At 46.3% G+C, this 72,089-nt stretch overlaps 2 protein-coding genes across 2 annotated transcripts in view; both read right to left on the bottom strand.

Annotated features, from left to right (window-relative positions):
* Window positions 1–13,564: 13,564 nt before the first annotated feature.
* LOC144487277 (carboxypeptidase B-like) lies at window positions 13,565–43,651 on the bottom strand. The gene is made up of 11 exons (XM_078205366.1): window positions 43,521–43,651; window positions 42,368–42,443; window positions 41,497–41,621; window positions 39,629–39,731; window positions 37,144–37,245; window positions 36,468–36,572; window positions 36,260–36,370; window positions 32,273–32,363; window positions 24,296–24,495; window positions 19,458–19,542; window positions 13,565–15,159 (listed from the first exon to the last, which is right to left on the bottom strand). The coding sequence occupies exons 1-11, from the start codon at window positions 43,589–43,591 to the stop codon at window positions 14,972–14,974; spliced, it is 1,257 nt and encodes a 418-aa protein (XP_078061492.1). The 5' UTR covers window positions 43,592–43,651; the 3' UTR covers window positions 13,565–14,971.
* Window positions 43,652–51,737: 8,086 nt separating this feature from the next.
* LOC144483061 (carboxypeptidase B-like) overlaps window positions 51,738–72,089 on the bottom strand; it is a 21,193-nt gene continuing 841 nt past the window's right edge. Inside the window, exons 1-10 of the mRNA XM_078201912.1 lie at window positions 71,926–72,089; window positions 71,704–71,828; window positions 68,567–68,669; window positions 66,611–66,712; window positions 65,499–65,603; window positions 62,205–62,315; window positions 58,513–58,603; window positions 55,775–55,977; window positions 53,600–53,684; window positions 51,738–51,973 (exon numbers count right to left, since the gene is read on the bottom strand). The exon at window positions 71,926–72,089 is cut by the window's right edge and continues 841 nt beyond it. Of these exons, the coding sequence (XP_078058038.1) occupies window positions 51,786–51,973; window positions 53,600–53,684; window positions 55,775–55,977; window positions 58,513–58,603; window positions 62,205–62,315; window positions 65,499–65,603; window positions 66,611–66,712; window positions 68,567–68,669; window positions 71,704–71,723 (1,008 nt within the window). The 5' untranslated portion in view covers window positions 71,724–71,828; window positions 71,926–72,089 and the 3' untranslated portion in view covers window positions 51,738–51,785. The remainder of the gene's footprint in view (window positions 51,974–53,599; window positions 53,685–55,774; window positions 55,978–58,512; window positions 58,604–62,204; window positions 62,316–65,498; window positions 65,604–66,610; window positions 66,713–68,566; window positions 68,670–71,703; window positions 71,829–71,925) is intronic.

A 72,089-nucleotide genomic window follows, 5' to 3' on the forward strand; every position in this document is an offset into this window, starting at 1 on the left:
GACATTGGTTTATTACACAGTACACAGTGACAAAATGGTATGGCTACATGGCCACAGTGCTTCCAAAGAAATTCATGGCTGATCATTAGAGTAGGTCTTGCCTTCATGACACTGACTGAGACAAAGCCGGGATTTTCCCCCAAAATATTCTAAGTCCCCAACGTGCGGGAAAAGCGGAGTAAATCCTGCTGGTTTTTTCAGTGCGATTTCCAGAATGAATCTCCGACACTCACTGTTCATCACAGAGAGCCCGAGCAGGATTCATTTTGCTAAATAAGGGGCAGGGCCTATTCCTGCCCGAGAGGCCTGCACCATAGCGCTGAGTGGACCACTGCGCAAGCTCTGATCTATCAGTGTGGAGATCGGCTCATGTGCACTGGTCCTGCATTGTCAGCCTCCAATTGCTGGCCAGCTCCACAACCCCCAATCGCTGGCCTCCTGGACTTCTCCAGACCAGCCCCCATGTCCCCTCCCCTCCAACCCCTGGCCAGGCCCGATCTCCCCGACCCCCCCCACCCGGATGGACAGACCCAATCACCTCTTCCCCTCCCCCCCAATAATCCCAATGCAGAGTGGCAGCGGGACCCCCCCCACCCCACCGATCACCCCCGCCAATAGGCCCTGCCCCCTCTGACTCTGCCGACTTGGCACTGCCCGATGCCCAGTGCTATTTTGGATCTGGTATTGTGTATTGTGTAACGAGGTAGGTAGAATTAAGGAACTTATTGTGAAGGACCCTCTTGGGTCTAGTGACCACAATATGGTCGAATTTCTGATTCAGATGGAAGAGGAGAAAGTTTGGTCCCAAACCAGTGTCCTCTGTTTGAACAGAGGGAAATATGATAGGATGAGGGATGAATTGGCTAAGGTAGACTGGGAGAGCAGGCTGGCAGGTAGGATAGCTGAGGAACAGTGGAGGATTTTTAAGGAGATCCTTTTCAGTTCTCAGCAAAAATATATTCCAGCAAAAAACAAGGATTGTAAGAAAAGGGAGAACCAGCCGTGGATAACGAAGGAAATAAAGGAGAGTATTAAAATAAAAACAGCTGCGTACAGAGTGGCCAAAAATAGTGGAGAAACAAGTGATTGGGAAAAATTTAAGAAACAACAAAGAGAGACTAAGAAAGCGATAAAGAAAGGAAGGATAGACTATGAAGCTAGGCTAGCAACTAATATAAAAAATGATAGTAAAAGTTTTTATAAATATATAAAAAGGAATAGAGTGGCTAGAGTGAATGTTGGACCCTTGGAGGACGAGAGGGGGGAGTTAATAGTGGGAAATGAGGATATGGCTGAGTCTTTAAATAAGTTTTTTGTGTTGGTCTTCACGGTGGAGGACACAAATAGTTTGCCAAATATTAACGATAGAGGGTTGGCAGCAGGAGAAATACTTAATACGATTAATGTTACCAGAGAGGCAGTGCTGGGTAGACTAATGGGACTGAAGGTGGACAAGTCCCCGGGTCCGGATGGAATGCATCCCAGGGTATTGAAAGAAATGTCAGAGGTAATAGTGGATGCGTTAGTGATTATTTATCAAAACTCGTTGCATTCTGGGGTAGTGCCGGTTGATTGGAAAACGGCTAATGTTACGCCGCTGTTTAAAAAAGGAAGGAGACAAAAGGCGGGTAACTATAGGCTGTTCAGCTTAACGTCTGTAGTAGGGAAAATGCTGGAATCCATTATTAAAGAGGAGGTAGCAGGGCATCTGGATAGAAATGGTTCGATCAATCAGACGCAGCATGGATTCATGAGGGGAAAGTCGTGCTTGACGAACATGTTGGATTTTTATGAAGATGTGACTAGGGCGGTTGATGGAGGAGAACCGGTGGATGCGGTGTTTTTGGATTTCCAAAAGGCGTTTGATAAGGTGCCCCATAAAAGGCTGCTGAAGAAGATTAGGGCACACGGAGTTGGGGGTAGTGTGTTAAAGTGGATTGGGGACTGGCTATCCGACAGGAAGCAAAGAGTCGGAATAAATGGGTGTTTTTCCGGTTGGAGGAAGGTAACTAGTGGCGTGCCGCAGGGATCGGTACTCGGGCCGCAACTATTTACCATTTATATAGATGATCTGGAGGAGGGGACGGAGTGTAGGGTAACGAAGTTTGCAGATGACACAAAGATAAGTGGAAAAGTGAATCGTGTGGAGGACGGAGAAGATCTGCAGAGAGATTTGGACAGGCTGAGTGAGTGGGCGAGGATATGGCAAATGGAGTATAACATTGATAAATGCGAGGTTATACACTTTGGAGGAAATAATAACAAATGGGATTACTATCTCAATGGAAACAAATTAAAACATGCTACCGTGCAAAGGGACCTGGGGGTCCTTGTGCATGAGACGCAAAAGCCCAGTCTGCAGGTACAACAGGTGATCAAGAAGGCAAATGGGATGTTGGCCTATATTGCGAGGGGGATAGAATATAAAAGCAGGGATGTCTTGATGCACCTGTACAGGGCATTGGTGAGGCCGCAGCTGGAATACTGTGTGCAGTATTGGTCCCCTTATATGAGGAAGGATATATTGGCGTTGGAGGGAGTGCAGAGAAGGTTCACCAGGTTGATACCGGAGATGAGGGGTTTGGATTATGAGGAGAGGCTGAGGAGATTGGGTTTGTACTCATTGGAGTTTAGAAGGATGAGGGGGGGTCTTATGGAGACTTATAAGATAATGCGGGGGCTGGATAGGGTGGAGGCGGAGAGATTCTTTCCACTTAGTAAGGAAGTTAAAACTAGAGGACACAGCCTCAAAATAAAGGGGGGTCGGTTTAAGACAGAGTTGAGGAGGAACTTCTTCTCCCAGAGGGTGGTGAATCTCTGGAATTCTCTGCCCACTGAGGTGGTGGAGGCTACCTCGCTGAATATGTTTAAAGCGCGGATGGATGGATTCCTGATCGGTAAGGGAATTAAGGGTTATGGGGATCAGGCGGGTAAGTGGTACTGATCCACGTCAGATCAGCCATGATCTTATTGAATGGCGGGGCAGGCTCGAGGGGCTAGATGGCCTACTCCTGCTCCTATTTCTTATGTTCTTATGTTCTTATGACGGTGCCAAGGCACCCTTTGGGCAGGTACCTCCCAGGGGTATCTCAATGGCTTCTCTTCCTTCCAGTGGGGTCGGGCTATCTGTTCCCCATTAGTGGGGAGCAGCAGTAAACCCCGCTGGACTGAACCATTCGTGGCAGGGTAGGCTCAGTAATGAAATGTAACTTTCCATATTGTAATCAGCTCCGTGCCAATTTCCAGTGCGGAGCTGATGACTCTGGAAATCTTAGTTGCGGAGACTCGCGAAGACTGTGGCACCCAGCAGGAAGCCCGCGAAATGGCCGCCACTGATGTCTCCCGATCCATTGCATTAGCTGGGAGATTCATCCCCAATATCCTAGAATACAGTGCATGTTACGACACCAAAATGTCACAACACTTTTTGAAATACTCATGACTGTGTGTCCCTGGTTGACAAAGAGTAAGTCGGTGGCACATTCTGGGCTGGATCTCACCATCCCCTTGGGACAGGCTAGGAGAAGGGAGGGATAGAAATGAGACTATAGGAAGGTGAGGGAAGGCAGGGGGGTGGGTGGATTGCCGGTCATTTTCCTGCTGCCAGCATGTTTTACCAGCCGGGGAGTGGGGGAGGCCTCCACCCTGTGAGCGTGCCTGGTGAACCCTGGCAGCCTCCCTGCAGGCTTGGAGGGGGAGTGGGTACTTCCTAATCATACACTCCCAGGCCGAGGGGGGACCCCCCTTTGCAGAAATGGCCATCCCTGCAGCAACTCCCCCCCCCCCCCCCCACCACACAAACAACACCCCCAACCCTACCCCTGCCCACCCCTCCAGATTCCCTTAGCACGTGCGACGTTCAGTCTTGTATTTTCTCAAATGGGTGCAGTTCCAGCAGTGGCCATAATTTCCAGTGGCGCTGTTGGTACTAAACAGGTGCCAATCCTCTGATTGGCCGGCAGACGTTAAGAGGCAGGCTCTCATTCTTCAATAAGACCTGTCAGCAACTCATTAATTACTTAATGGAGCTAAAATGCGACGAGAGGTCCCAAAAACAGCCAAGGCGGGATTACACACACACACACTCCCTTCGGGCCTCACTTGCACAAGTGCCCAAGAACGTTTTTATCTCCTATCGAGTCCTCCACTGCCCTGTCTAAATTCAGCCCGCTGTGTCTTCTCTTTCCCTCCATGTATGTTAAACTATGTGTAATAGTTGATGTTGTCACAGTATCACAGCACATTTAAGGAATCTGACTTGGCCTGCCAAATTGCTAATTATCAAACGGGATTTATAACAAGAGCCTGTCTGCTAGGCCCCCACTTGCTCAAGTACTCGATAAAATATTCTGGAATCATTGAATCCCTACAGTGCAGAGGGAGGCCATTCGGCCCATTGAGTCTGCACCGACCACAATCCCACCCAGACCCGTAACCCCACATATTTACCCTAGATCATCCCCCTGACACTAGGGTCAATTTAGCATAGCCAATCAACCTAACCCGCACACCTTTGGACTGTGGGAGGAAACGGGAGCACCCGGAGGAAAGCCACGCAGACAATGTGCAAACTCCACACAGGCTGACCCGAGGCTGGAATTGAACCCGGGTCTCTGGCGTTGTGAGGCAGCAGTGCTAACCACTGTACCTCCACCATTTCTAAAGTTAGCATTATATGAATAAGATAAAAGGGAGCTTATTGTTTAATGCAACTCAGGTATGTCAGCATTGTTAGACAACAGGGGAAAATCAGGTGGAGTGCATTAAATCCCAGCAAGAAGTGCTTCGACCCACTAAGTGTGGTTGTATGATCGTTGGCAAAGTTGCTGCATGTTATTGAGGGTACAGAAACTGTGTCTGAAGGAAAGACCTGAAGAAAAGATAGAGGCCAAAGTTTTCACTATGATCTTTATAATATAACCGCTGGTCATATTTATATACATCACTCTTTGAGTGCACATTATGGCGGAATCTTATTGTCATTGAAATGTTTCTCGTGTTAGAAAAAACATGGTTTCTGATCCTGATGGTGTTGGCTGGCTGCACAGTGTCACAATGTCCATCCAATGAAGGATGGCTGGGTGTGGTGGGAGACGGGTAGTATATCCCAATAAAAGGTGGCTTAATTAAAGGGTGCAAAGCCTTAGATAGCGGCCAGCATAACTGAGGTGGTGAGCACTGCTGAGGCAGGCAGGATATGAAGGCATCTCAAAATGGAGACACTCTCTGCGGCATTCTGAATGTTTAAAAATCATTCAGGGCCACGGTGTGAAGTGGTGACTCCCCCACTGGATGGCTTTTGTGTTGGTTGAGATCATCTGGCTGGAGTGGTTAAGAAGAGTCATAAGCCTGTCTCCAGATAATGGGCCTAATTGGCTGCCATTGCCAGGTGGGTAGTCACTGTTATGCTGATGCCCCTGCCAAGACTGTTCATGGGCAGGACCACAGTCACCAAAATTTTGCCATCATTTACGCTGGTGGTCTTGCGGTCACACCGATGGCGTACTCCAATGCGGTGGGTTTCCAGGTGGTGATGGATGCGGTCAATGGGAAACCTTGTGGTCTAGCCATTGTCAACAGGGTTTCCCATTGAATGCACCCCTCACTGCCTGGAACTCCATGCCAGGAGTGTGCCATATGACCCCACCGCCAGCGAGTGACATGCCACCCCCACCCCCCCCCCCCCGCCCCACCACTGCGAAACATGCCATGGAGGGGGAGGAAAATCCCATCCAATGAGTAGTCAACCCAGTATGTTATTTTCCAAATTTCCCCCCTTCTAATCAATATCTACAGGGCTGGGAAACTTCGCCCAAGGTTCTAGGAAAAGACGCCACCCATTTTGTCGTTAAAGTGCCAGTCCCGTGCCAGGGGAGCCGATGGCCTAGTGGTATTTAGCAAGACTATTAATCCAGAAACTCAGCCAATGTTCTGGGGACCTGGGTTTGAATCCCGTCATGGCAGTTGGTGGAATTTGAATTCAATAAAAATATCTGGAATTAGGAATCTACTGATGACCATGAAACCATTGTCGATTGCTGGAAAAAACACGTCTGGTTCACTCATGTCCTTTAGGGAAGGAAATCTGCCATCCTTACCTGTGACTCCAGAGCCACAGCAATGTGGTTAACTCTCAACTGTCCTCAGGCAACTTGGAATGGGCAATAAATGCTGGCCAACCAGCAACACCCCTGTCCCATGAATGAATTTAAAAAATTTGTTCGGAGATATAGGTATGTTGATCACTGAAAAAAACTGTTATTTTAAAACATATGCGTACAGCTTTTCACTTTTTCCTGTTGCTATATCTTCGAGAATGTGGTCCTGGGCTAACAATCCAGAGGTGATGGTTCAGATTTGCCTCGGAATTACCATCAAGTTTGGGGCAGTTTTGAGGTGGTAAGAAGGGTAAAATGTATTCTTACCTATTACCTCCTCAACACCATTGCACCTGAACGGTCCTTGGAAAATAAAACACCCTTTGAGATTAGATGCCTGTTTTCTGGTTTCTCTTATGTGCTGGTGTGTTATAGATCAGGAGGGTGAGAGTTGCTGTGCTAACATACACTTCCACATGCACATTATGCACTCTGGGGCTCTGGAGCTCAAGGTAGAGGCTGCAACTTTCCTTCTATTCCGTGGTTGACCAAGAATGTTGCCCACTCTTACCACTTGCTATCAGTGTATGTTGAAAGGATTTGCCGATTGATTTGCAACCTCTTTGGCCACATCTTCCTTGTCCTTCAAGTCCTGGAGTGGGACTTCAACCCAGATCTTCAGACTCGGAGGCGGGGACACTACCCACTGCAACACAAGACCTCCCCTTTCTTACATAAACAAGCTTAAGGCCTAAACCCCCAAAAACATTTGTAGCCAATGAGTTCACGGTGAATCTATCAGACACAATTTCCTCAACCTCCATCCCAAAACTTTTCCAAATAATTGGTCTTTAGATAAGAGGTTGAGCAATTTAGGACTGAGGGAAGGAGAAACCTCTTTGCTTGGAGGGTTGGGAATCTTTGGAATTCTCTACCCCAGATTGTTATGGATGCTCAATCATCGAGTGTTTTCAGAAATGAAATGAGTAAGAGTTTTTGACACCAAGGGGAATAAAGGCTATGGGGATAAGGCAGGAAGATGGAGTTAAGATAGGGGATCAGCCATGATTGAACTGAATGGTGTAGCAGGCTTAAATTGATGCATAGCCTACTCTTGCGCTCTTTCTGAGTTTTCACCTTTTGTACAGGCAAATGAGACCTTTGTCTTTGGTTCCCGTTGGCCATGCGCATGGGCCTATAAACTGCGTATGTGTGGCTCCTTCCCAGCCGGCACATGCCAGGAGGCCCAAGATTCATCGGGTCTTTGAGATGCCAACCACAGAGCTGGAGACAAAGATTAGTTTTAGTTTAATTACCAGAATTTTGAATAATTTGGAATCGTTTTTCACGGCATACCCGGGGTCTTCACAGCGCCCCGGTGCCATGGGTGCCATGGCACACCGGTTTAGAACCATTGGTAAGGATTGAAAATTATGAGGGCAGTCCATCTTTCTTGAATCATATCATTATCTGGGAGGACCAGGCAACATTCTCCACTTTGATTTGGGCGACACGGTGGCACAATAGTTAGCACTGCTGCTTCACAGCACCAGGGACCTGGGTTCAATTCCGGCTTCGGTCACTGTCTGTGTGGAGTCTGTACGTTCTCCCCGTGTCTGCGTGGGTTTCCTCCGGGTCCTCCGATTTCCTCCCACAGTCCAAAGACTAGCTAGGATAAATGCATGGGGTTAGGGGGATAGGGCCTGGGTGGGATTGTGGTTGGTGCAGACTCGATGGGCCGAATGGCCTCCTTCTACACTGTAGGGACTCTATGAAATGCCAACTTTATCCTGCGCATAGTTCATTGCAATCACATTTTTTGTCTTTAGTGAAAATCCGAACACACATTAAGCTACTTATACATTGGATGGTCCAAACCTACTTAGTGTGCACAATGAAGCCAGCTTGGGCGCGTCTGGCCTCCACATGCAAGCCTGAGGGCTTGACTGGTGGCTTTACGCAGTCAGAGATCTGATAACTTGTGATCCCCATGTGTAGCTTGTTGAATTCTGACCTTGCATTAAATACTAGCCGGTCACATTTAGTTACCTGCACATCCAGAACAATTGCCTTTTCACCGCTTGTAGAATCTGACACTGCACACCACAGTGTTGCTGTTCCGAATCTAACAGCTTTCCCCCAAGGATCCCACTACCCAAGGTTTTGTAGCGTATTCGAGCAAGCCACATTCAGTTCTGTCCCCTGAGTACATGAAGCCTTTGCCCATTAGAATCACAAGCAGACACATCTTGGTTTATTTGGCCTAGGGGGAATAATCCATTTGCAACATGCACGTCCAGGTCTGCACAATTTTCCATTGGCACCTGCACACCGAGAAGCCTCCATATTGTTGTGAAGGATGTTTAATAAGATTTAAAGCATCCTTTCATTGATAGGGGTTCGTTCAAAATAACATCAAATTCAGGCTGGCCGAAAGTTGCTTTTGCATCTTTGTATTGTGGAGATTTCGTCATCAAATTAAAATTATTATTGGGCCGCATGGTGGCACAGTGGTTAGCACTGCTGCCTCACAGCGTCAGGGACCTGGGTTCAATTCCCAGCTTGGGTCACTGTCTGTGCGGAGTTTGCACGTTCTCCCTGTGTCTGCATGGGCTTTCTCCGGATGCTCCAGTTTCCTCCCGCAATCCAAAGATATGCGGGTTAGGTGGATTGGTCATGATAAATTGCCCCTTAGTGTCAGGGGGACTAGTTAGAGTGAATGTATGAGATTATGGGGATAGGGCCTGGATGGGATTACGGTTGGTGCAGACTCGATGGGCCGAATGGCCTCCTTCTGCACTGTAAGATTCGATGATTCTATCTATGATTATTGCATTTTCTTCATTGACATTTGCAAAATGCTTCAGAAAATATAATTCGAACCAAAACCAAAAAAAGTCTTAACCATAGAATAGCAATTAGCTATTCTATGCAATTAGAATAGTGGCTGCAGGACATTCTGAAGGCGGAGGGCAAACAGCCAGTGGTCGTAGTACATGTTGGTACAAATGACATAGGTAATAAAAGGGATGAGGTCCTAAAAGCAGAATCCAGGGAGCTAGGAAGAAAGGTAAGAAATCGGACCTCAAAGGTAGTGATTTCAGGATCACTACCGGTGCTAGTCAGAGTAGAAATTACAGGATATATCGAATAAACACTTGGCTGAAGAGATGGTGTCAGGGGAGGGTTTCAGATTCCTGGGGCATTGGGACCGGTTCTGGGGGAGGTGGGGCCTTTACAAATTGGATGGGTTACATCTGGGCAGGACTGGGACTGATGTCTTAGGGGGAGTGTTTGCTAGAGCGTTTGGGGAGGATTTAAACTAATATGCCAGGGGGGGCGGGGGCGGGCGGGGAACCTATGTAAGGAGTCAGAGAAGGAGGGAACAAGGACAAAAACGAAAGGTAGAAAAGGGAAGAAGAAAAATGATAGGCAGAGAAACCAAAGACAAAGTCCAAACAGGGCTATGGAGAAAAACATTGAGATCGAGACAAACAATGTTAAAAAGACAAGCTTAAAGGTTCTGTACCTTAATGTGTGGAACATTTGCAAAAAAGTGAATGAACTAATCACACAGTTGGATATAAACGGGTACGATATAATTGGGATTATGGAGACATGGCTGCAGGGTGACCAGGGTGGGAATTGAATGTCCCAGGGTATTCAATATTTAGGAAGGACAGGGATAAAGGAAAAGGTGGTGGAGCGGCGCTGCTGGTTAAAGAGAAAATTAACACAATACTGAGAAAGGATTTGACAAAGTGGAGTCTGTATGGGTTGAGTTGAGAAATACTAAGGGGCAAAAAACATTAGTGGGTGTCATATACAGACCCCCAAACTGCAGTGGCGATGTTGGGAATGGCATTAAACGTGAAATTAGTGATGCATGTGATAAGGGAATATCGGTGATCATGGGTGATTTTAATCTGCACACAGATTGGGCAAATCAAATTAGCCAAAATGCCGTAGAGGACGAATTTTTGGAGTGTATACGGGATGGTTTTTTTGACAAATACATGGAGGAAACAGCTAGAGAGATCTTAGACTGGGTACTGTGTAATGAGAAGGGAATCATTGCCAATCCAGCTGTACGAGATCTCTTGGGGATGAGTAACCATAACATGATAGAATTTTTTATCAAGATGGAGAGTGAAGTTGTTGATTCGGAGACTGTGGTGCTGAATCTTAATAAAGGAAACTATGAGGGTATGAGACATGAATTGGCCTTGATAGATTGGGGAGAGTTACTTAAAGAGATGACCATGGACAGACAATGGCAAACATTCAAGGAACGCATGGAGGAACTGCAGCAACTGTTTATTCCTGTCTGGCACAAAAGCAAAATGGGTAAGAGGGCCAATCCATGGCTAACAAAGGAAATGAGAGAGAGTATCCGATCTCAGAGAGAAGCATACAGATTGGCCAAGAAAAATAATAGGTCTGAGGATTGGGAGCTGTTTAGAATTCAGCAAAGAAAGGCCAAGGGATTGATTAAGAAGGGGAAAATACAGTATGTTCCCTGCAAGCTTACTTTCGTAAAGACTGACACTAAGAGTTTCTATAAATACGTGAAGAGAAAGAGGTTGGTGAAGACAAATGTAGGTGACAGACAAAAACTGGGGAATAATCCCTTACAGACAGAAACTGGGGAATGTATAATAGGGGACAAAGAAATGGTCGAGCAACTGAAGACATACTTTGGTTCTGTCTTCACAGAAGAGGACATAAATCAGATGCCAGAAATGTTGGAGAATTCAAGATTTAGTGAGAGGGAAGAATTGAGGGAGATCAATATTAGTAGAGAAATGGTACTTGGAAAGTTGATGGGATTGAAGGCGGATAAATCCCTAGGGCCTGATAATCTACATCCCAGAGTACTTGAGGAAGTGGCTCTGGAAATAGTGGATGCACTGGTGGTCATCTTCCAGGATCCTATAGACCCTGGAACAGTCCCTGCAGATTGGAGGATAGCTAATGTCATTCCACTATTCAAAAAGGGAGGCAGAGAGAAAACAGGGAATTATAGACCAGTAATCTTAACATCAGTAGTGGGGAAAATTCTCGAATCCATTATCAAGGACATTATAGCAGAGCATTTAGAAAGCAGTGGCAGGAGCAGACAGAGTCAGCATGGATTTATGAAGGGGAAATCATGCTTGACAAATCTGTTGGAATTCTTTGAAGATGTAACTAGTAGAGTTGACAAGGGGGAACCAGTAGATGTGGTATCTATAGACTTTCAGAAATCTTGCATGATAATCTCTTGCACAAGAAATTATTGTGCAAGATTAAAGTGCATGGGATTGGGGGAAGTGTATTGAGATGGATAGAAAACTGATTGGCAGAGAGGAAACAAAGAGTAGGAATTAATGAGTGTTTTACAAATTGGCAGGCAGTAACTAGTGGAGTGCCACAGGGATCGGTGCTGGGACCCCAGCTATTCACAATATATATTAACAATTTGGATGAGGGAACAAAACGTAACATCTCAAAATTTGCAGATGATACCAAGTTGGGTGGGAGGGTGAATGGTGATGAGGATGCAGAGATCCTTCAGAATGATCTGGACAGGTTGGGTGAGTGGGCTAATCAATAGCAGATGCAGTATAATTTGGATAAATGTGAGGTTATTCGCTTTGGAAGCAAAAACAAGACTATCTGAATGGTTGTAAGTTGGGAGAGGGGAGTGTGCAGTGGGACCTGGGTGTCCTTGTGCACCAGTCACTGAAGGTAAGCATGCAGGTGCAGCAGGTGGTAAAGAAGGCACATGGCATGTTGGCCTTCATTGTGAAAGGTTTTGAGTGCAGGAGCAGGGATGTGTTGTTGCAACTATGCAGGGCCTTGGTGAGGCCTCACCCAGAGTATTGTGTGCAGTTTTCGTCTCCTTTTCAGAGGAAGGATGTTCTTGCTTTCGAGGGAGTGCAGCGAAGGATTATCAGGCTGATTCCGGGGATGGAGGGACTGATGTATGAGGAGAGTTTGACTAGGTTAGGATTGTTTTCGCTGGAGTTGAGACGAATGAGAGGGGATCACATAGAGACTTATAAAATTCTATTTTATTCAATTAAAAATAAGGTCTAGACAGGGTAGATGCAGGGAGGATGTTCCCGATGGTGGGGGAGTCCAGAACCAGGGGTCACAACCTGAGGATTCAGGGTACACGATTTAGGACGAAGGTGAGGAGACATTTCTTGGGGGTGTTGACTATGAGGGTGTTGGCTACGAGGAGAAGTTGAATAAACTAGGATTGTTTTCACTGGAAAGACGGAGGTTGAGGGGAGACCAGATAGAGGTCTACAAAATTATGTGAGGCATAGACAGAGGATGGTCAGAGGTTTTTCCCCCAGGGTGGAAGTGTCAATTATCAGGTGGCACAGGTTCAAGGTGGGAGGGGAAAGTTTAAGGGAGATGTGCGGGGGAAGTTTTTCACGCAGAGAATAGTTTTTCATGCAGAGAGTGGTGGGTGCCTGGAACGCGCTGCCAGAGGAGGTGGTGGAAACAGGTACATTAACAACATTGAAGAGGCATCTGAATGGGTGCATGGATAGGGAGGAAATAGAGGGATATGGACCGAGTAAGGGCAGAAGGTTTTATTTAGTTAGGGCACCCGAAAGATAAGCTGGTTAGATGCATTGGCCATGCTAAATTCTCCCTCAGTATAGCCAAATAGGCTCTGGAATGTGGTGACTGGTGGATTTTCACAGTAACTTCATAGTAGTATTAATGTAAGCCTACTTGTGACACTAATAAATAAACCTTAAACTTAAACTCATGATTGTCACGGGTTTGGAGGGCCAAAGAGCCTGTTCCAGGGTTGTACTTTTCTATGCTGCTGGTTCTCATTGTTACAATAATGGACCCGCTCAGGGGACTGCTTTATAAAGGGCTCGGGATACGAGTTCCACCTGGCAAGGTAATTACCAATAACTCGGGAACTTGTATTCTGTGAGTCCTACTGGGAACTCAATCAGGGATTCCCCATGTAAGTCCTGGGGGGGTATCACGGACTAATTCCGTGTTGGGCTGAAAATCAAAAAAAAATTGTATCAAATTTGGGGTACAGGGAAAAGGCAAGGGAATGGCATAAGTCGTAGCGCTCGTTTGGAGAGCGGACCAGTGCGGACACGATGGGCCAAATGGCCTCTTCCTGCTCTGTAACAATTCTGCGATTCTGTGAAATTGAGCATGGGGAAAGGTAAGTCCCAGATTTGGAAGGCAAGAAGGAACCTCCACTTCTGTCAGGACACCTTCTGTCATCTGGAATACCAGCACACCCTCCTCAGATCCCGAACTGGAGCTGAGGAACACTTGGCTTGGGAGAACCTTCCTGACAGCTGCTGACTCAAGCAAAGCACTCAGGAAGCAGCAGGTGAAAGCCAGGATCCAGCCCAGTGTGTGTTTGTGTTTGCGAACGTTCTTGGGTGTGTGTGTGGAAAAAATGAGAATACGCTGCTACCAAACTTCTCGCCTGCTTTTGTTCTGTGGATTATAATCTATAGACAATGCATTATGTACACATATTTCCATACATTCATATGATTTCAATTTTTCAAAAGAAATTGGCTTTTTAAGCTAACTGATTTGGTTTTCTCTGTCACAGGATGCGTGTTTGGAATGGCTATTTGTTGCCCATCGCTAATTGCCCTTCTGAAGGGCAAATTTTCTTGTTGCGGAAAAGTAGATATCAGAGTGGCACGATGGCACAGTGGTTAGCACTGCTGCCTCACAGTGCCAGGGACCTGGGTTCAATTCCCAGCTTGGGCCGCTGTCTGTGTGGAGTCTGCGCATTCTCCCCATGTCTGCGTGGGTTTCCTCCGGTTGCTCTGGTTTCCTCCCACAGTCGAAGGATGTGCGAGTTAGGTGGATTGGCCATACTAAATTACCCCTTAGAGTCAGGGGGACTAGCTAGGGTAAAATGCATGGGGTTATGGGGATAGGGTCTGGGTGGGATTGTGGTCGGTGCAGACTCAATGGGCCGAATGGCCTCCTTCTGCTTTGTAGGATTCTATGATTCTCAGGGTTGCTAAGGCACACAGAGGGGATACTAATAAATTAGGCACCTTTATACATCCATTCTACAGTTTAAGTTATTTATTAGTGTCACAAGTGGACTTACATTAACATGCAATGAAGTTACTGTGAAAATCCCCCAGTTGCCACACTCCGGCACCTGTTCGGGTACACTGAGGGAAATTTAGCACGGCCAATACACCTAACCAGCACGTCTTTCAGACTGTGGGAGGAAACCAGGGCACCCGGAGGAAACCCACGCAGACATGGGGAGAACGTGTAGACTCCGCACAGCCAGTGACCCAAGCTGGAAATCGAACCCGGGTCCCTGGTGTTGTGAGGCAGCTCATCTAACCACTGTGCCACCGTTCAGGGAATGATGAGAGAATGGAAAAGGAATTCTGGTGGATGATAATCCCCACATAACCTGTAGCCATTAGGAGCTCTTTTCCCCATCTCATCACCCCCATGCATATATGACTTATTAAAGGAAAGAATGAAAGAAAGAGGCATTGACAGAAGCAGAGGAGAACAGAGGGAAGAAGCAGAAAGAGGAAGTTCAAATTTGATTCAAATTCAAATTGAAAAAAGTAATCAAACCAGAATGCAGAAAGAATTTTGATCTATCTTTCTCTGTCTATGGATAGAGGAGGGAAAGGAAGACAAAAGGATGCGGGGAGGCAGAAAGAGGCAGATGAGCGAGAGACCATATTGTCTGATGTACAGCACCTTGGGAGATTGACTAGTTAAATTTGTAATACCTTAACTCTCCACCCTCCATGCATGCTGCAAATTCTAAACATTAAATTCCGTCCACATCCATTTCCTGGTAACCAACAAACACTTTCTTTTCAGCCTGTGGGTTAATACGGATGGTTAAGAACGTAGGTGGCAATGTAGTTGATCGCCAACATGGTTTCTTCGCATGTTGGCCTGATTTGGGACTCAGGCAACAAGAAGCCGTATCTGCCGGTGTCCCGCAGTTCAAAGGTGAAGGAATACTTAATGCCCAGATCATAGGCCCAGTCATCTGAACCTCCAGCAGACGGATCTAGATATAAAAACAAAGAATAGCTCCTGAAAATTGGGAAACACAACATTCGGTACTGATATAGGAAAAGGTCTTACAGGCCCGGGTTTTCCAGTATGTTTTTAAGAAACTCTGATCTGTTGTTCATCAAATGATTGTGAAGCAAAGCACAATTCTGTCTTTAATTGTCACTTCTACTTAGAACAATCTGGGGTTGAAGTTATAAGCAGATCAGCCATGATGTTATTGAGTGGCAGAGCAGGCTCGAGGGGCCGAGTGGCTCCCAGTTCATATGTTTGTATGGCATTGTTTCAGAAAAAAAGCCATGGTTAACTTTCTCCTCCCGAAATCAGGGCTATTGAGGCGGCACGGTGGCACAGTGGTTAGCACTGCTGCCTCACAGCGCCAGGGACCCGGGTTTGATTCCGGCCTCGGGTCACTGACTGTGCGGAGTCTGCACGTTCTCCCCGTGTCTGTGTGGGTTTCCTCTGGGTGCTCCGGTTTCCTCCCACACTCCAAAGATATGCGGGTTAGGTGGATTGGCCATGCTAAATTGCCCCTTAGTGTCAGGGGATTAGCAGGGTAGATATGTGGGGTAATGGGAATAGGGCCTGGGATTGTGGTCGGTGCAGACTCGATGTCACCAACCTCAACATGATCTGCTTTTAATTTATTTATTAGTGTCACAAGTAGTCTTACATTAACACTGCAATGAAGTTACTGTGAAAATTCCCCAGTGGCCACACTCTGGCGCCTGTTCGGATACACTGAGGGAGAATTTAGCATGGCCAATGCACCTAATCAGCACGTCTTCCGGACTGTAGGAGGAAACCGGAGCACCCGGAGGAAACCCACGCAGACATGGAGGGAACGTGCAAACTCCACACAGACAGTGACCCAAGCCAGGAATTGAACCTGGACCCTTGGCACTGATTTGATTTGATTCATTATTGTCACATGTATTAATATACTGTGTAAAGTATTGTTTCTTGCACGCTATGCAGACAAAGCATACTGTTCATAGAGAAGGAAAGGAGAAAGATCAGCTTAATATGAGGTTGGGCCCATTCAAAAGTCTAATGTCGCAGGGAAGAAGTTGTTCTTGAGTTGGTTGGTCCTCAGACGTTTGTATCTTTTTCCCGATGGAAGAAGGTGAGGGCGGCACGGTAGCACAGTGGTTAGCACTGCTGCTTCACAGCTCCAGGGACCTGGGTTCAATTCCCGGCTTGGGTCACTGTCTGTGTGGAGTTTGCACATTCTCCTCGTGTCTGCATGGGTTTCCTCCGGGTGCTCCGGTTTCCTCCCACAGTCCAAAGATGTGCGGGTTAGATTGATTGGCCATGCTAAATTGCCCCTTAGTGTCCTGGGATGCGTAGATTAGAGGGATTAGCGGATAAAATATGTAGGGATATGGGGGTAGGGCCTGGGTGGGATTGTGGTCGGTGCAGACTCGATGGGCCGAATGGCCTCTTTCTGTACTATAGGGTTTCTATGATTCCTATGAAGGTGGAAGACAGTATGTCCGGGATGCGTGGGATCCTTAATCATGCTGCAGCTTTATAGGACCCTGGTTAGACCCCACTTGGAGTACTGCGCGCAGTTCTGGTCACCTCATTACAGGAAAGATGTTGAAGCCATTGAAAGGGTGCAGAGGAGATTTACAAGGATGTTGCCTGGATTGGGGGGCATGCCTTATGAGGATAGGTTGAGAGAGCTTGGTCTCTTCTCCCTGGAGAGACGAAGGATGAGAGGTGACCTGATAGAGGTTTACAAGATGTTGAGAGGTCTGGATAGGGTAGACTCTCAGAGGCTATTTCCAAGGGCTGAAATGGTTGCTACAAGAGGACACAGGTTTAAGGTGCTGGGGGGGGTAGGTACAGAGGAGATGTCAGGGGTAAGTTTTTCACTCAGAGGGGGTGGGTGAGTGGAATCGGCTGACGTCGGTGGTGGTGGAGGCAAACTCGTTGGGGTCTTTTAAGAGACTTCTGGATGAGTACATGGGATTTAATGGGATTGAGGGCTATAGATAGGCCTAGAGGTGGGGATGTGATCGGCGCAACTTGTGGGCCGAAGGGCCTGTTTGTGCTGTGGCTTTCTATGTTCTATGCTGGCTGCTTCTCCAAGGCAGTGGGAAGTGCAGACAGTGTCAATGGATAGAAGGCTGGTTTGAGTGATGGACGGGGCTTAGTTCATGATTCTTTGTAGTTTCTTGAGGTCTTGGACAGAGCAGGAGCCATACCAAGCTGTGATACAATCAGAAAGAATGCTTTCTATGGTGCATCTGTAAAAGTTGATGAGAGTCATAGCGGACATGACAAATTTTCTTATTCTTCTGAGAAAGTAGGAGTGTTGGTGGGCTTTCTTAACCGTAGTGTAGCAGTGCTAACCACTGTGCCACAGTGCCTCCTCCTTCTTCCTGCAGGTCAGTGTAGCTACGTTATTCGCTGCCTTTATCACATTAACCATTGGGCAAATTCAATGCTTGACTTTAACTGGCATTAAATGTAATGGGACCACTCTTAACTGAGAAAATGAGTTGACCTGCTCCTGGTTCTCTCATGGAGTCAATGCCACAAGGAGGTAAAAGAGGCCAGAATGGGGCGATTTAACATTTCGTGACAGCGGGGTGACTTGTTAAGTACAAACGCATATTGCGCTCCACTATGACACTGCATCACAGGTTCAGATCAGTCCATCGCCTCACCATTTCACACTGACCAAATTTGTTTCTAAACTTGTTTCTAAATTTGCACACACAAATTGATGATACAAAGATAGGTGGAGGGGCAGGTAGTATTGAGGAGGTGGGGAGGCTGCAGAAAGATTTAGACAGTTTAGGAGAGTGGTCCAAGAAGTGGCTGATGAAATTCAACGTGGGCAAGTGCGAGGTCGTACACTTTGGAAAAAAGAATAGAGGCATGGACTATTTTCTAAACGGTGACAAAATTCATAATGCTAAAGTGCAAAGGGACTTGGGAGTCCTAGTCCAGGATTCTCTAAAGGTAAACTTGCAGGTTGAGTCCGTAATTAAGAAAGCAAATGTAATGTTGTCATTTATCTCAAGAGGCTTGGAATACAAAAGCAGGGATGTACTTCTGAGGCTTTATAAAGCACTGGTTAGGCCCCATTTGGAGTACTGTGAGCAATTTTGGGCCCCACACCTCAGGAAGGACATACTGGCACTGGAGCGGGTCCAGCGGAGATTCACACGGATGATCCCAGGAATGGTAGGCCTGACATACGATGAACGTCTGAGGATCGTGGGATTATATTCATTGGAGTTTAGGAGGTTGAGGGGAGATCTGATAGAAACTTACAAGATAATGAACGGCTTAGATAGGATGGACGTAGGGAAGTTGTTTCCATTAACAGGGGAGACTAGGACGCGGGGGCACAGCCTTAGAATAAAAGGGAGTCACTTTAGAACAGAGATGAGGAGAAATTTCTTCAGCCAGAGAGTGGTGGGTCTGTGGAATTCATTGCCACAGAGGGCTGTGGAGGCCGAGACGTTGAGCGTCTTCAAGACAGAAATTGATAAATTCTTGATTTCTCGAGGAATTAAGGGCTATGGGGAGAGAGCGGGTAAATGGAGTTGAAATCAACCATGATTGAATGGTGGAGTGGACTCGATGGGCCGAATGGCCTTACTTCCGCTCCTATGTCTTATGGTCTTATGGTCTTGTATGATCACATTTTGTCTAAAGGAGAGGCGATGGCTTAGTGGTATTATCGCTAGACTATTAATCCAGTAACACTGACCTGCAGAAAGAAGGAGGGGGCACTGTGGCACAGTAGTTAGCACTGCTACGTGGGTTTCCTCCGGGTGCTCCAATTTCCTCCTCAGTCCAAAGATGTGCGGGTTAGGTTGAATGGCAGGGCTAAATTGATCCTAAATTGATTCTATGAATTTCCCAGAATTTGGAAGGTTGAGGGGTAATCTGAACACACTTTTAAAGCTATTAATGGGAACTGATAAACACAGATGGAGAGAAACCTTTTCTGATGTTTGGGGAACCTAAGACAAGCCGACAAGGCCTAAATGTTAACGCCTGACTCCCCAGGAAATGGGGAAACATTTCTACAAACAAAGAGTGGTAGAAATTTAAAATTCTCTTACACAGACAGCAGTTGATACTGATCTAGTCATTATTTTTAAATCTGAGATCGATAGATTTCAATTGACCAAAGGTATAAGGGGATATGGGACAAAGTTGGGTGAATGGAGTTACATCACGGATCAGCCATGGTTGCATTGAATGATAGAATGGGCTTCAGAGGCTCACTGGCCTCTTTCTGTTCCTGTGTTCAACAATGCTTACATATTATGATTGATGCAGGACCATATTCATATCGAGTTCCATGAAGACTACTCAAGGCTTTAACCGCATTGTGAGCCAGAGTATCCTGAAATAGAATCACAGGACAAAGATAGAATTATTAGTAAAGCACGATACGGAAAGTCTTGTTGCATTTTGATTCTCCATCGCCAATGCGAGGGAAAGTTGTGACATAGAATGTGCATCACACGAATAGGCCGTTCAATCCACGCTAATGTTTATGCTTCACATGAACCTCCTCCAATCCCTTTTCATTTGACTCAATCAACCCAAATCATTCTGCATCTTTCTTTCTCATGTCTTTATCTAGCTTTTCCCTCAAATACATCTTTGCTGTTTACTTAATTACCCCGTGGCAGCGGGTACCACGTTCTAACCGCTCTCAGGAGGAAGGAACTTTCTACTCAATTCCCTATTGGATTCATTAATGTTGATTTAATATTTATAGTTCTGAGTTTTGCTTTTTGTTATTGGATCCCAAGGATCATATATGTTCATGTTGAGATGTCATGGGGAGAAGGGTGTTGGTTGGGTGGGGTGGGGGCGGGGGGGGGGGGGGTGCGGGGGCTGGTGGTTACATGGGGAGGGAGGTCATGCAAAAGCCTAACCTCTCCTGATGACAGTGCTGGGGGAGATGTTCAAAATAGCACACAATCCCCAAGGAAAGATGTGTGTGCTCTTAAATATTCCCTTGTAGTTAGACACCTGATTGCTCTGACACCATCATTATGAAGTGCTTCGATAGGTTAGTCACGGCACAATTCAATTCTGGCCTCCCAGATTGCCTGTATCCACGACAGTTCACCTACCATCGCAACAGGTCCACAGCAGATGCCATCTCCCTGGCCCTGCACTCAATCCTGGAACACCTAGATAACAAAATGACCTATGTCAGACTACAGCTCAGCCTTCAACACCATTATTCCCACAAAACTCATCTCTAAGCTTCATGGCCCGGGCCTTGGCTCCTCCCTCTGTGACTGGATCCTGAACTTCCTAACCCACAGACAATCATTAAGGATAGGCAACAACACCTCCTCCACGATCATCCTCAACACTGGTGCCCCACAAGGCTGTGTCCTCAGCCTCCTACTATACTCCTTATACACCTATGACTGTGCGGCCAAATTCCCCTCCAACGCGATTTCCAAGTTTGCTGATGACACCACCGTAGTGGGTCGGATCTCAAACAATGACGAGACGGAGTACAGGAAAGAGAATCTGGTGAGCTGGTATGACGACAATAATCTCTCCCTCAATGTCAACAAAACAAAGGAGATTGTCATTGACTTCAGGAAGCGGAGTGGGGGACATGACATACATCAATGGGGACAAAGTAGAAATAGTCGAGAACTTCAAGTTTTTAGGTGTCCAGATCACCAACAACCTGTCCTGGTCCCCCCCACGCCAACATTATAGTTAAGAAAGCCCACCAACGCCTCTACTTTCTCAGAAGACTAAGGAAATTTGGCATGTCAGCGACGACTCTCTCCAACGTTTACAGATGCACCATAGAAAGCATTCTTTCTGGTTGAATCATAGGTGGGATTTCCACAGCTGAGTGGGAGAATGCTCCCCCCTCGAGAGCTGCCAGCCAGTGAGATTGGTCATGGGCACCGCTGGGCCTACGAGGAACAGAAGATGCACACCAGAGCCTGGTAACTCAGGTTCGTGTAGGCATGGCGGGATTGGGCTGCCCTGAAGGGGGAACAAGGGTACTGGGGGGTGTGGTGGAATTCGAAGGCCAGGTAGGAAGAACCAAAGTCGGGGAGCGGGGTGGTGAGGAGTGGGAGGGGGGAGTAAAATCTTGCGGGGAGGGTTGTCCCTGATGTGTATAGGCCAACCCCGTGAACGATGTGTCATGCATCTACCAACTTTTTCCCAACTTGAGCTCAAAGAATGGAGTGCCCGCTCCTGCCCGCCTGCCCACACCGACTGTAGTATGGTCTTTGGTAACAAACTCAACGGATTATTGATTGTTCATTTAATAATGGGGGACAGTTGGCCGATTTTGGCACCCGACCACCTATCATCATCACAGGGGAACAGCTCGAGGGTGGATGGGAAAATGGTGGGCAGGCATCCCTTGTGTTGTATGTGCCCCTCCTGATTAAAAATACTCCTGGCGGGGGTGGGGCTGCTATAAAATCAAGCCCTTCGGGGCAAAACCTGGAGAGGGATAAATCATTAAAAAAAATTTGTTCTTCCACAGGATGTCGGCATTTCGGGCTGGACCAGCATTTGTCCCCCAACCCACATGGAAACATCGAAACTAGAAGCAGGAGGAGGCCATTCAGCCCTTCGAACCTGCCCCGTCATTCATTTTGATCATGGCTGATCATCGAATTCAATATCCTGATCCTCCCTCCCCCCCGTATCCCTTGATCTCATTAGCCTCAAGAGCTATATATAATTTCTTCTTGAAATCACACAAGGTTTTGGTCTTGAGAAGGAAGCAACTTCTTGAGCTGCTGCAGTCCATGTGATGTGGGTACATCCACAGTGCTGTTAGGGAGGCTATCATCAACCTGTTTCACAGATCCTCACTAGTTAAATGATGGAGACAGTGTCAGGTGTAAAAATCATTCACAGTAAGGAGCTGAAAGTTACACTGTTATTTAATTATGAAGATAAAAAAGATCCTTTCTGACTGGGAAAGGGCTGAAAGATTTAATGCCATGGTTATCGATCGAACCAGCTCCACGCCTTCCCTACCTTGTTTTGTTTCTGTTTCAGTTTCCTGGCTGCCCTATTTTGATTGGAAGTTTCTCCCCTATTGGGTCCTATATGTGCGAATACATGGTGCTGATGCTATATTTCAGCTTAAGTTGCAGTTACGGTCAACATACAAATTTACCCACATTCCAATAATTTATTTCAACTAAGTTGCGTGTGTTAACACCAGAGGGAGCCAGAGAGCCAAATGCTGAGCAAGGACAGGAGCGGGAGATGTCGGTTTTGTGATGTTAATGTGATGAGAAAGTCGATGATGGGAAAGGTGCAAAAGCAAATGTCCGATTCACCATGTGTGGCCTTGACAACCTCACTGGGATGTCCCCTGCTTTAAGGTTAGAATCCCTACAGTGCAGAAGGAGGCCATTCGACCCATCGAGCCTGCACCGACTCTCCAACAGAGCATCTTCCTCAGGCCCTATCCCCGTCACCCCACATATTTACCGTGCTAACCCCCCTGACACGTTGCACAGAGTGTTTTCCTTAGAGCAGAGAAGGCCGAGGGGGACTGATTAGAGGTGTACAAAATTATGAGGGGCGTAGATAGGGTAGATAGGAAAAATCTTTTCCCCTGAGTAGAGGGGTCAACAATCAGGAGGCAGGGATTTAAGGTAAGGGACAGGAGATTTAGAGGGGATTTGAGGAAAAATCTTTTCACCCAGAGGGTGGTGGGAATCTGGAACTCACTGCCTGAAAGGGTGAGAGAGGCGGGAACATTCACAACATTTAAGAAGCGTTTAGATACTTATTTGAAATGCCGCAGCGCACAATGCTATGGACCAAATGCTGGAAAATTGGATGGTAATAGAAAGGTGCTTGATGGCCGGTGCAGACACAATGGGCTGAAGGGCCTCTTTCTGTGCTGTAAAATTCTATGGGCAGAATGTCCACATGGACTGTGCAAAGGTCCATAGACCTCGGGCAGGAATATCTGGTCTTGGGTGAGCGTGGCCGGAAAATCCCGCCCTATGACTTCATGTGGAGGTCTATATGATCATCCCTGGGTGCTAGCACCTTCTGTTAAAGAGAATTCCACAGGATGGGCCAGTGTTATGCATATTGTTGAAATGACAGCGCATTGAAATCATAGAATCCCTACAGTGCAGAAGGAGGCCATTCGGCCCATCGTGCCTACATCGACAACAATCTCACCCAGGCCCTATCCCTGTAATCCCACCTATTTACCCTACTAATCCCTCTAACCCATGCATCCCGGGACACTAAGGGGCAATTTAGCATGGCCAACGCACCTAACCCGCACATCTTTGGACTGTGGGAGGAAACCGGAGCACCCGGAGGAAACCCACGCAGACACGGGGAGAATGTGCAAACTCCACACAGATGATGACTCAAGCTGGGAATCGAACCCAGGTCCCTGGAGCTGTGAAGCAGCAGTGCTAACGAGTGTGCCACCGTGCCGCCTGTGCCGCAGATTGCTTTGAATCTGATGAGAATTATCACAAAGCAGGGTCACTGCCTCCCCCCTCCACAAACTCTGATTCCCACTCCCATATCCGTCAATAATGTACAGTTTCCCAGCCTGCGACACCTCCAGTAACACATTGGACCTATTGGAGGTGTTGCAGCTCAGAGATAGCAGGGAAGGTTATATGCGCAACTCAGTCATCTTTTTGGTATGGTGATATCTGGGCCTCTGGATTACTAGTCCAGTTATCAACATCTCCCCCTTTTAACCTATAAACCTATAGAACTATAGAATCCCTACTGTGCTGCAGGAGACCATTCAGCCCATCGAGTCTGGGCCAATTTTCTGAAAGAGCATCCAACCCAGTCCCTCCCCTCCGCCCAATCCCCACAAACCTGTACATTTACCATGGCTAATTCACCTAATCTGCCCAACTTTCGGACTAAGAGAGGAAACCAAAGCACCTGGAGGAAACCCACGTGGACACGGGGAGAACGTGCAAACTCCACACAGACAGTGACCCAAGCCGGGAATCGAACCCGGGTCCCTGGCGCTGTGAGGCAGCAGAGCTAACCACTGTGCCATTGGACCAACTATTAAAAAATAATCTCCTCATAACTGAAAGATGAGTGAATTTCATTCATTAGCAAGTGTCCCATACCAGCTCTTTGTAGTTGGATGTCAACGAATACGTGTAAGAGTACGGGAAGAGACACATCTGAGAGTATGAGTGGATCGTGAGATAAGCTTTGATGCCTTTGTATTTACGGATGAAGTTTGCAACAGCCTTGACTTCCTTCTCCGATTCAGCGCGTGATCCACAGTAAGTATCAGCACACGGGTTCCTTGAAGCCCCAACGGCTGTATGTAAAACAAGTAAGAGTTTGGATCCAAATAGTATCTTTCACAAACACCATGCCGTTCAAGGTTCTGCGGCTAATGCCAAACTTGTGAACTGTATGCACTGTCTCAATGTAGGAAACGCAGCAGCCAGTGGGAGCTCCCACAAAAATAACTGAGCAAATAATCTGTTTTAGGCATCGGCCGAGGGTTATAAGGAGGCTAGGGTTGGGGAGTAACCCACTCCCCACCACCCCATCCCCAAACAACCACTCCCCCATCTCCCCCACCATGGGATATGATTCTCCATTCTCCTGCCTTCTCCCCGCACCAAGGGACTTGGGAATCCTGGTTCAGGATTCTCTTAAGGTTAACATGTAGGTTCAATCGGCAGTTAGGAAGGCAATTTCAATGTTAGCATTCATGTCGAGAGGGCTAGAATACAAGAGCAGGGATGTACTCCTGAGCTTGCATAAGGCTCTGGTCAGACCCCATTTGGAGTATTGTGAGCAGTTTTGGGCCCCATATCTAAGGAAGGATGTGCTGGCCTTGGAAAGAGTCCAGTGGAGGTTCACAAGGATGATCCCAGGGATGAAGGGTTTGTCATGAGGAGCGGTTGAGGAATCTGGGTCTATACTCGATGGAGTTTAGAGGAATGAGGGAGGATCTAATTGAAAGTTACAGAATACTGAGAGGCCGAGTTGGAGTGGACATGGAGAGGATGTTTCCACTAGTGGGAGAGACTAGAACTCGAGGGCACAACCTCAGAGTGAAAGGACGCTCCTTTAAAACTGGGATGAGGAGAAATCTCTTCAGCCAGAGGGTGGTGAATCTGTGGAACTCATTGCCGCAGAAGGCTGTGGAGGCCGGGTCATTGAGTGTCTTTAAGACAGAGATAGATAAGTTCTTGATCAATAAGGGGATCAAGGGTTATGGGGAGAAGGCAGGAGAAAGGAGATGAGAATCATATCAGCCATGATTGAATGGCAGAGCAGACTCGATGGGCCAAATGGCCTAATTCTGCTCCTATATAGAAACATAGAACATAGAAACATAGAAAAACTACAGCACAAAACAGGCCCTTCGGCCCCACAAGTTGTGCCGAACACATCCTTACCTTTTAGGCCTACCTATAACCCTCCATCCTATTAAGTCCCATGTACTCATCCAGGAGTCTCTTAAAAGACCCTATTGAGTGGAGGACCACCACTGACGGCAGCCAATTCCACTCGCCCACCACCCTCTGTGTGAAAAACTTCCCCCTAACATCTCCCCTGTACCTACCCCCCAGCACCTTAAACCTGTGTCCTCTCGTCGCAGCCATTTCCACCCTGGGAAAAAGCCTCTGAGAGTCCACCCGATCTATGCCTCTTAACATCTTATATACCTCTATTAGGTCTCCTCTCATCCTACGTCTCTCCAAGGAGAAAAGACTGAGCTCCCTCAGCCTATCCTCATAAGGCATGCCACTCAATCCAGGCAACATCCTTGTAAATCTCCTCTGCACCCTTTCAACCTTTTCCACATCCTTCCTGTAATGAGGCGACCAGAACTGAGCACAGTACTCCAAGTGGGGTCTGACGAGGGTCTTATATAGCTGCATCATTATCCCCGGACTCCTAAACTCAATCCCTCAATTGATAAAGGCCAGCACACCATTCGCCTTCTTAACCACCTCCTCCACCTGCGGGGCCGATTTTAGAGTCCTATGGACCGGACCCCAAGGTCCTTTTGATCCTCTACAGTACTAAGAGTCTTTTCCCTTTATATTGTACTCCTTCATCCCATTTGACCTGCCAAAATGGGCCACTGCGCATTTATCTGGGTTGAAGTCCATCTGCCACTTCTCCACCCAGTCTTGCATCCTATCTATGTCCCTCTGTAACTTCTGACATCCCTCAAGATTATCCACAACCCCACCAACCTTCGTGTCATCGGCAAACTTACCAACCCATCCCTCCCCATCCTCATCCAGGTCAGTTATGAAAATGACAAACAGCAAGGGTCCCAGAACAGATCCCTGGGGCACACCACTGGTGACCGACCTCCATTTAGAAAAAGATCCATCTATACCCACTCTCTGCCTCCTTTGGGCAAGCCAGTTCTGGATCTACAGGGCAGCAGCCCCTTGGATCCCATGCCCTCTCACTTTTTCTAGAAGCCTTGCATGGGGGACCTTATCGAACGCTTTGCTAAAATCCATATAAACCACATCTACCGCTTTCCCTTCGTCAATGTGTTTAGTCACATTTTCGAAGAACTCCACCAGGCTCGTAAGGCACAATCTGCCTTTGACAAAGCCATGCTGAGTATCCTTGAGCATACTAAACCTCTCTAAATGCTCATAAATTTTGTCCCTCAGGATCTTCTCCATCAGCTTACCAACCACGGAGGTTAGACTCACCGGTCGGTAATTTCCTGGGCTATTCCTATTCCCCTTCTTGAAAATAGGAACCACATCCACAATCCTCCGGCATCTCTCCTGTCTCCATCGACGACACAAAGATCATCGCAAGAGGCTCTGCAATCTCTTCCCTCGCCTCCCACAGTAACCTGGGGTACAGCCCATCTGGACCCGGCAACTTATCTATCTTGATGCCATTCAAAGATTCCAGCACAACCTCTTTGTTAAAGTCCACATGCTCAATCTTTTCAGTCCACCGCAAGCCCGCAGTACATCCACCCATGTCCTTCTCCTCTGTGAAAAACCGAGGCAAAATATTCATTAAGCACCTCTGCCATTTCTACTGGTTCCGTACAGACTTTCCCGCCTTCACCTTTTATAGGCCCTATTCCTTCACGTCTCATCCTTTTACTCTTCACATATTTATAGAACGCCTTAGGGTTTTCCTTAATCCTACCTGCCAAGGCCTTCTCGTGACTCCTTCTGGCTCTCCTAATTTCCTTCTTTAGTCCCTTCCTACAAGCCGTATACTCATCTAGATCCCTATATTCGCCAAGCTCTCTGAGCCTTTTGTACGCTTTCCTTTTCTTCTCGACTAGGTCCCGCACAGCTTTCGTGCACCACGGTTCCTTTAACCTACTAACTCCTCCCTGTCTGCTCGGAACGTTGTCCTGTAGAACTCTAGACAGACATTCCTTGAAAAACTGCCACCTCTCTTCAGTACATTTCCCCGAGAATACCTCCTTCCAATTTACTCCTCTAATTTGCTGCCTTATGTCTTCATATTTCCCCTTACTCCATATAAACGCTTTCCTAGCTTGCCTGATCCTCTCTTTTTCCAATGCAAGGATAAAGGAGATAGAGTTATGATCGCTATCCCCAAGATGCTCTCCCACTGAGAGATCTGACACCTGTCCAGGTTCATTGGTCACTATCAGATCAAGTACAGCCTCTCCTCTTGTAGGCTTATCCACATGCTGTGTCAGGAAACCCTCCTGAACACACCTAACGAACTTCTCCCCATCCAATCCCCTTACCCTCGGGATATTCCAATCTATGTTTGGGAAATTAAAGTCTCCCATCACAACAACTCTGCTATTACTGCATCTCTCCAGGATCTGTTTCCCTATCTGCTCCTCCACCTCCCTGTTACTATTGGGCGGCCTATAGAAAACTCCCAACAAAGTGATCGACCCCTTCCCACTCCGAACTTCCACCCACAGAGACTCTGTAGACAATCCCTCCACAGCATACACCTTCTCTACAGCTGTGACACTATCCCTGATCAGCAGTGCCACTCCACCCCCTCTCTTGCCTCCCTCCCTGTCCTTCCTAAAACATCTGAATCCCGGCATCTGGAGTATCCAGTCCTGTCCCTGAGACATCCATGTCTCCGTAATGGCCACCACATCACACTTCCAGGCATCGATCCACGATCTGAGCTCATCCCCTTTATTCACTATACTCCTGGCATTAAAGTAAACACATCTCAATCCCTTGGTCTGAGCTCTCCCCTTCTCTATCCGCCGTCCATCCTCTCTCTTGCACTGTCTATAACCCTTCTCTGTTTGCGAGCTAACTTCCTCGCTCCCAGTCACCTCGTCTCGATCCCCTCCCTTCAACCTATCTAGTTTAAACTCTCCCCAGTAGCCTTAACCAACCTTCCCGCCAGGATATTGGCCCCCCTGGGATTCAAGTGCCACCTGTTTTTTGTGTACAGGTCACACCTGCCCCTAAAGAGGTCCCAATGGTCCAGGAACCTGAATCCCTGCCAGTCCCTCAGCCACACATTCATTCTCCACCTCACTCCATTCCTGCCCTCACCTTCCCGTGGCACAGGCAGCAATCCTGAGATTACTACCTTTGCTTTCCTCCTTCTCAGCTGTCTCCCTAATTCCCTAAACTCTCTTTTCATGACCCCTTCCCCCTTCCTTCCCACATCAGCAGTACCAATATGTACCGCTACCTCTGGCTCCTCTCCCTCCCCCCTCAGGATGTCTGGGACTCGATCAGCGACACCCTGGATCCCGGCACCAGGGAGGCAGACCACCATCCGAGACTCCCGTCTGCCTCCGCAAAAACGCCTGTCCGACCCTCTTACTGTCGAGTCCCCGATTAACACTGCCTTCCTCCTCTTTTCCTTAGCCCTCTGAGTTCCAGGGCCGGACTCCACTCCGGAGACACGGCCACTGCTGCTTCCCCCAGGCGGGCTGTCCCCCCAGCAGTACTCAGGCAGGAGTACTTGTTGTGTAGGGGCACATCCACTGGGGTGCTCTCAATCACCCGAGCTTTACCCTTCCTGGCCGTCACCCACTTGGCCTCCACCCGTGGCCCTGGTGTGACCACCTGATGATAGCTCTTGTCTATCACCTCCTCATTCTCCCTTAACAGCCTAAGATCCTGTATCTTATGGTCTTATTTTTTGCATCAACCCAGGGGAGCCCAGACCCTTGCTTTTCAACGAGAATAGTTTGTCACTGAGTCACTCTCCAGTGTGCTTTTAACTGGCTGGAATTGCTCATGGTCCATTCTCAGCTGCCAACGTTGCCCCGGAGACTGTTCTCTGACGCCAGCCCTTTGTTGATGCTGGCCCCAATCCCATAACCCAACACTTCTGGAGGCCGCTCTCGGCTGCTGATTCTGATTCCAAGGCCTTTGCCGTCACGTTTCAGCCGCCGATTCAAAATAGAACATAGTGCATAGAACCGTACAGCACAGGAACAGGTCCTTCGGCCTGCAATGTTGTGCTGGACATGATGCCAAATTAAACTAATCCCTTCTGCCTGCCCTTGGTCCATATCCCTCTATACCCTGCATATTCATGTGCTGGTCTAAAAGCTCCTTAAACCCCCTCCCTTCTTTTACAAACAATTAACTTTTTAAAGAAATGTCTCGACAAATGATAGCTATCAGCGTCAGAGAGAAGAATTGTGGTGATGATTTTTAATAAAGAAATTCAATTATGTTTCTAACCACAACAAAACATTCGAAGGCGCTTCACATCCGAGACATAGAGCCAGGCGGCGGGATTCTCTGGCCCCTCCTTGGTGTTTTTTTCGTGGTAGGAGATGGCGTACTGTTCGCTGGGTGGTGGGATCTGTTGGTCCCGCCACTGTCAATAGGACTTCCCATTGAACCCACCCTACCCAGGCGATAGCCTAGTGGTATTATCGCTAGACCATTAATCCAGAAACTCAGCTAATGTTCTGGGGACCCGGGTTCGAATCCCACCACGGCAGATGGTGGAATTTGAATTCAATAAAAAGTATCTGGAATTAAGAATCTACTGATGACCATGAAACCATTGTCAATTGTCGGAAAAACCCATTTGGTTCACTAATGTACTTCAGGGAAGGAAATCTGCCGTCCTTACCTGGTCTGGCCTACCTGTGATTCCAGAGCCACAGCAATGTGGTTGACAGTCAACAACCCTCTGAAATGGCTGAGCAAGGCATTTAGTTCAAGGGCAACTAGGGATAGGCAATAAATGCTGGCCAGCCAGCGATGCCCGTGTCCCACAAATAAAAAAAAACTCTGCTGGGAAACACGAGATGGGGGACACCGACGGAGGGACTAGAAGATTCCCACTGGCGTGAAGAGCTGGAACATCGCGCCCATGGAGTCATATAGCACAGAAAGAGGCCCTTTGGCCCATTGTGTCTGTGCCGGCCATCAACCACCTATCCATTCCCATCCCATTTCCCAGCACTCAGTCCGTAGCCTTATATGTTTCAAGTGCTCTTCTAAACGCTTAGTAAATGTTGTGAGGGTTCTCGTTCCTACCACCCTTTCAGGCAGTGAGTCCCAGATTCCCACCATCCTCTGGATGAAGACGTTTTCCCTCAAAGCCCCTCTAAATCTCCTGTCCCTTACCTTAAATCTCTGCCCCCTGTTATTGACCCCTCTACTCAGGGGAAAAGATTTTTCCCACCTACCTTATGACTTCCCCTCATAATTTTTTACACCTCAATCAGGTCCCCCCTCGGCCTTCTCTGCTCTAAGGAAAACACACTGTGCAACCTGTCAGGGGGGTTAGCACGGTAAATATGTGGGGTGACGGGGATAGGGCCTGAGGAAGATGCTCTGTTGGAGAGTCGGTGCAGGCTCGATGGGTCGAATGGCCTCCTTCTGCACTGTAGGGATTCTAACCTTAAAGCAGGGGACATCCCAGTGAGGTTGTCAAGGCCACACATGGTGAATCGGACATTTGCTTTTGCACCTTTCCCATCATCGACTTTCTCATCACATTAACATCACAAAACCGACATCTCCTGCTCCTGTCCTGCTCAGCATTTGGCTCTCTGGCTCCCTCTGGTGTTAACAAGCACAATTTAGTTGAAATAAATTATTGGAATGTGGTTAAATTTGTATGTTGACCGTAACTGCAACTTAAGCTGAAATATAGCATCAGCACCGTGTATTCGTACACATAGGACCCAAAGGGGGGAAGCTTCTAATCAAAATAGGGCAACCAGGAAACTGAAACAAGGTCAGGAACCTGGAACTGGTTTGATCCACGGCCGTGGTACTAGATCTTTCAACACCTTCCCCTTCTAAATAACAACATTCAGGAGTGAAATTAGGAAGTAACTCTAAGATTTGGAACAACTGGCAGCTAATGTTAGGACAATTCTTACATCTTCAATCAGAGATGGAGAGATATTTGATAAGCAGGAGTATTAATGGGAAGTGAGGAGAAGGCAGGTTTGTTATGAAACATAACATGGCACGGACTGGCGGACAGGCTTAGGAGGCCTCTCCATATCGGTTTTCTCCTTCAAGGCACTTTTAAAAATTCATTCATGGGACATGTGCATCGCTGGCTGGCCAGCATTTATTGCCCATCATAGAATCTCTATAATGGACATTCGGCCCATCAAGTCTGCACCAACCAGAATCCCACTTAGGCCCTATCCCCATAACCCCATGCATTTACCCCAGCTATTCCCCTTGACACTAAGGGGCAATTTAGCATGGCCAATCCGCCTAACCCGCACATTTTGCCCATACCTCGTTGCCTGAGGGCAGTTGAGAGTCAACCACATTGCTGCGGCTCAGGAGTCACATGTAAGCCAGACTGGGTAAGGACAGCAGATTTCCTCCCCTAAAGGAGGGGACATTAGTGAACCTGATGGATTTTTCCGACAATCGTCAATGGTTTCAAGGTCATCAGTAGGTTCTTAACTCCAGATAATTTTTGTTGAATTCAAATTCCACCATCTGCCGTGGCGGGATTCGAACCCGGGGCTCCAGCATGTTAGCTGAGTTTCTGGATTAATAGTCTAGCGATAATACCACTAGGCCATCGTCACCCCGTGATTCAAAGAGATTTGACAGAAATGTTCAAGGAGTAATCCCACCCATTGTGTTGTTTGTTAAAATAGAAATACTTACAGCACCACTTGGCGTCAAAGTTTCGGTTTGGATCTGTGCCCATACAATGTGTGCCAGGATTCCTGGAACGCGTTTTCCTCCAAAATCGATCCTGTAGGTAGACGTGACAAAGCAATAAATGTGTAAGATCCTTGCTGTCCTCATATCAGATGAACAACTCCTTACATAGCCAAATAATAAAAGGTTCGTTCAGAGAAATCATAAATTCCCTATAGTGCAGAAGGAGGCCATTCGGCCCATTGAGTCTGTACTGACTCTCCGACAGAGCATCTTTCTCATGCCCCCTCCCTTATCCCCATAACCCCAGGCATTTAGCCCGCAATGGGGCAATTTATAACGGCCAATCACCTAACCCGCACATCTTTGGAGTGTGGGAGGAAACCAGAGCACCCGGAAGAAACCCACTGCAGACACTGGGAGAACGTGCAAACTCCACACAGACAGTGTCCCAAGTCCAGAATTGAACCCAGGTCCCTGGTGCTGTGAGGCTGCAGTGCTAACCACTGTGCCACCGTGCCGCCCCAAATTCGATTGATACCTGGGATGGGGGTGATCTTATAGAAACACACAACATCTTGAGGGGATTTGACATGGTGGATGCTGAAAGGATGTTTTCTCCTTGTGGGAGAAACTGGAACAAGGGGACATGTTTAAAAATAAGAAGGCAGCCATTTAAGGTGGAGATAATTAGACACTTTCTCTTCAGAGGGTCATGAGTCTCTGGAACTCTCTTCCCCAGAGAGTGGTGCAGGCTGGGTCATTGAATGTTTGTAGGGTAGAGATAGACAGATTTTGGACTAACAAGGGAGTCAAAAGGTTTCAGCAATAGGCAGGAATGTAGAGTTGAAGAAATAATCAGATCAGCCATGATCTTACTAAATTGTGAAGCAGGTTTGAAGGGATTGAATGGCCTAGCCCTCTTCCTAATTCATATTTTCATATGTTCATGTAATCCTGTTTAACACATTTATTAGAGATTTTTGAGAATGCAGTCGTCTAGATAAATGGGAACCAGTAGATGTAGTATACCCGGATTTCAAAAAGGCATTTAATAAGGCACCACAAAAAGCGTTAAGAGACATGGTAAGGGCTGATAGAGTTGGGGTAATATTTTAGTATGGATAGAGGATTGAGCTGAGGCTGACATGTCCATAGTCATCATATCCCTACAGTGCAGAAGGAGGCCATTCGGTCCATTGTGCACTGACAACAATCCCACCCAGACCCTATCGCTGTAACCCCACATACTTACCCTGCTAATCCCCCTGACACGAAGGGACAATTTACCATGGCCAATCCACTTAACCTGCACATCTTTGGACTTTGGGAGGAAACCAGAACAGACACGGGGAAAACATGCAAACATCACACAGACAGTGACCCAAGCCAGGAATCGAACCCAGGTCTCTGGTGCTATAAGGCAGCAGTGCTAACCACTGTGCCATCATACCATTACTCTTTTCTCAAGCAGTTTTACCTGGACTAATGCATCCTCCGATGTTATGTTGATCCTTTAGATAATGTTCCATCTATCCCCTATCTTCAATGCTGTCCAGATCCAACTTAATTTTTCTTTAAACAATTCTAATCTGGCTGCACAAAACTTAGCCTATACTTCTCCCATTCTCTCTGACTCAACACATAACAAAATCAGTTCAGGCACTTTGACTCAAAGTCTAAGGATTCTGTTCTGTGTAAAGCAAGACACACTGGTTGGAATTTTCCGGCCACTGGTGTCACTGCAAGTGAGGACGGGGAATTTGGCGCTCAGCCAAATCTCCATTCACTACAGCGGGACCAGAGAATCCTGCCGGTGTGATCGGTCAGAGAAACTGGTCCACTGTCCCAATTCCTAAAGATGAGATCATTGCCTAACTGCAGTGAACGTATTGCCCTTGCAAGGGTTTTTAAAAAAAAAATTATTTCACTGGATGTGGGCTTCACAGGTTAGGCCAGTATTTATTGCCCATCTGTAATTGCCCCTTGAGAAGGTGGTGGTGAGCCGCCATCTTGAACCTGCTGCAGTCCATGTGGTATATGTACACCCACTGTGCTGTTAGGAATGGGATTCCAGGATTTTAATCCAGCAGCAGCAAAGGAACTGTGACATACCATCCTGATTTGGATGTGAGTGGCTTGAAGGTGATGGCATTCGCATGCATCTGCTGCCCTTGTTCTTCTAGCTGGTAGATGTTCGAGGTGCTGTCAAAGGAACCTTGGTGATTTGTTGCCGTGCATCTTGTTGCTACTGTATGTCGGTGGTGTTTGGAGTGAATATTTAAGGTGATGCATGGGTGCCAATCAAGTGGACTGCTTTATTCCGAATGGTGTTGAGTTTCTTGAGTATTGTTGGAGGCCAAGTGGAGAATATTTCATCACACTCCTGAGTTGTATCTTGTAGATGGTGGACAGGCTTTGGGGGTCAGGAGGTGAGTTACTCGCTGCTGAATTTCCAATCTCTGACTTACTTTTGTAGCCACATTTATATTGAATATTTATATGGCTGGTCCAGTTCAGCTTCTGGTCAATGGTAACTCCCAGAATGCTGATAATGGAGGATTCAGTGACGATAATGTCATTGAATGTCAAGGGGGCGATGGTTAGATTCTCCATTGTTGGAGATGGTTATTGCCTGGCATGTGTGTGGCGGAATGTTACTTGCCACTTATGAGCCCAAGCTTAAATGTTGCCCCGGTCTTGCTGTACACGCACAAGCGCTTCTCCAGTATCGGAGGGATTGTGAATGGTGCTGAACATTGTGCAATTATCAGTGAACATCCCAATTTCTGACCTTATAATGGGAGGAAGGTCATTGTTAAGCAGCTGAAGGTGGTTGGGGCCTAGGACACTACCCTGAGGAACTCCTGCAGTGATGTCCTGGATCTGAGATGATTGGCCTCCAACCACCACAACCATCTTCCATTGTGCCAGGTAGAACACCAACCAGTTAAGGGTTTCCTCCCGGATTCCCATTTTTGCTAAGGCTCCCTAACAGCACACTTGGTCAATGCTGCCTTGGTGTCAAAGGCAGTCAGTCTCACTTCACCTCTTGAAATCAGTTCTTTTTCTCCTGCTTGGACCAACATTGTAATGATGTCAGGACTTGAGTGGCCCTGGTGGAGCCCAAACTGAGCATCAGTAAGTGCCACTTGATAGCAGTGTTGACAACCCCTTCCCTTACTTTGCTCATGTTTGAGTTTAGACTGTTGGGATGGGAATTGGCCAGGTTCGATCTTTGTGTACAGGACATACCTGGAGAGTTTTCCACATTGCTGGATAGATGTCACTGTTCTAGCTATATGAACAGTTGGCTGGGGCGCAGCTCTTTCTGGAGCACAAGTCTTCAGTACTATTGCCGGAATATTGTCAGGGCCCAAAGCCTTTGCAGCATCCATTTCTTGAAATCACGTGGAGTGAATCGAATTGGCATGAAGACTGACATCTGTAGTGCTGGGGAGCTGGGTGTGCCCTGATACATTCTGTGTGAGCAAAGAGCTAGGCCAAACAAAACCTAAAAAAACCATCTGTACTCCAGTTCCATTGATTTACTCAAATAAAGGCTTAGGGCCCATTTATAGGCCTCAACAGGACACCTGGTAGCTCCTAGTCGACTGAGGGGAGGAAAGATTTCTCCACCAAGGAGGTAGTGAACCTTTAGAATCTACCTACCCTAGGAGGCAGTGAATGCTGAGTTGTTCAGGTCAAAGCTGAGGTAGAATGATTTTTGGACACTAAGGGAATTAAGGGATATGGGGATAGGGTAGGAAAGTGGAGTTGTTGTCGATGGTTAACCATGATCCTCTTGAGGGACCACATGACTGCTCCTGGTGCTATTTCTAATGCTCTTATGTAATCTGGCTTCTGTAGCAAATCCCTTTCAGATTGAGTTTTTGCTTTCCACCGTTGACCCTTTGTTTCTCGATTCTTTAACCCTAACGACTGCCTTCAGAATTACTCTGGGTCATCCATAGATGCTGTGACACTTACCTTGGTCCAGCTATAGACGTAGCCATCCACATTGACAACAGGGACAACCAGGAAATACAGTTTATTGAGGAGTGTGGTCATTGTCGAATCAGATCCATAGTTTTTCGTTGCCTGTGGAAGCATAAGTTTATTGCATGGGCATGTTTCTCGACTGCTATCTGAAAGTGTCATAAATAAATCCCACGAGTGAAATAAGTGTTTCGCTAACCTCTCTCACAAACCACTGGCAAAATGCTGGAGAGATCCACTCCCTAGCATGGATTCCACAGTCCAAGAAGATGGTAGGTTTCATAAAACCCGTTCTCCTGCCAATCTGTAACAAGAGATCGGCACACGCACTATCATCCCACCAGCCTGCTTTATTGGTCCAAACACAAAATCTATCACTATTTCGCAAAACACGAGTCTTCTGACATGTTTAAAGTTTATTTATTAGTGTCACAAGTAGGCGTACATAAACATCGCTATAAAGTTACCGCGAAAATCTCCTAGTCTCCACACTTCAGTGCCTGTTCAGGTACACTGAGGGAGAATTTAGCATGGCCAATGCACTTAACCAACATGTCTTTCGGACTATGAGAGGAAAGAGAGCACCTGGAGGAAACCCACACAGACATGGGGAGAACATGCAGACTCCACGCAGACGGTGACCCAAACCGGGAGTCAAACCCAGGTCCCTGGCGCTGTGAGGCAGCAATGCTAACCACTGTGCCACCGTGCCGTCTTAAGCACATAAATAGCAGAGAATGGTTTTGATCCATTGACCTCTGGCTTATGGGCCTAGCACGTTTCCACTGCGCCACCCTATTGCACGTCTCAGCAGGGTGGAGCGGAGAGATCAGGAACCATCACAACAATAACAAATATGGTAGAAGTCACCTTACCCGGAGGAGATAGATGTGTCGACCTTCATAGCTCCATCCAATTTTAAAGCGGGAAATTAGTGTCGGGTATTCAACAGTGATCTTGGCAATCCAGCGATTAATCTACAATAGACAAACTGGCTGTGAGCACATCTGGAACATCACAATACCTCCACGGACAGCAACGGTTCAAGAAGACAGCTCAGCATCACCTTCTCAGGGGCAATTAGCGAGGGGCAATAAATGCTGGCCTAGCCAGCGATGCCCATGTCCCATGAATAAACTTAAAAAAACACCGATAGCTTTTATTATTTTTTAAGAATATTTTTCAAATTGAATACAATTTTCAAAATCCGGTATAAATTTACAGTCTGAAAATATCTATGGAGGCTGCGGTGCTTGAACCTAGAGGCCTGAGGAAAGGCAAGCAAAGCGGATTAGTTGCCTGTTCCACCTCTCCAAGTCGCTTAAGTTCCATGAGCAACATCTTCTTCAGGCTAGTGGCCTCACTAGCAGTGGCTCATGGGTAAGGAGAGGGAATGGGAGGGGTATCCGGAATAGCCCAATCACAATCCATCGAACTCGGGGTTAGGGAGTGGTGGTGGGGGAGGATCTCTTCTGCTTTTTTTGCTTTCACAGAATGATTTTTGTAATGAACATTAAAACGGAACATAGTTTCAGCTGGTGTTTGCAAGTGGTCACTGAAGAATCTTGCAAGGGAAAGACCTGGCACTTGTCTCATTGACCCACTCATCAATCACTAAATATGTACAGGATTCCTTCAATGATACTCGACCACTAATAAATGCCTGTTTTCACCAGCTTTCTGGGACCCCTAAAATCCAATCCCCATGAATTCTGCTGTGGGACTAATATCTACATAGTTTGGATACAGGCCACCTCAGTATTAAATTAGTACGCGTTGTGCCAATTTCATGTCAGAACAACCCTATCCCGGGAATTCTTCTGGCTGTGCTGGTTTATCAACACTTGAATGTGTATTTGTGTAGCTGTCCTGTGTTTGCCAGCAGAATTGTAAACACATTCCAAAATTTGCACCATACTCTCTGAGCAAAGAAAACCTTCAAAAACACATCACCACGCAGAGTGTTGCCATGAAAACATACCCGGGAAATCCAAGAAATTGGAATATTTTCTGTTGCCCATGTTTCTGTTCATATATTTTCAACTATGGGAAACAAAGGGCATCATAATTAAGGCCAGGGATTGAGTGACTGTGTGAATCTATCGAGTGAATCTGAAATGTTAATGAGCCTAGTAACACAGCAAACAGATGTTTATCTAAAGCAACTTAATAACAATGGGTACAGAACATGAAGAGGATTTTAAAGTTTAAGTTATTTATTAGTATCACAAGTAGGCTGACATTAACACTGCAATGAAGTTACTGTGAAAATCCCCTAGTCGCTACATTCTGGCGCCTTTTCAGGTACACTGAGGGAGAATTTAGAATGGCCAATACACCTAACCAGCACATCGTTTGGACTGTGGGAAGAAATCAGAGCACCCAGAGGAAACTCACGCAGACATGGGGAGAACGTGCAGACTCCGCACAGACACTGACCCAAGCCATGAATCGAACCCAGGCAGCAGTGCTAACCACTGTGCCACCCCCTGTTGTCAAGGGTTCAAAGGATAAGGTAAGGTGGATAAAGGGAGCCAACTTTTCTTTTAAACTCTAAAAGGTAAAATAAAGAGAAGGAAATTAAATCTGTGAAAGTGCATTGCTAAAGAAACGAGGTAAGACAAGAGAGAAATGAAGGGGAAAACCGTATTTAAGGAAATACTGGAACCTATGGGGAAAGTTGCTTTAGACCTCAGCCAACAGTACAAATAGCTCTATACCTCCCAGCAAGCTGTGTGAAGGAAATCCGGTTTGAGAAACAAACTGCTAATTTCAGAATCAAACCCAAGAGACATGAAGGCCCTGTGTGGTAACATTTACTGGATTTATATAGATCTCAAAATTTATAAGGTTTTGATTTGATTTATTATTGTCAGATGCATTGGAATACAGTGAAAAGTATTGTTTCTTGCGCACTATACAGACAAAGCATACCATTCAGAGAGTTCATAGGGGAGAAGGAAAGGATAAGATGTTGTCACACTAATTGGGAAGAGTTAGCTCTGAAGGCAGTTAAGTTAAGATTGTTTAGAACTGTTTAAAGTAGTGATGCTGTGTAAAGCCACTGTCTTATCAAAATGTACTCCCATTTTTTTTCTATTTCTCAATAAGCATTTACTTTGTTAAAATCATCGAAAGGAGTTGGGGATTTCAGGTCTCTCCTCACACTATGCAAGCTGCAAACACAGTTGAGGGTAGTTGTTTCATGTTTCCTTCTGGGATTTTGAACAACTCGGGATTCACTGTTAGCCGTGCCCTTAACAGTGACCGGAGGAATTCCGAAACGCCGAACATCAAATTAAACACCTGCAGAATGATGCTACATTTCTGTTCTATCTTGTGGCGTAATCATGTTTTTACCTCCTCCAACCGATGATATTTTTCATAGTCGTAGCCTGTTGAATTGATTTTGTTTCGGTCGAACTGTTTCTCCACCAGAGGCTGCATGCTCTCAATTAATATGCTGAGCAAAGTAAGATTAATTTTAACATGATCAGTCTGGATGGTAAAGACAAAGAGGGCAGATCTCTCACAATTCACCCAAAGATACAGATTACACCCAGCACCAGTTGAGCTTCCGCCGTCTATTGGGCTGGTTGGGAAAAAAAAACATTGCATTGCAAGCCAGCTACGCTCACAAAATGGGTGACGGCCACCGATCAAAATGTTTCTATTCATTGCTCCTGTTTGCAATCCTTCGAGTAAACTCTTAAAATTGAGCAATATTTTCTTTTAGGCACAAGGGCATTAAGACCCGCACGTGGTGTGGTGGACCATAATTGGTTACCACTATGAGTGCTGAGCCATGGATGGTCAGCACTGTGGGTGTTTGTAGATATGTTACTGTAGTCACTGTTGGTGTTAGGGTTGGGCTGTTCTACCTGTTGATATTGTTCTGTGGTACACTCCAGTTGGCTCCGCCTACCAGGGGAAGTATAAAGGTCACTGCACTGCCTGGAGACCCTTTAGTCTGGGATTGTATTGTATATAGTGTGCTCCATTCTTGTTACTAATAAAAGCCTTTATTTCCCGGGTACAATCTAGCCTCCCGAGTGATTTAATCGCGCATCACTTGGAAAGCTATTTTCTCCCGAGATTACTGAGGAAGTGACTACAGCGTAACCACTGGATGATAGTCTATCGCTTTTCAAAGTCATTTGCAGATATTTAAAATTCATTTACTCACAGATGGACACGAGGATGGTACTGGGACTTGATGGTTTGAGTTATAAGGAGAGGCTGGATAGACTGGGATTTTTTTCTCTGGAGCGTAGGAGGCTTAGGGGTGACCTTATAGTGGTCTATAAAGTAATGAGGGGCATAGTTCAGCTGGATAGTCAATATCGTTTCCCAAAGGTAGGGGAGTCTAAAACTAGAGGGCATAGATTTAAGGTGAGAGGGGAAAGTTACTAAAAAGTGTCCAGAGGGGCAATCTTTTCACACGGAGGGTGGCGAGTGTCTGGAACAAGCTGCCAGAGGTACAATTTTGTCTTTTAAAAAGCATTTAGACAGTTACATGGGTAAGATGGGTATAGAGGGATATGGGCCAAACGTGGGCAATTGGGACTAGCTTAATGGTTAAAAAAAGGGGTGGCATGGACAAGTTGGGCTGAAGGGCCTGTTTCCATGCTGTAAACCTCTATGACTCTATGTGGATGAGACACACCTTTAAAAATGTTTATTTTTTGTGACAAACTGGTTTTCAGCTGCATTGATGAAATGACAGCGGGTTACCACACCTAAATACATCAAAATATTTTTAAAGGCAAATGTAAAATAAGAAATGAGGTTCTGATACACTTAGTTCATAAGTTCATAAGATATAGGAACAGAATTAGGCCATTCAGCCCATCGAGTTCGCTCCGCCATTCGATCATGGCTGATATACTACTCAACCCCATTTGCCTCCCTTCTCCCCATAACCCTTCAACCCATTACCAATCAAAAATCTGTCTAACTCCTCCTTAAATTTACTCATTGTCCCAGCATCCACCGCACTTTGGGGTAGTGAATTCCACAGATTTCATTGGGTTAGGGGTTAAGTTTGGTAATGTGCAAATGAGTTTGAAAGGAAAGGTGAGCAAAAAAATAACATTTGAGGCAGCTGGGGCTGTTTGGAGTCCAATTTGTGCTGGGTCATCGAATACGCCCAAGGCAGAAACTTCACCCTCTCACCCTTCCCCTCAGGTTTCCGATTGGCAAAAGTCAATACAGGATCTGAAACTAACTGATATTTCAATCCAATCTTCTCCAGTTCAGCCTGGACGTACGAGGCCCCGAAAGCATCGACCCTGAAATCCACACTCCTGTTTGTGGTCACCAACTCGGCTGAATCTGGCTGCCAAAAGTCAACCTGCGCACACATCAATGAGACAATTAATGGCTTCATTTCATCAAACTCAATTAAAAGATTTTCATAGAATCATAGAATCCTTACAGTCTGCACTGACCACAATCCCACCCAGGTCCTCTCCCCTTAACCCCACGTATTTACCCTACTATTCCCCCTGCACTGTGAGTGCTGCTTGGCTAATTGAGAGTGCTTTTGGAGTTGGGTGGAAACAGGGAGTTCAAGTGGTAATTTATAAGGAGGTAAGTAATCATTAAACTTGCTTTCAGGGTTAGCTAAATTAGTTCTTTAACTGGGAAGTTAAAAGTTGCACTTTAGTTCATGCATTCCTGAAACAGGAGTCAGCTCTGAGTGACAATGTGGGATAATTTATCATGGCCAGTCAACCTAACCCACACATCTTTGGAAAGTTTATTTATTAGTGTCACAAGTAGGTTTACATTAACACCGCAATGAAGTTACTGTGAAAATCCCCAAGTCGTCACACTCCAGCGCCTGTTCGGGTACACTGAGGGAGAATTTAGCATGGCCAATGCACTTAACCAGCACGTTTTTCGGACTGTGGGAGGAAACCGGAGCCCCCGGAGGAAACCCACGCAGACATGGGGAGAACGTGCAGACTCTACACAGACAGTGACCCAAGCGGGAATCAAACCCGGACCCCTGGCGCTGTGAGGCAGCGGTGCTAGCCGCTGTGTCACCCCATAATTAAATAGCAGTGTGTGCGAATTAGCAACATGAAACCATACCTTCACAGAACTGGACACGTTCCTTATAAACTGCAGGTGCTGTTCATTTTCCAGCCACAGACGCAAAACTTTATCCCTGTCAACAAAACCTATATGTCACTTTTAGAAGGTGCACACCTCCATCACTTTCACAGCACATTGAAAACAACAACTTGCATTTATATAGCAGATATGCTGCCTCACAGGTCCCAGGTTCGATTCTGGCCTCGGTTCACCGTCGTTGTGGCGTTTGCATGTTCTCCCCGTGACTGCATGGGTGCTCCGGTTTCCTCCTACACTCCAAGGGTGTGCCGGTTAGATGGACTGGCCATGCCAAATTGCCCCTTAGTGTCCCACGATGTGTAGGTTAGGGAGGATTAGTGGATAAATGCATGGGGTTAAGGGGATAGGGAGGGGGGTGGTGGGCCTGGGTTTGATACTCCGTCGCATAGTCAATGCAGACTTGATGGGCTGAATGGCCTCCCTCTGCACTGTCGGGATTCTAGGATTCTATAATATGACCAAGTAAGTGCTCCAGGTGCTTCACAGGAGCAAGCGGAGAAAAATTAACACTGATCATAAGGACGCATTAAAACTGGTGACCAAAAATTTGACTAAAAAAGTAGTTTTCAATGCTAACTTTAGGAGAGGAGAGAGGTGGAGAGGCTCTGGGTTTAAAGTTGATTTATTAGTGTCACAAGTCAGCTTACATTAACGCTGCAACGAAGTTACTGTGAAAATCCCCTCGCCGTCACACTCCAGCCGGCGCCTGTTCGGGTACACTGAGGGGGAATTTAGCATGGCCATTGCACCTAACCAGCACATCTTTTGGACTGTGGGAGGAAACCGGAGCACCCGGAGGAAACCCGCGCAGACACGGGGAGATTGTGCAGACTCCACACAGACAGTGACCCAAGGCTGGGAATTGAATCCTGGCGCTGTGAGGCAGCACTGCGAACTACTATGCCACCGTGCCGCCTTAGGGCTGAAACAGCAGAAGGCATGGCGCCAAATTACAGGACACGGGAAATGTGGAATGCCTATAAGTCAAGAATTGAAAGAGATATCAATGGGTTGTAGGCTGAAGGAGGTTGCAGAGATAGGAATGGCTAGGAACTATGGGAGGATTTCAAAATAAGGGCAATAATTTAATGAATTCAGGGACATTCCTTACCCAGCATATTTATCACCAGGTGCTCCAAATGAAACCACGGCGACAAAACCCAGAAACAAAAGTGCCTTCATTGTTCTCCTGTAGTGGATGACACACTCGATCAGGTCAGGTCTGTTTCTATTCTTCACAGTATCTGCAGCAACTACACAAGTACAGAGTAACATGCCTAAAATTTGTCTCCTCATATCTTTGGCAACTTGCTTTCCGAAATGGGTATTTCTGAAATGGAACTTCCCTGTGGTTGATTATCTGAACTGTGACATTCTCATCAATCCACACAGTGAACATCCTGTACCACAACAGCCTATTATCATATTTCCCCGGAAAAATATTTTTCATATGCATCACCAGCCTGGAGCTTCTTGCTCTAAGAGACCATGCATGACTACAGAAAGTTTTGCATAAGAATATTAATTTGCTGCCAATTAGTGACAATGGGATGTCATGTGCTTTGGACATGTATCCAGGACTCACTTCATTTTTGCAGCAATTGTTTAACTCTTCAGCCTGATGTCCAACCAAACCTCAGGGAAAGGGGAATGTTCCATCTTACCACCTTTGTACTTCTTTCCCTACAGGTCGATTTTACCAAAAAATTCTAAGTACTGAATGAGCGTGAAAATGGCAGAGTTTCAGATCCGCGTTTTCGGTGAGTTTACAAGTCCAATCTTATGCCACTCTGTGCAAAAAAAAATGCGCAACCTGTTTCCCGCCAGTAGGAGGGCAGGTGCGGCCTAAGTTCACAGGAAAGTAGCAGGTCACAGTAGGGTGCGCAATCGCACATGCTCAGATCTCTGTTCTGTGCAATGAGAATCTAAGATCACACCCCCGCCCCCCCAGCATCTCTTTGTTCAAGTTAGCGAACAACAAGAATTGTAGCTCTTATCTCTGATTTACTCTCTTCTGTCTTATTAACACATCCAATCATTACATCTCCATATCTTTGGTCACCACTTGGACCAATCAGATATTGCTTTGTGTAATCTTCTCAAGAGTTGGCAATGCCGCTGTTATCCACATATTCTGAACCGCTCATTAGCAGTGCCAATGAAGTCAGTTGGTAAATCTAATGGGATCTCTCATACTCTTTGTTCTGTGGTGCCAGTTAGTACCACTTTTGACATTGACACAGAAGTTGACTTGCCTCTATTAGAGATTCACAGGCTCGAATTTTGGTTGTAATGTCGGTGCCCTGTGTTGTGTTAAGGAGTCACTGGGCCCGATTTTGCCATCACGTTGTGCCCGTTTTCGGGCGTGAAAACTTGCAAAGTTGGACGTGAGGTGAACAGCATGATTCGCGCCCGCCTCCACGCCGGTTCCCCCTTTATCAAGGCCTGAAAATGGCCGTGATCGAGACCGCGCCCAAAACGGGTGTGATGGCCATTTAAATGCATTTGCATACATTTACTTTGACTTAATGGGCTGCACGCCCAACTTTACCAGCACTTCCCCCTTTACTACCGCATTCGTCCATCCAGAATCGGCGCAAAACAGACATGCTCCACAAAAGTCCGATTTGGGCGCTCCATCAATGAGGGTTAGTGAGGAGCTAAGTGCCGAGCATCCAATAGCTCTCTGTTTGAGATCGGTGGGGGATGGGAGGGGGTTCCGATGGTTCTCTGCTTGAGATCAGTGGGGGTAGGGGTGGAGGAAGGAGGGTCCGATGCCACTCTGCCTGAGATCGGTGGGGTAAAGGGGGGAGGGGCCCACGATCGGTCTGGGTGACAGGGATGTAGGCGGGATAAGTGGGTCAGTAATGTTGTGGGGGTGGGGCAATGTCTGTGGAGGCCAGGAGGAGGCATTATCCGGCCTGGGAGGGATGTGGCAGTGGGATAGCATCGTATCATTTTGTTTTGCACATGCACAGTTGGAGGCGCCGCTTGGAGCTGCAGGGTTTCGGGCACATTAAGCTCTGCCCACAGGCTTCTGCAGCACGATTCAGAATTGCTGATATGTTTTCAGGCAGAGTGTGTATGGGGGCACCTGAGAATGGGTCTAGGAGCCGGATCTAAAAAACACTCCCAGTTTCAAGTCCACCCAGCACTTAGAACGAAAATGATAAAATAGGGTCCTCTGTGTTGCTGCTGGAGTCGTTCTTGAGGCAACATGTGTAACTTCTGACCAGTTACCAGTGATAATCATTCTGATGGTACAATGCATGATATTCATGTCCTGCTAAGTAACTGCTTGGGGTGGCACGGTGGCACAGTGGTTACCACTGCTGCCTCACAGCGCCAGGGACCCGGGTTCGAGTCCCGGCATTGGGTCACTGTCTGTGTGGAGTTTGCACATTCTCCCCATGTCTGCGTGGGTTTCCTCCGGGTGCTCCAGTTTCCTCCCACACTTCAAAGATGTGCGGGTTAGGTGGATTGGCCGTGCTAAATTGCCCCTTAGTGTCAGGGGGACTAGCTAGGGTAAATCAGAAGCTGATACGGTCGTGACTTTTAAGGGCATCTTGACAAGCACATGAATAGGATGGGAATAGAGGGATATGGTCCCCGGAAGGGTAGAAGGTTTTAGTTAAGACAGGCAGCATGGTCGGTGCAGGCTTGGAGGGCTGAAGGGCCTGTTCCTCTGCTGTAATTTTCTTTGTTCTTTGTTAAATGCATAGGGTTATGGGGATAGGGCCTGGGTGGGATTGTGGTCGGTGCAGACTCGATGGGCCGGTGGCCTCCTTCTGCACTGTAGGATTCTATGATTCAAAAACCTGACAACAGCTTAGCTTAACCAAGCAAAAATAAATGAGGTGAGAGTGATTGGCCTTGAAATTGAGACAGCTTTTGACTAAGGATGGCGTCAGGGAGCCCCAGTAAAATTGAAGTCATTGGGAATCAGGGAAATAAACACTGTACTAGTTGGAGTCATACCTCCCACAAACGAAGATGATTGTGGTTGTTAGATGTCAACCATCCCAACCCCATTGCTGCAGTAGTTGCTCAGGGTAGGTCCCAGGCCCAGCCATCTTCAGCTGCTTCATTCAGGGCTTTCCATTGATCATGAGGTCTGAAGTGGAAACAGTTCATAATAAAAAAACGGAACAGTGACAGGAATGCACAATGGGTGGAATTTTCCCCACCACGCCTGCCACAGGAATCGCAGTGGGTAGGACAGAAAACCCGACTGACCAGGCAATGGTCTGTTGACCTCGGGTGGGAATTTCCAGCCTTGGTACGAGCGTGGCTGAAAATTCCTGCCCTATGTATCTTATGCTACTGCCAATTACCTGTGCAATAACATCTCCTTATGAGCTGGACTCTATATGAGTTTTAGAGACTGGAAAATATGTTCAAATAGCACGTTGTGTGTTCCACAATGAAGACTGATGTAGATCCAAGATGCTAAGTTGGATGAATCAGCAGCAAAAGGCTATTTGTGGCAGGGGAGTTCATTATCCAGTGACAAAGCAGAGAGCCTTTGGCAAACTAAAACAATATGCTAACAAATGATAGCTCTTACGCTATTGTTATGTATCCCATCAAGAATGCTAAGATTGTTTCTTTAATTTATTCTTTCACAGGATGCGGACATTGCCTGGAAGGCCGGCCCTGGAACATCGAGATAACAGATACTTGTGTCAGACTCCTATTTATTGACTTCAACACCATTATTCCTACAAAACTCATCTCCAAACTCCGTAACCTGCGACTCCTCCCTCTGCGACTGGATCCTGAACTTCCTAACCCACAGACCACAATCAGTAAGAGTAGGCAACAACACCTACTCCACGATCATCCTCTACTCCGGTGCCCCACAAGACTGTGTTCTCAGCCCCCTACTATACTCCTTATACACCTATGACTGTGCGGCCAAATTCACCTCCAATTCGATTTTCAAGTTTGCTGATAACACCACTGTAATGGGTCGGATCTCATCCAATGATGGGACAGAGTACAGGAATGAGATAGAGAATCTGGTGAACTGGTGCGGCAACTATAATCTCTCCCTCAATGTCAACAAAACGAAGGAGATTGTCATCGACTTCAGGAAGCGTGAAGGAGAACATGCCCCTGTCTACATCAATGGGGACGAAGTGGAAATGGTCGAAAGCTTCAGGTCTTTAGGTGTCTAGCTCACCAACAACCTGTCCTGGTCCCCCCATGCCGACACTATAGTTAAGAAAGCCCACCGACACCTCTACTTTCTCAGAAGACTAAAGAAATTTGGCATGTCAGCTACGACTCTCACCAGCTTTTACAGATGCACGATAGAAAGCATTCTTTCTGGTTGTATCACAGCTTGGTATGGCTCCTGCTCTGCCCAAGACCGCAAGAAACCACAAAAGGTCGTGAATGTAGCCCAATCCATCACGCAAACCAGCCTCCCATCCATTGACTCTGTCTACACTTCCTGCTGCCTCACCAAACCAGCCAGCATAATTAAGGACCCCACGCACCCCAGACATTCTCTCTTCCACCTTCTTCCTTCGGGAAAAAGATACAAAAGTCTAAGGTCGCGTACCAACCGACTCAAGAACAGCTTCTTCTCTGCTGCTGTCAGACTTTTGAATGGACTTAGCTCGCATTAAGTTGATCTTTTTCTACACCCTAGCTGTAACTGTAACACTACATTCTGCACTCTCTTGTTTCATTCTCTATGAATGGTATGCTTTGTCTGTATAGCGCGCAAAAAACAATACTTTTCACTGTATACTAATACATGTGACAATAATAAATCAAATAAAATCAAATCTAACCTATGTATCTTGGGACACCTTGGGGCAATTTATCATGGCCAATCCACTTAACCTGCACATCTTTGGACTGTGGGAAGAAACTGGAGTACCCGGAGGAATCCCACGCAGACATGGGGAGAATTTTGCAAGCTTCTCACAGTTGCCCGAGGCAGGAATTGAACCCGAGTCCCTGGTGCTGTGAGGTAGCAGTGCGAATCATTGTGCCACCGTGCCGCCCCGTAGGAAAAATGAACTTGCACTTTTATAGCACCAGGGCGGCACAGTAGCACAGTGGTTAGCCCTGCTGCTTCACAGTGCCAAGGATCTGGGTTTGATTCCCGGCTTGGGTCACTGTCTGTGTGGAGTTTGCACATTCTCCCCATGTCTGCGTGTGGTTTCCTCCGGATGTTGCGGTTTCCTCCCACATTCTGAAAGACATGCTGGTTAGGTGCATTGACCCAAACAGGCACCGGACTGTGGTGACGAGGGGAATTTCACAGTAACTTCATTGCAGTGTTAATGTAAGCCTTACTTGTGACCAATAGATAAACTTTACTTTATTTTTCATGGCCTCAGGAATTCCCACCGTGCATTAGTTCTTTTTTAAACTGTAGTCACTGTGGTGATCTTCTATTCGACTTCCCAATCAAGCAACAAGGATTGGTGAAACAATAATATGAGGTCTTTATTTGAGGATAAGACTATGGGTGGGATTTCTTTCCTCTCCGTGGCAGTGGGAGGTGACCTGTCCTTTGCTGGCAGCGGGATCTTATGGTCTGACCGTTGTCACTGGGGTTTCCCGTTGAACGCACCCCTTGCTGCTGGGACACACGCGATGGGGGTGTGTCATCAGTGGGATCGTAAGCTCTGCCAAGGTGGTAGCGATTAACAGCAGCTTAGGATATGATCCCTATCATGCATATGATACATACGTATAGAATCCTACAATGCAGAAGGAGGCCATTTGGCCCATCGAGTCTGCACCGACCATAATCCCACACAGGCCCTATCCCCACAACCCCATAACCCCATGCATTTACCCTAGCTAGTCCCTCTGACACTAAGGGGCAATTTAGCATGGCCAATCCACCTAACCCACACATCTTTGGACTGTGGGAGGAAACCGGAGCACCTGGAGGAAACCCATGCAGACATGGGGAGAATGTGCAAACTCCAAATAGACAGTCACCCAAGCCGGGAATTGAATCCGGGTCCCTGTTGCTGTGAGGCAGCAGTGCTAACCACTGTGCCACCGTGCCGCTCCAAGCAGTTACTTAGCAGGACATGAACATTGTGCATTGTACCATCAGAATGATTATCACTGGTAAGTGGCAAAAGAAACAATGGTGACATGAGGAGGAGCTTTGTCACATAGCGATTGGTTAAGATCTGGAATGTGCTGCTGAAGAGTGTGGTGGAGGCAGCTTCAATTGAGATTAGACTGTTATTTGAAAAGGAAGAATGTGTCGGGTTACAGGCAGGAAAGGCACTTGGTACTTTACTCATTCAAAAGTGGTGCAGGCAAGAAGGGCTGAATGACCTCCTTCAGTGCTGTGACTTGGAGGGGGGTCTCACAAAATCCATACGTGGTAATAAGCCTTCAAAGGATAGCAGCGTGATATCACTCGAAGTGAAGTGTGTCATGAAATCCAGTTTTATGTTCATTTTGATTTTGGATGGGTTTCCAGTCTCGGTAACATCCTTGTAAATCTTTTTTGCACACTTTCCAGTTTAATAACATCCTTCCTATAGCAGGGCAACCAGAATTATACGCAGTACACCAACTTTGTCCTTACCAATGTCTTGTGCAGTTGTAACATAACATCCCAACCCCTGTACTCAATGCTCTGACCGATGAAGGCAAGTGTGCCAAACATCTTTTTTACCACCCTGTCTACCAGTGACGTCACTTTCAAGGAACGGCCACCAGCTTTGGGGAAAATGAACTAGGGAGTGTGCAAGAGTCCACAGTGGGAGGGGTTGTAGGGTTGGAGGAGATTAGTGGGATAGTGGGGTGGGTTGGGAGTATGAAACCTTTGAGGGAACTTAATTATGCAAATGTTAAAGCCAAGTTATTATTGGAAGCCAGTGTATGCAGTGAGCACATGACTTATCTGGTAACACGTACACAAAGGGAACTTTCAAAATTAAGTGTGAAGGGCATGCCTTTTCTACATTTGTTGTGACCAGTGTTCCAGCATCAAGCTTTCCGAGCAGAGAAAAGCGAATGACTGATAGAACATTATAGGCCGGAAACAGCTGTCATTGATAACAGTGGATAAACATGTTCATGGGATAGTTATCTGGTCCCTTGTTTAAGGAATATGAACTTGCTTCTTTGCTTTGTCACAGCACGGTCACCAAAACAAAAATAATATAGAGGAAGTCTGGCGACAGTGCTTGTACAGGGACTAAATCGGGCTGATTTGGTACTGGTGGATGAAGGGAATCAGAAAATCAGCCATCTTGTTTCCTCTGCATTGCAACCTCTTTTTTAGATATTATTTTTTGGGGGTCAACAAGAGGAACATTGGGCGGGATTTTACGGCTTCGTCCCAAAACCGCCCAAGGCCAACAGCCCTTCCCATTGTTTGCCCCTCGCCCACTCCGATTCCCATGACGGGCGGGGTGATAAAACTCTGGCCATTGGCTTGAATGTTTCTCTCACCTGATCAGCTGTCTTTTGTGAGATGGAAAGCTTGGCAAAGAACTAACATCTTTCATCTAACGGCCTGTTTCATTTTAAGAAAGAGGATCAGTAACTAGGGAACATAAACTTAGGATAACTGGCAACCTAATTGAGGAAATTTTATTCACGTGCACTGAATTCTTATGATCTGGAATGCACTGCCTGGAAGGGTGGTGGATGGAAACTCAATTGTAACAGTCAAAAGGGAATTAGATGGAAAAGGAAAGATTTGCAGGGATATAGGGAAAGGGTGGAGTGGGCAGCGATGATCTAGTGGTATTATCGCTAGACTATTAATCCAAAAACTCAGCTAATGTTCTGGGGACCCAGGTTTGAATCCTGCCATGGTAGATGGCGGAATTTGAATTCAATAAAAAATATCTAGAATTAAATATCTACTGAGGACCATGAAACCATTGTCGATTGTCGGAAAAACCCATGTGGTTCACAGACATCCTTCAGGGAAGGAAATTTGCCATCCTTACCCGGTCTGGCCTACATGTGACTCCAGAGCCACGGCAATGTGGTTGACTCTCAACTGACCTCTGAACAAGGGAACCAAGGATGGACAATAAATGCTGGCCTAGCCAGCGATATCCATGTTCCACGAATTAATTTTTTAAAAATGGATTTAAAAGAACTGGCATGAATGCGATAGGCTGGATGGGCTCCTTTTGTCCTGTTCGAATCTATGATTGTAGGATAATGATAGTATGCAAATACAATGCTGAATATTCCTAAAAGTATTAACATTTAGTGTGGTTATGGTGCGAATGCTATCGTAGTCCTGAACAGGTGAATCTGAACAGGTGAATGTTGTCCCTCATTGACCTCCCCGTATTGAGAATACTGGACTATGAACTGCCAAATGTCTTTATTTTAACATGCTTTATACATATCTATTTCAATACAAGTTGTTGACGACATAGTTGGCCACGTACTTAATGGCCAACATGGTTTCTTCACATGTCGGCTTGATTTGAGATTCAGGCAACAGGAAGCCGTATCTGCCAGTGTCACGCAGTTCAAAGGTGAAGGAATATTTAATTCCCAGATCGTAGGCCCAGTCATCCGAACCTCCAGCGGCAGGATCTGTGCAAAGACAGCGCGCAACATTAACACCAAGATTTCAACTGGGCAATTTTGCACCTTCCAGCAAATCCTCAAAGGAGCAAATGAGCGTTACCCTGGGTGCCTGGATCGCTGGTCAAGTGACAATGTCGCTACGCCACTGCTTCCCATCACCAGGTAACAACAACTTGTTCGAATGTGGCACATTTAAAATAAATAACTGACTCCAGGGGTTGAATTTCCACATTCCGCCTGCCGCGGAAATCATAGCTGGCGAGGGGCAGATCATGGAAAGGTCCGTTGACCTCGGGTGGAAATTTCCAGTTTCAGGGCAAACGCAGTTGGAAAATCCCGGTGCTTTGCAGGCACATAAGAGGGTAGCAGGGGAAGGGTGCGTTTCTGAATGGAGGGCTGTGACAAGTGGTGTTCCTCAGGGATCAGTGCTGGGACCTCTGCTGTTTGTAATATATATAAATGATTTGGAGGAAAATGGAACTGGTTTGATTAGTAAGTTTGTGGACGACACAAAGGTTGGTGGATTTGCGGATAGCGATGAGGACCATCAGAGGATACAGCAGGATATAGATCAGTTGGAGACTTGGGCGGAGAGATGGCAGACGGAGTTTAATCTGGACAAATGTGAGGTAATACATTTTGGAAGGTCTAATGCAGATAGGAAATATACAGTAAATGGCAGAACTCTTAAGAGTATTGATAGGCAGAGGGATCTGGGTGAAAGGGAACACAGGTCACTGGAAGTGGCAATGCAAGTGGAGAAGGTAGTCAAGAAGGCATATGGCATGCTTGCCTTCATTGGCCGGGGCACTGAGTTTAAAAATTGGCAAGTCATGTTGCAGCTTTATAGAACCTTAGTTAGGCCGCACTTGGAATATAGTGTTCAATTCTGGTCGTCACACTACCAGAAGGATGTGAAGGCTTTGGAGAGGGTACAGAAAAGATTTACCAGAATGTTGTCTGGAATGGAGGGCATTAGCTATGAGGAGAGGTTGAAGAAACTTAGTTTGTTTTCACTGGAATGACGGAGATTGAGGGGTGACCTGATAGAAGTCTACAAGATTTTGAGAGGCATGGACAGAATGGATAGTCAGAAGCTTTTTCCCAGGGTGGAAGAGTCAATTACTAGGGGGCACAGGTTTAAGATGTGAGGGGCAAGGTTTAAAGGAGATGCATGAGACAGATTTTTGACACAGAGGGTGGTGGGTGCCTGGAACTCGTTGCTGGGGGAGGTAGTGGAAGTGGATATGGTAATGACTTTTAAGGGGCATCTTGACAAATACATGAATAGGACGGGAATAGAGGGATATGGTCCTGGGAAGGGTAGGGGGTTTTAGTTAAGCCGGGCAGCATGGTCGGTGCAGGCTTGGAGGACCGAAGGGCCTGTTCCTGTGCTGTAATTTTCTTTGTTCTTTGTTCTCTTTGTATAAGTGAAGGTAAAGAAAGATGTATCAGGAGGGGTGAACAGAAGTGTGCTGATGTGGTGTAGTATTGTAAGGGAGGAGAAAGGGTCTGAGGTGGAATTTCCAGACTTTGGAATCTCAGCAGCCATTCATTTCGTATTAGATTTTTAAATAAATTATTTGTTTGTTTAAAATGGTGACTAAATGTGTAAAGAAACCAAAGACTCACAGATGGTGGTAGCTCCAGGACCATAAGTGTATTGTGTTCCATAGAGGCTGGCCAGACTGCGAATTGCTCCTTCAGCAAGGCTATTCTGCAAGAGGGAATGCAGGTTATTCATCATTTCAAAAATAATCAAACACTACACAAAGATCCCATGTCTGTTTCAATAGGAGCTTAGCAAAATATAGTTCCAAACGATGGTATAAAAACAGCCATCACTGGGCCAACCAGGGTTGAGATCTTCTTACTTATAAATTGTCAGCATTGTGTACTTACTTGATGGCCAGTCCATCATGTGTGGGATTGCTTATATCTAATTGAACAGAGTAAGAAATCTCACAACACCAGGTTAAAGTCCAACAGGTTTATTTGGAATCAGGAGCTTTCGGAGCACTGCTCCTTCATCAGGCGAGCACACCTGATGAAGGAACAGTGCTTCGAAAGCTCGTGCTACCAAATAAACCTGTTGGGACTTTAACCTGGTGTTGTGAGACTTCTTACTGTACCCACCCCAGTCCAATGCCGGCATCTCCACATCATAACAGAACAGATAAATGGGCCTCTACATTAATGACTGATCCAGAAGATGGCAACCTTGAGAGTGCAGCATCTCATTGAAATCTCAGTCTGGAGTACATGTTTAAATCCCGGAATATGGCACCAACCCACAACTGATTTGACTCAAAGATACTGCACTGAGCCCAGCCAAGAGTCAATGAAGTGACTCTCCACTTCCCTGGATTGGTGCAGCTTCAACAACACTCAAGAAGCTTGACACCATCCTGGACAAAGCTGCCTGCTTGATTGCTACCCCTTCCGCAAACATTCAATCCCTCCAAAGAGTCGCAGTTGTGTGTACCATCGTCAAGATGCACTGCAGGACCTCACCAAGGTTTCTTAGAAAATTTCAGCCGAGAACTCAAGGAACAGTTTAAAAATAAGGGGTCTCCATTTAAGATGGCAATAAAGATGAATTTCTTCTCTAAGTGGGTCATTAGTCTTTGGAACTCTCTTCCACAGAGAGTTGCAGAGGTTAGGGTCTTTGAATATATTCAAAGCTGAGCTAGATCGATTTTTCGAGATACAGTGGGGTCAAGGATTATGTGGGCAGGCAAGAAAATGGAGTTAAGGTCACAAGCAGATTTGCCATGATCTTATTGAATGGCAGAATGGGCTTGATGGGCTGAATGGCCTACTCCTGCTTCTATTTCTTATGGATCTGACGCATAAGCCATCACCTGACCATGCACCTGTTGCCAGGTGGAGCATTTTCTTGTATACATTCATGGGATATGGGTGTTGCTGGCTGGCCAGCATTTGCTGCCCATTCCTAGTTGCCCTTGGAGGTCAGTTGGGAGTCAACCACATTGTTGCGGCTCTGGAGTCACATGTAGGCCAGACCAGGTAGGGATGGCAGATTTCCTTCCCTAAAGGGCATTAGTGAACCTGATGGGTTTTTCCGACAATCGACAATGGTTTCATGGTCATCAGTAGATTCTTAATTCCAGATAGTTTTATTGAATTCAAATTCCACCATCTGCCGTGGTGGGATTCGAACCCAGATTCCCAGAACACTAGCTGAGTTTCTGGATTAATAGTAAAAGTTTAAAGTTAAAGTTAATTTATTTATGTCACAAGTAGGCTTACATTAACACTGTAATGAAGTTACTGTGAAAATCCCTGAGTTGCCACACTCTGGCGCCTGTTCAGGCACACTGAGGGAGAATTGAGCATGGCCGATGCACCTAACCAGCACGCCTTTCAGACTGTGGGAGGAAACCGGAGCACCTGGAGGAAACCCACGCCGACACGGGGGGAACGTGCAGACTCCGCACAGACAGTGACCCAAGCCGGGAATTGAACCCGGGTTCTTGGCGCTGTGAGGCAGCACGGTGCCACCGTACCGCCCGAGCCTAGCGATAATACTACCAGGCCACCTGAAGTGTGTAGGCATCTGGCTTCTCCTCCGTCTCTGTGGGGAGGAAGACCTTTACTCCTCCGATCATCCTGATAAACCAGGGGAAGTTCATTGTGAAAGGGAGTTGTGCTCCCAAACTGAGAACCCAAACATCCCACCTCCCACTGAAGCCAAATGTCACTCAGAGAATATAAATCAGAGTGTCAAGTGTTCTGCTATGCATTGCACGGGTCTGTGAATAAGTAAAAGGCTGAGACACATACCAGTTCAGCGTGATTTGGCGCTAGGTCATAAGTGTAGGAATAAGGGAAGAGGCACATCTGTGAGTACGAGTGCATGGTGAGATATGCCTTGATGCTTTTTTTGTGGCGACGGATGAAGTTTGCGACAGCCTGGACTTCTTTCTCAGATTCTATCCGAGGACCACAGTATGTCTCAGCACAAGGGTTGGACGAGGCACCGATTGCTACAGAACACAATGCAACAGTTAGCAGGGCATGTGATGGTTCTAATTTATCCTGACTCTGTGCTATGCCCCAAAGACAAACAGGAAGCATTGGAATATTTTCTGCACCCCAGGTCATTCGGCATCTATAGAGAGAGAAGAAAGATAAGCCGATATTTTAAGCAAGATTTCTCTGAAGGTCAGGTTATCATGGAAACATGAACCTTTATTTTCACATAACCCTTGGTACTCCTGCTGATGGGAAAGACTATAGTAAGAAGTCTCACAACACCAGGTTAAAGTCCAACAGGTTTATTTGGTAGCAAATACCATAAGCTTTCGGAGCGCTGCTCCTTCATCAGATGGAGTGGAAATGTGCTCTCAAACAGTGCCCAGAGACTATAATGGAAAGACTATAGCCAGGGTTAGCAGAAATACTTTTTGTTCTAATGTACATATTAAACCTGAGGGCTGAGATTTTCACTTTCCCGCCGGCGGGATCTTCTGGTCCTGTCGATAGCGAACTCCCCCCCCGCCTCCCCCCCCCCCCCCCCCCCCCCCCCGCCGCCACCCCCAGCCACCACCGTGTGTTCCCCAGGGGCACACTCAATGAACAATGCGCAACATCGTTGACATTGGCAGAACTGGGAGATCCTGTTGCTGGCAAACGGCAAGCCATCTCTGCCATTGAAAAACATGCTGCAAAGAGGTAGGGAGTGGGGCGTTGTGGGTGGGGGGTGGGGGGGGGGGTGCTTTGTGGGGTGTGTAAAATCCTGCCCTTAGATTTTTTCATTGCCTTTCATTTTGGTTACTTCAGTGATGGTGGTTGCAGAGCTGAGAAATATTCTCTTATTCCGCCAGTCATCAGGGAATGCACTGGAGTGTTGGAGGATAAGAAGGCATGTCCAGTGTTCTCACTGTCTCACTCACTTTTAGTGCTGAGATCACAATGCTTACATTGATCTCAGGAAGATATTTTAACAGTCTGTGTTTGAACATGACATCCCAATAAGGCCTAGAGGAGATACATGTTGCTGGAGCTTTTCATAGAATCTCTGCAATGCATAAGAGGTCCATTCGGCCTAACAAGCATGCACCAACAATAATCCCACCCAGGCCCTATCTCCATAACCCCACATATTTACCCTGCTAATCTCCCTGACACTAGGATCAATTCAGCATTGCCAATCAACCTAACCCACGCATCATTGGACTGTGGGAGGAAACCAGAGCACCCAGAGGAAACCCATGCAGACACGGAGAAAACATGCAAGCTCCACACAGATAGTCACCCAAGGCCGGATTTGAACTCAGATCCCTGGTGCTGTGAGGCACTCATCAGGACAAACACAAGAATGCCAAATTTTGAATGATCACAACAATTTATACTGCAAGAGAAAAAGATGCTGATTGGTTGAGGTGTTGGCATGGAGAAAATGATGGGGAACTCTAGGCTCCTTGATGAATACAAGACAGAAAGTTTCAGCCATATGTCTCACTCTTCAGCGATATTCAACTTCTGTACAACCAAGCAAATAGTCCAAAGGAGGCTAAGGAAATTTGACATGTCTGCTACGACTCTCACCAACTTCTACAGATGCACCATAGAAAGCTTTCTCTCTGGTTGTATCACAGCTTGGTATGGCTCCTGCTCTGCCCAAGACCGCAAGAAATTACAAAGGGTCATTAATGAAGCCCAGTCCATCACGCAAACCAGCCTCCCATCCTTTGACACTGTCTACACTTCCCGCTGCCTCAGAAAAGCAGCCAGCATAATCAAGGATCTCATGCACCCCGGACATATTCCCTTCCACCTTCTTCCGTCAGGGAAAAGATACAAAAGTCTGAGGTCACGTACCAACCGACTCAAGAACAGCTTCTTTCCTGCTGCCATTAGACTTTTGAATGGACCTACTTCACATTAAGTTGATCTTTCTCTACACCCCGCTATAACTGTAACATTACATTCTGCACTCTCTCTTTTCCTTCTCTATGAACAGTATGCTTTGTCTGTATAGTGCACAAGAAACAATACTTTCACTGTATACTCATACATGTGACAATAATAAAAATCAAATCAAATCAAAATCAAAAATAGGGGATGTATTTATGCTGAGGGACTTCCAGCTGGGGTCTGCAGTAACCTGAGCAGAAGAGTTGTAGAATCTCTAAGAATATGGCATTCAGTGAATATATAAACTGCATTATATTTGTAGCCAAACTCGATTAGCTTCGAATGAGAAAATGTTTGGGGATAGAAAATCCTTTTGAGTCCAGACAACATTATGTCAACTGTCTACTTAACTCCCCTCCTGAAATTCCGTCCCATTAACATCAAAAACCAGGAATCAAGATGGGTGTATAATACATGGCCAATGTGATATCACAGCTTTATTGCCCAAGACAAATTTTATCCCCATGAATCTGATTTACAAATTCGTGCAGAATGGTAAAGGAAATGTGTCTTTTCCATGAACGTATCTGTTTGAGAATAACTCCTCTCACCACCCTGCCACCAACTCCCTCTGCAACAAAAATAATGAGGCAGGTACTTACTGCACCATCCGGCATCCCAGTTTCTGTTAGGGTCAACTCCGCGACATTTACTGCCAGGAATTCTGGAGCGGGTCTTTCTCCACATGCGATTCTTCAGGTAAACGAATAACAAATGAGGGCATGTTACATACACATACAATGGACTTTCCACTTACCATTATAACGAGGGCAGCACGGTGGCACAGTGGTTAGCACTGCTGCCTCACAGCGCCAGGGACCTGGGTTCAATTCCGGCCTCAGGTCACTGTCTGTATGGAGTTTGCACATTCCTCCCGTGTCTGCGTGGGTTTCCTCCGGGTGCTCAGGTTTCCTCCCACAGTCCAAAGATGTGCGGGTTAAGTTGACTGGCCATGCTAGATTGATCCTAGTGTAAGGGGGATTAGCAGGGTAAATATGTGGGGTTATGGGAATAGGGCCTGGATGGGATTGTGGTCAGTTCAGACTTGATGGGCCTAATGGCCTCCTTCTGCATTGTAGGGATTCTGCGATTCTATGAATATCAGGGACTCTGTAGTGTAGAATTGGATATATAATTGAAGAGAAAAAAACTTGCTATGTGGCAAAGATGGAGGAGTGAGCTTCATACAATTGCACTTTCAAAGAGCTTGCATTGACATGATGGGCCAAATGTCCTCAATCTGTGCTGTGAGATTTCATGTGACTATGATAATGGAGTCCCCAAACTTTCCACACAGAACCATAGGATCCTACAGTGCAGAAGGAGGCCATTTGGCCTCTCCAACAGAGCATCTTATCCAGGCCGACCCCACGCCCTATCCCCGGAATCCCACACCTTCATCCCACTAATCCTCTTAACCTATTTTTGGCACGAAGGGACAATTCACCAAGGCCAATCCACCTAAATTGTGCGTCTTTGGCATGTGGGAGGAAACCAGAGCACCTGGAGGAAACCCACGCAGACATGGGGAGAGCTTGTAAACTCCACACAGACAGTGTCTCAAGGCTGGAATTGAACCCGGGTCCCTGGCGCTGTGAGGCAGCAGTGCTAAGCACAGTGTCACAGTACCATATTGAACGATTGGTAGCAAACCCCTCCCAGTCATCAATGTCAATGCTGCTTCCTTGGTGTAAGAACAGTGATAAGTGTAATGCAAATATCAAAAGCCGATTGTTCATTGACTGGATTATGTTAGACAAGAAAAGATTTTCATCCACTGACATGATCACATGGTCTGGAATGGGGGGGTGGGAGTGAGTTAATAGGTTGTGATGAACAAAGCATCGTAGCTGTGAGGGACAGCTCGGTGGATAGGATATAGGATGTAGATAGGCTGGAAAATTGGGCGGGGATCCTGGATTCAGGATTCAAACCTGGACCGGGGAGCGGCGTGGGCTTGGAGGGCCGAAGGGCCTGTTCCTGTGCTGTATTGTTCTTTGTTCTTTGTTGTTCTTGACATTAACCAGCAAAGTTTGTGACAGATAGCGGGGTTCTATTGTATAGGTGTAGAGACATTAATTGAATATTAAGCACATTCATTGCATATTTGTTGTGAATGCACACAGAAAGTGATAAAAACTCATTAGAGGCAGTGTGTGTGTGTGTTTGTGTGTGTGTTTGTGTGTGCGTGTGTGTGTTTGTGTGTGTGTGCGTGCGTGTGCATGTGTATACAAGTGTGCATGACCTCTAAGATTAGGCTGGGAAGTCCCATCTCTCTGAAACATCTGAAGCTACAGAAATCCCAGGGCAACCATACGGGGGTAGGTACTTGGAGCGACTGGTCTTTGCCCTTTTTCCTGACCTTTGCTCTTGGGGAAACAAGTACTCCGGGGGGCAAAGGTCAGCACCCTCCAGAGATTTTAAACCGAACCTGCTGAGGAGTTTTTTTGCTTTCCAAATTCTTTGCTTCCTCTCTCTGCCTCTCCTTCCCGTGATTAGTATGCCCAGGGAACAAATCAAAACAAAGCCACAGATTCATTTTTCAAGGAAAAATGGATGGAATTGTCGAATGAATCCCCCAAAGTGTGGTATTAAACCTAGAAAACCCTGGAATTGTCACCACAAAGCATTATAGTTAAATACAAGTCAATCAAATCGAACTTCTGGAATCCTATGAATTAAGAATAAAATTTAATTTAATCGATCATTACACAAATGACCTTGATAAGCTATCCACAGCAGCTCCACTGATACAGGGAACTCATTTGTGGCAGGATCATAGTGTGGCTAGGTGTCAATATATTGATCTGCTGGCATACCCCGCTACACCAATACAGATCGGGTGTCCTTTATCTAAAACCTCTGGGGCCAATTGTATTCAAATATTTTCTGTTTTCGGATCTAGGATAGATGGCCAGAAAGTTCCGGCTGTTCACGTCCCAACACCGCTGCTGCAAGTGAGGATGGAAAATTTGGCACTCAGCCGAATCTCCGTTCACTGCAGCGGGACTGGAGAATCCTGCTGGCATGAATGGCTGGAAAATTCCAGCCAAAATGCTTTGCCTAAACCAACTTACATTGCAATAGCCAAAGCCTAGGCCAGCTATAGTCTACAAATATCAGGGTTGGAATGTTACCACCATTGGTGGCAGCGGGATTTTCCCATCCCGCTTCAGTAAATGGAGATTTGGCTGGGCGCCAAATTCTCCGTCCTCGCTGCAATGGGAGCGTGGCGTGAATGGCCGGTAAGATCATGCCCTCGGTTGTTTCTCCATTTGCAAAACTTTTCACATCCTATTTCTTACCTGTTAAAACGTATTACACCTGTAAAGTTTATTTAAAAATTTATTTATTTATTAGCCACAAGGAAGGCTCCCCACCTGGTTCACTGGTGTCCTTTAGGGAAGGAAATCTTCCACCCTTACCTGGTCTGGAATTAAAAGTTTACTGATGACCATGAAACCATTGTCAATGGTCCTCAAAATCTACCTGATTCACTTATGTCCTTTGGGGAAGGAAATCTGCTGTCCTTACCTGGTCTGGTCTATATGTGACTCCAGAGCCACAGCAATGTGGCTGATTCTCAACTGCCCTCGGGCAACTAGGGATGGGCAATAAATGCTGGCCAGCCAGCGATGCCCATGTCCCACAAATGAATTTTTAAAAAGGCTTACATTACACTGCAATGAAGTTACTGTGAAATCCCCTAGTCGCCACACTCCAGCGCCTGTTCAGGTCAATGCATCTAACCAGCACGTCTTTCAGACTGTGGGAGGAAACCAGAGCACCTGGAGGAAACCCACGCAGACATGGGGAGAATATGCAAACTTCACATAGACAGTGACCCAAGCCGGGAACCGAACCAACATCCCTGGCGTTGTGAGGCAGCAGTGCTAACCACTGTGCCACCGTGCTGCCCTGTAACCTAATATTACATTGATCTGTTAATATACAAATAACCAAATATTACATTGCTCTGTTAGTATACAAATTAACTGCATAAGCATTCTAAACAACAATCAGTTTTGGATGTGTTTGGTTTTCAGATCTATAGATAAAGAATATTCAAACTGAACATTGCGTTAGCTATAGCATGTTGCCCAGATGGGGCCAGATGCATACACCTCCTGACATTTAAAAAAAACTGGGTGGAATTTTATGGTCCTGTCACGGCAGGGCACAGCACGGCAGTGGCTGTAAAATGTGACGAGACATTGACTTCGGCGGGAGTGGAAAACATGGCCGGCAGGGGGGGCTGTAAAATTCTGCCTTCCGTGAACACATCAATACCTACCTTAGACCAGGTGAAGGAGTAACCATCAACATTGATGACTGGCACAACAAAGAAGTCCATCGTATCCAGAAGGTTGGTGATGATGGGATCGGATCCATAGGTAGCAACAGCCTAGAGTGGAGAGGGATATGCATTAAAAGCGACTCTTGCACTAAATAAAGCTTCAATTCAATAAGATGGGATTTGCAAACTTGGTTGTTTTTACATGGAGACCCCAACTGACTTGTCTCCCAATAAATTATGATTTCACTCCAGCAGCTAATTTCCCCGTTTTAGGTGAACAATTAACGTGAAAATAAGTGTAATTGTGCCATTTACAATTTTGAAAAATGCAAAAGTAAAATGTTAATTACTTGACTTAATGATGTATGGGCATTTTAAGATGCTGTTCTTCATCGTGCATTCAGATTCACGCATGGTAGGGTTGATAAGGCGATGTTCAGACCCATGCATGGTGATCGATAAGTCTTTCAGCAGATCCATCCATGATTCATAGAATCATAGAATCCCTACAGTACAGAAGGAGGCCATTCGGCCCATTGAGTCTGCACCGATCACAATCCCACCCAGGCCCTACCCCCACATCCCTACATATTTGCCCACTAATCCCTCTAACCTACACATTTCAGGACACGAAGGGGCAATTTTAGCATGGCCAATTAACCTAACCTGCACATCTTTGGACTGTGGGAGGAAACCGGAGCACCGGAGGAAACCCACGCAGACACGAGGAGAATGTGCAAACACCACACAGACAGTGACCCAAGCCGGGAATCGAACCCAGGTCCCTGGAGCTGTGAAGCAGCAGTGCTAACCACTGTGCTACTGTGCCGAGTCTGCCCCGACCATAATCCCACCCAGGCCCTATCCTCGTAACCCTATGTATTTACCTTGCCAATCCCCTGACGCTAAGGGGCAATTTAGCATGGCCAACCCACCTAACCTGCACATCTTTGGACCATGAGGGGAAACCGGAGCATTCGGAAGAAACCCACACAGATATGGGGAGAACATGCAAACTCCACACAGACAGTGACCCGAGGCTGGAATCAAACCCGGGTCCCTGGCGCTGTGACGCAGCAGTGCTAACCACTGTGTGACTGTACTGCCCTAGTAAGACCAATAAGACTGTTTTTAGACCCATGCATGGCAGGATAGATAAGGCTATGTTTAGATGTGCACACACCAACTATTGTAATTTGAAAAATACTTCAATTGGAAGGGCTTTTAAATTCAAAATTAAAGGGCTATCCAGAACTCTTCAGCCTTTTTGAATACTGCATAGAAATACTGCAGCAGTTGAAACGTTCATCAATATGCATTTTCTGTCAGAGGGGTTAAGCTATTCAATGTTTGGAAGTTTGCAGTAATAGATGTGACTATAATCAGATGGGTAAAACAGAATATTGTATTGAAAAACCCTCTGAAAAATATGCTGAAGTCTAATGGAGCTATAACTGATAACCTTACACTTACAAGACTACGTACAAGATGCACTGCAACAACTCACTGAGGATCAAAGAACAAACAAAGAACAAAGAAAATTACAGCACAGGAACAGGCCCTTCAGCCCTCCAAGCCTGCACCGACCTTGCTGCCCGACTGAACTAAAACCCCCTACCCTTCTGGGGACCATATCCCTCTATTCCCATCCTATTCATGTACTTGTCAAGATGCCCTTTAAAAGTCACTACCCTATCCGCTTCCACTACCTCCCCCGGCAACGAGTTCCAGGCACCCACGACTCTTGGTGAAGAAAATCTGCCTCGTACATCTCCTTTAAACCTTGCCCCTCGCACCTTAAACCTGTGCTCCCTAGTAATTGACTCTTCCACCCTGGGAAAAAGCTTCTGACTATCCACTCTGTCCATGCCTCTCATAACCTTGTAGACTTCTATCAGGTCTCCCCTCAACCTCCGTCGCTCCAGTGAGAACAAACCAAGTTTCTCCAACCTCTCCTTATAGCTAATGCCCTCCACACCAGGCAACATCCTGGTAAATCTTTTCGGTACCCTCTCCAAAGCCTCCACGTCCTTTTGGTCGTGTGGCGACCAGAATTGAACACTACATTCCAAGTGCGGCCTAACTAAAGTTCTATAAAGCTGCAACATAACTTGCCAATTTTTAAACTCAATACCCCGGCCGATGAAGGCAAGCATGCCATTTGCCTTCTTGACTACCTTCTCCACCTGCATTGCCACTTTCAGTGACCTGTGTACCTGTACACTCAGGTCCCTTTGCCTATCAATACTCTTAAGGGTTCTGCCATTTATTGTATCATTTCCTATCTGTATTAGACCTTCCAAAATGCATTACCTCACATTTGTCCGGATTAAACTCCATCTGCCATCTCTCCGCCCAAGTCTCCAACTGATCCTGCTGTATCCTCTGATGGTCCTCATCGCTATCCGCCAATCCACCAACCTTTGTGTCATCCGCAAACTTACTAATCAATCCAGTTACATTTTCCTCCAAATCATATTGCAAACAGCAAAGGTCCCAGCACTGATCCCTGAGGAACACCACTTGTCACAGCCCTCCATTCAGAAATGCACCCTTCCACTGCTACCCTCTGTCTTTTTGACCGAGCCAGTTTAGTATCCACCTTGCCAGCTCACATCTGATCCCATGCGACTTCACCTTCTGCACCAGTCTGCCATGAGGGACCTTGTCAAAGGCCTTACTGAAGTCCATGTGGACAACGTCCACTGCCCTACCCTCATCAATCATCTTCGTCACTTCCTCGAAAAACTCGATCAAGTTCGTGAGACATGACCTCCCCTTCACAAAACCTTTAGATAGCACTTTCAAAACCCAAGACCACTTCCATCTAGAAGGACAAGGGCAACAGATACATAGAAACATCACCACCTGAAAGTTCGCCTCCAAGCCACTCACTGTCCTGACTTGGAAATATATCGCCGTTCCTTCGCAGTCGCTGGGTCAAAATCCTAGAATTCCCTCCCTAACAGCATTGTGGGTCAACCCACAGAACATGGACTGCAGCGATTCAAGAAGGCAGCTCACCACCACCTTCTCAAGGGCAACTAGGGATGGGCAATAAATGCTGGCCAGCCAGCGACGCCCATGTCCCACGAATGAATAAAAAAAATTCATCTGGATGTAGATCTGGTCGAGCATCTAGTTAACAATGCCAGCCCAAGGCAACGGGACTGTTAATACAACTTAGCACAAAAATGACAGACTTAGAAGTATCAAATTACAAAGAAGTCAGAATTCGTAATTTAAAAAAAATCTATAATAAAATGTAACAACCTTAGGTTTTGCACTAACCTCTTTCACAAACCATTGGCAAAAAGCTGGAGAAATCCATTCTCGGGCATGTATTCCACAGTCCATGAAGATCGCAGGCTTAGACTGTCCTGTTTTCTTTCCAATCTTTTAACAAAAGGATAAAATAAATAACTAAAAGCCGCAGGAGGCAGTGGCATAGAATCATAGAATCCTACAATGCATCCCCATCTCCATATCCCCTATCCCCATAACCCCATGCATTTACCCTAGCTAGTTCTGCCTGACACTAAGGGGCAATTTAACATGGCCAATCCACCTAACCCGCACATCTTTGAACTGTGGGAGGAAACCGGAGCACCCGGAGGAAACCCACGCAGACACGGGGAGAACGTGTAAACTCCGCACAGACAGTGGCCCAATACGGGAATCGAACCCAGGTCCCTGGCGCTGCGAGGCATAGTGGGACTGTCAGTGGACTAGTAATCTAGAGACCCAGGGCGATGGTCTGGGGACCTGGGTTCGAATCCCAATACGGCACATGGTAAAATTTGAATTCAGTTTGAAAAAAAACCTGGAATTGATTGTTGTAAAAACCCATCTGGTTCACTAATGTCCTTGAGGGATGGAATCTGCAATCTTCACCTATATGTGACTCCAGATCCACAGCAGTGACTCTAAAGTGCCCTCAGGGATGGGCAATAAATGTTGGCCCAGCCGGCGTCTCCCACATCCCATGAATTAAAACAAAAGGCCTTTCACCCAACCCAACCCAGCTCACACACCATTCAAGTCCATGCAGCAAATGCACTTGGATCACTTTAGTCTTCCTCTTCCTTCAGGCACACAGTCGGATTATCTTCCTCCTATAATATAGGCAGTCGCTTGATTCATTCCTTAAATATTTCAGTCATTCTCTCAGGAAGAATTCCATAAATTATCACAGTAAATCCTCAACTTGCATTTAGCTCAAGGTGCCCTTTGACTAGATCAGTAAGTCCTCCTTTCCTAATTAATGTGGACTGATTTTCTTCATGACTTATTTTGTCAATTTCAATCTTGTCTTTATCTACCTATAAGAACAGATTAAGTTCCCTTAACCACTGACATAAATTTTCTCCCATGAAAATGCCTATTGCAATAATTGTAACTACCTTGATAACGTAGATTGGTCGTCCTTCGTAGCTGGTTCCAATCTCACTGAGAGACATTAGGTTTGAGTGCCTGGTAACAGTGCTGGTAATCCAAGCATTGATCTGTTTCAGGTTAAAAAAAAACATTATTTATTTATATATTGATTAGCGTCACATGTAGTCTTACATTAACACTGCAATGAAGTAACTGTGAAAATCCCCCAGTCGCCACACTCTGGCACCTGTTGGGACAACTGAGAGAAAATTTAGCATGGCTAATGCACCTAACCAGCACGTCTTGTGGAGTGTGGGAGGAAACTGGAGCACCCGGAGGAAACCCACGCAGGGGAGAACGTGCAGACTTTGCACAGATAGCGACCCAAGCTGGGAATCGAACCCGGGTCCCTGACGCTGTGAGGCAGCAGTGCTAACCACTGTGCCACCACATCTCAAAATGTGAAGTCAAGCGATGATATGGTAAGGCAATCCTCGACACTCACAATGCAACACCCCATACGATCTTCAAAAACTATGTTAACTCCAGAATTAAATAAAATACACGCATTGGAAATGGTGGCATTGAAACTACTACATTATTGCCCCTTGCTTTGAAGCCCGCCGCTGGGGTAGCATAAAATTCAGACCATAGACTGCAAATTTTAGAGCATGGGGTCTAATGAAGACATGGCCACTGATTGTGAGGTGAAGGGGGAGGGGTGATGCACTGAAGACTATCGGTTGAAGGAGCTAAGAGTTTGGAGAGCCGTATTTTAGGATGCAGGCAAACTCTCGCGATGAAGCCATGAAGTGATGAAAAACACCAGCATGAGGGTTTTGAGCAGGAGATGCGGGGGATCTGCAGTTCATGTGGGTTAGCAAGGACAGGAGAGACACGTGAGCATGGCTTGGGTTCCTCACAGCCAGAGGGGAAACTATGTATAATGTCAGGCCCGGTTCTTCTCCCTACAAGGGAGCAACAAAACGTTTGAAAATAACTTGTCTTGTTGGCTCCACTTTGGGTCCTGGATTCAATTTGTCTGTTGGGACTGGCCCCCAGTGAGAATCATGTAATTGTATCTCAAATCACAGTTGGCTTGCATTTGCACGTTTAATCAATATGCGGCCTTCGGCTGCATGGAGAAACACTCTAGAAACCTGGGAGTTAAACGGTGGGCGGGAATGCCAGTGCAGTTTGAAGGAAGAGGTCAGGACTCTGGCCTATTTTAATCCTTCCTCCACATATCCCCTACATTACATTGAATGTGAATGGATAAAATTGGGTTTTAACAATTAAAAGCCTTCTTATATTCAAAAAAAGCTCTTCCAATATGTTCCAACATACATCACATGCAATACTTGACCGTGCACTGATCATTGTGAAGTTGGGAGTTGGAAAGACACTTTTCACACAGCCAGTTTGATGCTGTAATACTCTGTTGCATTGTAACCTCTGATAATATTAGTTTTGCCCTTCCCCATACTGCATCCAATTGTCGAACAAGCTGCTGTAACAGCCCTCTTTCCTAACGTGCTACGATTTGATTTGATTTGATCTGATTTATTATTTTCACATGTATTAGTATACAGTGAAAAGTATTGTTTCTTGCGCACTATACGGACAAAACGTACTGTTCATAGAGAAGGAAAGGGGAGAGTGCAGAATGTAGTGTTACAGTCACAGCTAGGGTGTAGAGAAAGATCAACTTAATGCAAGATAGGTCCATTCAAAAGTCTGATGGCAGCAGGGAAGAATCTATTCTTGAGTCGGTTGGTACGTGACCTGAGACTTTTGTATCTTTTTCCCGACGGAAGAAGGTGGAAGAGAATACATATTCTTGGGGTATGCTGGCTGCTTTTCCGAGGCAGCAGAAAGTGTTCGGTCTATCTCAACAACAGTTAGGCTTAACCTAATCAAACAAAAACATGGGCACAGAGCAGAGGGGCAATGTCTCTTTCGAAGATAGGATTCAGACATACCGCTTCCATGTCGTTGTATTTTACATAGCTGTGTGAAGTAATCGAACGCTCCTTATTGTCAAGTTGTTGTTCAATCATTGTCTGAAGGTCTTCAATTAAAACTCTGGATAGAAGGAAGGGAAGAGGGAAAACAGTGTAATACCTGCGACTAGCATCAGGAGAATCATATAATCCCTACATTACAGAAAGGGGCCATTTGGCCCACCACGTCTGCACCGACCCTCCGATAGAGCATCTTACACAGACCATATACCCATAATCTCAGCCCGCTAACCTACACTTCTTTGGACACTAAGGAGCAATTTAACATGGCCAATCAACCCCACCTGCACATCTTTAGAGTGTGGGAGGAAACTGGAGCACTTGAGAAATAAGAAGGGGGAAATCACTTTGATAGGGTTGTACTATCGGCCCCCAAATAGTCAGCAGGAAATTGAGGAGCAAATATGTAAGGAGATTACAGATAGCTCCAAGAAAAATAGGGTGGTAATAGTCGGAGATTTTAATTTTCCCAACATTGAGTGGGACAGCCATAGTATTAGAGGGTTGGATGGAGAGAAATTTGTTGAGTGTATTCAGGAGGAATTTCTCATTCAGTATGTGGATGGCCCGACTAGAGAGGGGGCAAAACTTGACCTCCTTTTGGGAAATAAGGAAGGGCAGGTGACAGAAGTGTTAGTGAAAGATCACTTTGGGACCAGTGACCATAATTCTATTAGTTTTAAGATAGCTATGGAGAATGATAGGTCTGTCCGAAAAGTTAAAATTCTAAATTGGGGCAAGGCCAATTTTGATGGTATCAGGCAGGAACTTTCAAAAGTTAATTGGGGGTGTCTGTGGGAAGACAAAGGGACGTCTAGTAAGTGGCATGCTTTCAAAAGTGTGTCAACCAGGGTTCAGGGTAAACACATTCCTCTTAGAGTGAAGGGCAAGGCTGGCAGAAGTCGGGAACCCTGGATGACTCGGGATATTGAGGCCCTGGTCAAGAAGAAGAAAGAGGTTGGTGACGTGCATAGGCAGCTGGGATCAAGTGAATCCCTTGAAGAGTATAGGGGGTGTAGGAGTAGAGTTAAGAGAGAAATTAGGAGGGCAAAAAGGAGACATGAAATTGTTTTGGCAGATAAGGCAAAGGAGAATCCAAAGAGCTTCTAGAAATACACAAAGTGCAAAAGAGTAACAAGGGAGAGAGTAGGGCCTCTTAAGGATCAACATGGTCATCTATGTGCGGATCCACAAGAGATGGGTGAGATCCTAAATGAATATTTCTCATCAGTATTTACTGTTGAGAAAAGCATGGATGTTAAGGAACTTGAGGAAATAAATAGTGATGTCTTGAGGAGTGTATATATTACAGAGAAGGAGGTGCTGGAAATCTTAAAGTGCATCAAGGTAGATAAATCCCTGGGACCTGATGAAGTATATCCCAGGACGTTGACGGAGGAAATTGCGGGTCCCCTAGCCGAGATATTTGAATCATCGATAGTCACGGGTGAGGTGCCTGAAGATTGGAGAGTGGCAAATGTTGTGCCTTTGTTTAAAAAGGGCTGCAGGGAAAAGCCTGGGAACTACAGGCCAGTGAGCCTCACATCTGTGGTGGGTAAATTGTTGGAAGGTATTTTGAGAGACAGGATCTACAGGCACTTAGAGATGCAAGGACTGATTAGGGATAGTCAGCATGGCTTTGTGAGTGGAAAATCATGTCTCACAAATTTAATAGAGTTTTTTGAAGGGGTAACCAAGAAGGTAGATGAGGCCAGTGCAGTTGATGTTGTCTACATGGACTTTAGCAAGGCCTTTGACAAGGTACCGCATGGTAGGTTGTTGCATCAAGTTAAATCTCACGGGATCCAGGGTGAGGTATCTAAATGGATACAAAATTGGCTTCTTGACAGAAGCCAGAGGGTGGTTGTAGAGAGTTGTTATTCAAACTGGAGGCCTGTGATCAGCGGTGTGCCTCAGGGATCAGTGCTGGGCCCACTGTTATTTGTCATTTATATTAATGATTTGGATGAGAATATAGGGGGCATGGTTAGTAAGTTTGCAGATGACACCAAGATTGGTGACATGGTGGACAATGAGGAAGGTTATCTCCAATTGCAGCGGGAACTTGATCAATTGGGCCAGTGGGCTGACGATTGGCAGATGGAGTTTAATTTAGACAAATGCGAGGTGATGCATTTTGGTAGATTGAACCAGGGCAGGACTTATTCAGTTAATGGTAGGACACTGGGGAGAGTTACAGAACAAAGAGATCTAGGGGTACATGTTCATAGCTCCTTGAAAGTGGAATCACAGGTGGACAGAGTGGTGAAGAAGGCATTTGGCATGCTTGGTTTCATTGGTCAGAACATTGAATACAGGAGTTGGGACGTCTTGTTGAAGTTGTACAAGACATTGGTAAGGCCACACTTGGAATACTGTGTGCAATTCTGGTCACCCTATTATAGAAAGGATGTTATTAAACTAGAAAGAGTGCAGAAGCGATTTACTAGGATGCTACCGGGACTTGATGGATTGAGTTAGAAGGAGAGGCTGAATAGACTGGGACTTTTTTCTCTGGAGTGTAGGAGGCTGAGGGGTGATCTTATAGAGGTCTATAAAATAATGAGGGGCATAGACAAGGTAGATAGTCAATATCTTTTCCCTAAGGTAGGGGAGTCTAAAACTAGAGGGCATAGGTTTAAGGTGAGAGGGGAGAGATACAAAAGTGTCCAGAGGGGCAATTGTTTCACACAGAGGGTGGTGAGTGTCTGGAACAAGTTGCCAGGGATAGTGGTAGAGGCTGGTACAATTTTATCTTTTAAAAAGCATTGAGATAGTTACATGGGTACGATGGGTATAGAGGGATATGGGCCAAATGCGGGCAACTGGGGTTAGCAAAAAAAAGGGCGGCATGGAAAAGATGGGCCGAAGGGCCTGTTTCCATGCTGTAAACCTCTATGACTCTATGACACTCAGAAGAAAACCACGCAGACATGGGGAGAATGCGCAAACTCCACACAGACAGAGACCCAAGGCCAGAATTGAACTCAGGTCCCTGGCGTTGTGAAGCGGCAGTGCTAACCACTGTGCCACCGTGCCATACTGGTGAGTAAAAGCATTGTGAGCTGAAACATTGGAGGCTTGGTGAAACGTACTCATATTCTAGCCCACTCATCTCCAGCAGATCCTGAGTCTTTTGCACGTCTTGAGCTCCCACCCGGAAATCCACATCACTGTTTACAACCACTTGGTCAATGGAGTCGGGTCGCCATAAGTCAACCTGGATGGAATGGGAGAGAATGGAGAAAGAGTATTTTAATTGTGTTATTCAAGAAGACTATTGGGCGACGTATATAGCTTGTTGATGGATGTCCAACCTTTGAAGTGGAGGCCAGGCCTTTCACAAACCACACTGCCCGATCAGTCGTGGGCTTCAGGCGAAATACTTTCTCCCTTTGAGAGAAAAAAAGCAGAGCACAAACAATGAGCAGGAAAGCAGTGGGTCAGGCCCTTCACTGGTGTAATCTTTTGATGTTACAGG

This window comes from Mustelus asterias, chromosome 3 (assembly GCF_964213995.1).
Source record: "Mustelus asterias chromosome 3, sMusAst1.hap1.1, whole genome shotgun sequence".
Classification (NCBI taxonomy): domain Eukaryota; kingdom Metazoa; phylum Chordata; class Chondrichthyes; order Carcharhiniformes; family Triakidae; genus Mustelus; species Mustelus asterias.

Excerpts from the sequence above, each read along its gene's own strand:
- LOC144487277 (XM_078205366.1), bottom strand. The coding sequence starts at position 43,591 with ATGAAGGCACTTTTGTTTCTGGGTTTTGTCGCCGTGGTTTCATTTGGA. Across the intron at positions 37,246-39,628 it reads AATATCATCGGTTGGAGGAG|ATTAATCGCTGGATTGCCAA; the intron begins GTAAAAACATGA and ends TGTCTATTGTAG. Across the intron at positions 36,371-36,467 it reads GCCAGTGGTTTGTGAGAGAG|GCAACGAAAAACTATGGATC; the intron begins GTTAGCGAAACA and ends ATGCTTCCACAG.